We start from the raw sequence: 72,089 nt of genomic DNA, 5'->3' as shown, positions 1-72,089 counted from the left end.
TTACTTTTACTGTAACTTTCGGGGCCGCAGCTTGCTCCTAAGTGCCTTAGCGCCCCTGGCCGTGGTGCCTCTCAGAACCTTCTCCTCCCCGCGCTCCTGGCCGCTCTTACCTCTGGGCAGGTCCCATGTCCTGAAGCCATCGCCCACACGCCTCCGTCGGGTGTCGGTTCCGTGCTCCTGGCCGCGTTGTATACAGACGCCCATGATGCCGCATTTACCTAACGGCCCGCCCACACACCAAGCCGCGCTCTATCACTGTATGCATACGCCCGGACTACTTTTCCCCTAACGTTCTCTCCCCTAATGTATATGGTGTGGTGATGTATACCCTTTGTCCATCTCCTGGACCTCCCCTTTCCAACGCTTTATTGGGTGTTGTGATTGGTGGTGTACTTCTGGAGTTTACCCGCCTCAAAGGACACAGTTCTCTCTTTATAATAGTAGTATAGATTACGCTGTGCGCTAGTTTATATGTACACCCCGGGATATTAAAAAAAGAAAAACGTTATGGAATAGTTCGTTTGTTATTTTAACCCACCCCTTTGACCCCGCCCCTCACTCACTCCACCCCCACACTTCCCGTACTTTTTAATGCACTTTGACCTCTGATTACATAGTAGGCGCATCCTTCGTCACAGGGCTTCTCGGCGCTAGCATCCCGCTGGTCTGCTCTCCCCCGAAGCAGGCGCGTCCCTCCATGTTTATCAATCCTCGGGGCGGTGCCTGTGAGAGCCAGGGTGGAGGCAGCACTTCTTTTTTTTATTTCAAGAGTTTTATTAAGAACATTTCCATTACAGTACAGTAGTGATGCTAGGGCAGTACATTGGTTCTTGGCGCCTTCTTGGTTACATTAGGCTTACTGCTATATAGGCTAGTTTCAGCTGTGGTTATGTAGAGCCCCAAGAAGAGGGTGGCTCACTGCTGAGCCTCCGGGGAAAATTAAGCTTTGACTGAATTCTGCAAATGCAGAAAAATCACTCTTTTTATAGTTTTATGAAACCAAGGGATTGGTTTAGTGACGTAAATCCAAGAAGTCACCTCAAAGTCGGTTCCGGCTCCGAGTCAAATGTTTGTTGTTAATAACACACGTCCCTCCAAAACCATCACGGCCCGTTCCTCGTAAATACGAGCTCACGGCCTGCTTTCGCCTCCACTTCCTTCTATGTGTGTTAACCTATCAATGTGCGGCAGGATCAGTGGCACCGGGGCCCAGACTGTCCTTTTTTTTGCACCAGGGTCCCCAAGGCAGCCTCACTGTGCCTCTGCCCGTGTTCCTGGCAGCCAGGGTTTTTTTGCCGTCTCTTCACTGCAACACCCCTCCCCTCCCCCCATGATGGCCCCCTCGTGACTTCTGCCGACCCAGAAAGCGCCCACTCTGGAGGGCGCTTCCCACCCCGTCCCCACTGCCCCAGCCGAACCCCTATTTCACACCCTCCGGGGTGCGGAGGCGCCCCTGCTCCGTCCCGTTTTTTTTTTTTTTTTCGCTTTGCTATTAAAATTATTACGAACCTCTCAGTTGTGTTTTTACTATTAATGTTTGCTTTTCACGAGTACAACTTTATTGTAGTTTTCTGTTGACACGCAGCGCCAGAATTTTGAACACTCCACGCTCAGCACCCGGATCCAGTCGGAACCATTCGCAAGTGGTCGTCTAGAGTTTTAGCCGATATAAATGAATTGTGTTCACTGTCGGTATCGCCGATAGGGGGCGAGTGAGAGAGGGGAGGGTGTCCCAAACACGGGGGGGGGTGTTAGAGGAGGGTCTGGTAGGTTTACATTATACCATAACGACAAGTGGTGATTTCAAGCGCTATATGAGTAACTCCTTGATGTGAAATCGCAGGAATAGATGTACTTGTGTTGAAAAGGTGGGAGACCCGTTCACAATGCTTGTGAATACACACCATTATAGGACTGTCTGCGTGTTCTGTGGTTCCTACATGGACCCCTCAGCCCGGCCCCCTCCCTCCCTCCCCCTCCTGCAGGCAGATTCAGGGCTTGGGCGCTGCGCAAGGACTCTTGGCGCTCTCCGTCCCACTCAGGGAACGGGGCTGTCAATCACTGACAGACACTTACCACAGGGACTCCCGGCGGTGGAAGGCTCCTGCTGCACTTTACCTGCACTTAAATGAATCGCAACTTACTACAGTGTCCAAGAAAACCTTGCTTTTACTTGCACAGATAGATTGCGATCAGAGGGGGTTTCAAAACAGGTCTCTCTGAGAGGTGTACTTTTCTTTACATTGAAGCGCCCAAAAAGCCCATGAAGCACTTTATGGGCGAAAGACGCACAAGAGCAGTGACTTCATAAAGCGCATAGTTACACGCTCTGTTGTTTTAGGTGCTATAAAATCTCAGGTCGATAGTGCCCGTATCATTGTCTCTGTGAAGATGAAAGCATGAGTCTGGCCGCCGGGATGCAAAGGTGTGGCCTCTGTGCCCCTAAATTGGCTGCAACCGAAAGGACTGACATCAATACATCTACCAGGACTTTAAAACACCCCTTCAAAAAGTTACTTTTAAAATCACTTCAAAGTTAGCTTAATTCTTCGTACTGCCTGATTAATACACCCCGAGGCCCGTCGGCGCTTTTTATGCGCTTTATAAACGAATAGCAGCACGCCCCGACGTTGTCCGGGAGCAAAAGGCTTGTGAGCTGTCAGTGTTCATGGCCCCCGCTCGCGCTCACCGCTCCTCCCTTTTGATTCTGTGGAGACATTTCAGCGCCGCTCCTCCCCGCGCTGTTGATGTCAGCACGCGCGTCGCGGCCGGCCGGCGCTACTTCCAAGGGACTACTTTTTTTTTTATCGTAAATTTTTTAAATAAGGTATATATATATTTTGTATATAGCCTATGTCCTCCTGCTTGTCCTGACGTTTTCAAACATGTATTGGATGTTTGGATTGGTGGTGAAGTTTTCGAGTTTACCTGGCTCAAAGGTCACAGTTCTCTCTTTATAATAGTAGTATAGATTAATTGTATTATTTAACATATTCAATATTTATTATTTTATTTTGCATATATATTTTTTACAACTATATTTTTGACATCGATATTTTTGTTTCCATATTTTTGTACTTGCCAGATTAAGTATAGGAAGTTGAAATTTTTGCATTCTATATTTTTTCATCGATATTTTTTACTTCTATATTTTTTACATTGATATTCTGTCAGTGAAACCATCTCAAACACAGCAAATATCTTCAATTCACAGAAGATATTACCCATTACCAATTCAAGGTACTTCCCTTCAACCTCAATTCCACCCCTTGTATATTAACCAAATGCATGGTCCCGGTAGCAGCGGGACTTAGGAAACAAGGTCATCAGTTATTCCCCTACCTAGACGACTAGCTGCTAAAAGCTTCAACCCCAGTGCCGCCAGAGTGACAAAAGCCTGTCTCTCACTTTTTTATTAAACTGGGCCTCACTGTAAATTGGCAAAAGTCCTCCACCAATCCCAGTCAGACTATGACATTTCTCGAATTAATCTAGACACGAAACAGAGCAAGGCATTCCTCTCCAAGGACAGAGAAGGGAGGCTAATGCACTTGGCAAAAAAAAATTTGCAACACAAAAAAAGGCTTTCAGTGATACTGTTCAAGTCGCTCCAAGGTATGATATCTTCTGCAATAAACTTGGGGGCATATTAGCAAGGAACCTTGTTAAAATTATCGCTGTTTTAGCGGCAGGAAACTGCCGCTAAAACGGCGATAATGGGCTTGCTAATATGCGTTATGAAATGCCTATAGAAGCCCAGGTTAGATGTGCAGGACATCTAACCTGGGCTTCTATAGAAATTCTATAATGCATATTAGCAAGCCCATTATCGCTGTTTTAGCGTCAGTTTCCTGCCGCTAAAACTGCGATAATTTTAACGAGGTTCCTTGCTAATATGCCCCTATGTTGTGTGGGCGCATATCAAGTTGAGGTCGTTACAAGAGGAATTGCGGCTCCAATGGATGCAGTCAGAAAGGTCCTTCGAAGACTTGGGTACCCATTAGGATGTAGGGTGGATCGCCATCGCCATGCGGGCAGTGGCGATCCACCCTACATCTTAGCCCGCCCGCCACCCATTTTACCCCAGCCATATTAGTATGGTGGGGGGAGCGCGGCGGACGGGAAGAGTTTCATATGGTGGCAGTGTCTGCTAGACACCGCCATCCATATCAGGATGCAGGCGGGATGGAGCCTTTCCGTGGCGGCGTTGCCACCATGGAAAGGCATGCGGTTTTCTAGTTTTGGGGCCTGTTGCGGGCCCCTAGGATGTTGGGGGGGTGGGAAGCACTACATGTGCATGCATAACATGGCGGCACCACGCGGTGCCTGCTACATTGTGCACAACATGCATTTTTGGCATTGCAGCGGGCTGAAAGCATCGCCCGCCGCAATGTTAAAAATGCAAGATGTGCCCGGCAGTGTTGCGGGTGCATCCTTATGTCACCCAAGGGACTCCCACACATATGGTGGGCGGTCCCTTTTACCGTCAGGATGGCGGGCGGACAAAGTCTGCCCGCCATCCTAATGACCCACTTGATATTGATTACTTCTTGAATGGTACCCATGCTTGCATGGTGGTCTCACAAACCACATCTCTTTCAAGGCCTCATGTTCCTACCACTAGTACCGGATTTCATCATCAACACAGATGTTTTCATGGAGGGCTGGGGAGGCCATTTACAAGACCTTTAGATCAAAGGAAGGTGGTTGACATGTCAAAGGTCTCTCCACATTACAGCTTGGAGCTAAAGGTAATTTTTCTCCGCCAGCAGGATTTCCTCCCAAGATTGCAAAATCCTTTGTGCTGGTCCATACCGACAATACGACCAGCATGTATTATATCAACAAACAGGGAGGAACTCGATCTCCATCACTATCTCAAGAAGCCCAAGATATGTGGGGTTGGCTCACAGCCCATGGAAGATCCTTAAAGGCCGAGCATGCGTCTGGTTTTGACAACATGCTAGTGGAAGCCCTTAGCAGGACCAAGGACAGTTTCCATGAGTGGGACCTGGATCAACAGTAGTTGAACAAAATATTCTCATTGTGGGGGAAACCAGCCATGGACCTCTTCGTGACAGACAGCAATGACAAATGGCAGTTCTACGTCACTCGATTCCATCTTCCAGGGTCGTGGGAAAATGCCCTTTCCAAGCGCAGGTCCAGGATTTATGCATACACTTGTTCCCCCTTCCGATCGATTCTCATGGTCCTCACTAAGATGAAGACGGAACGCTGCCGTCTCCTTTTGATCGTTCCTAAGGGACCCAGGCAGCACTGGTTTTCAGAGCTCATCCTCCTGTCAGAGTCCAATCCCATTCGTTTTCCACCAGTGCCATCTCTTCCAACATGGAGCCAAGGTCAGATATGCCACCCGGAGCCATCCTCTCTCCACTTGCATTCATGGCTCATAAATTCTATGAGTTTCGGAACTTTGATATCACTCAAGAATCCAGAGATATTCTTTATAAGTCTAGAGTAGAAGGGACAACCAAAATGTACAAGTTAAAGTGGATAAGATTTTGTCACTTGTGTCAACAAAACAACTTACACCCATTCCACGCTTTTCTAGAACATAACTCACCTTATCTTCTTTCTCTGGATAAGCCAGGCCTGGTATATTCATCAGTCAAAGTCCACTTTGCTGCAATGTCAAGAGACAGACGCTCGGCACTGGCTGTGTCCCTCTGTTCTATAAGGTTCATAAAACAATTCATGAAAGTGTTCTTAACAGCTTCTCCGCTGGAGCGAGCTCCTCTTCCGAATGGCATCTGAATGTGGTCCTCTTGCAACTGATGAAGCAGCCCTTTGAACCCATTCATAAGGCTCTCGCAAAGTTTCTTACATTAAAGGATGCTTTTCTCCTCGCTCTCACATCTACAAGAAAGGTTAGTCAGATACACGCTGTTAGACCGGGTATCATTGGCGTGAGTCTCCCTTCCATTTTTCACTGATTACCTCCTCTGTTTTTGAACTGTTTTGCTGGTTAGATGTTATGGGCACTGTGCCACTGCTATTAAGCAAAAGAACTGGGGGAGTGCAGGGACCATCTGCACTACTTCCAATGGCACTCCGAGTGGAGAAGGATCCTCCCTCAATGAAATTTTTGTGAATGTAAACAAAGTCATAAATGAAGGAACACTAATTGTCAGTACTTCATTACTGATGTATTTAATTAGAAAGTTATGTATTTAAATCATAGCAACTTCATGATAACAACTTGATTGAAGAAACATGTAGTCAATTTTATCCAATTGCATTAATTGTGTCCCTATGCATTTCGGGACTGAGGCCCTTCATCAGGGGACATTTCGCAATCTGAAAAGAAGAATGTGAAGATTCAGGGAGAGAAAACACCTCCATAGTACAAGTACGAACAAACATGGGGCTGAACTTAAAATGTGCCTAGATGTGCGGGGGTTTAGAGGGGTTCATGGTAAGTGAACAAGTACGAACAAACATGGGGCTGAACGTAAAATGTGCCTAGATGTGCGGGGTTTTAGAGGGGTTCATGGGCAGTGAATCGAGTTTATAACGCATGAGAGTGTCGAAAACAGCATGCAAAAAAATATGTGCTAAACGCGTGCAAGTGCTCCCTATGTTAAATTAGTGTACCAATTAGTGACGCCATGATTGGGTTATTTGATTTACTTGTCAGACCCTAGTACAGTGCACCGATTGTGCACCAGGCTTGTAAATCAAATGCTGCTGGTGGTCTTGAGGCACTGGTTGTGCCTCCCACAGAAGCAGCTTGTAAAGTGTGTCTAGGCCTGCCATTGCAGGGCCTGTGTGCAGTCTGTGACTGCCATGTTAACTTGGCAAGTGCACTCACTTGCCAGTCCCTAAACCTTCCCTTTTCTTCATCCCAGACACCCCTATGGTAGGTCCATGGGCCGGGTGCATTGTAAGGATAAGGTAGGACATGCCCTGGTGTGTGTATCATGCCCTAATAGTAAATTACAGCCATTTTCTTTTTTCCCTATTGCAAGGCTACCTGTTCCCCATAGGCCAGAATGGGGAGTTTGATTATTACAACTTATAATCCTAACCAGACAGCATGTGATCAGTCTGGATCAAATTGGATCTACTGGGAGAACGACCTTCTATATAGCGAGCCTAAGGTTGCTGAGCCTGGGTCAGCACGTGTGCTGGTGGTACCCCAGCTCTTCCGAGCCTTCCTACTGGGTTTAGCTCATGATGTGCCTTTAGCTGGACATCTGGGGCAGGACAAGACATTTGAAAGGCTTGTCACCCACTTTTATTGGCCCCAGATGCGGATGAGTTCAGACACTCATTGTAGGACATGTCAAACTTGCCGGGCAAGTGGGAAAAGTGGAAGGAAGCAAAAGGATCCTCTCCAACCTTTCCCTGTAGTCAGTACCCCCATTGAACGGGTGGGCAATGACATTGCGGGGTCACTGGACCCCAAGACAGCCGTGGGCAACAGGTTTATCCTGGTCTTGGTGGACCATGCTACCCGGTACCCGGAACCCATCCCGCTCAGGGCAGTGACAGCCCCCATGGTGGGACGTGAACTGATGGGGATTTTCTCCCGTGTTGGGTTCCCCAGAGAGGTGGTGTTAGACTGTGGTCCCCAGAGAGGTGGTGCCAGACCGTGAAACCAACTTCATATCAAATTATATGAAGTCCCTGTGGAAGGAGTGTGGTGTTACATACAAGTTCACCACTCCTTACCACCCCCAAGGTAATGGGCTGGTTGAGAGATTCAACCGGACCCTTGAAGGCATGATTATGGGCCTTGAGGAACCTATGAGGCATAAGTGGGCTGTCCTCTTGCCATGCCTTCTTTTTGCTTACCGTGGGGTACCACAGAAGGCCCTAGGGTTCAGCCCCTTTGAACTGCTGTATGGACACCCGGTAAGAGGACCTTTGAGTCTGGTCAAGGAAGGCTGGGAGCAATCTCCCATGAAACCTCCCCAGGATGTCTACAGTTACATGCTGGCCTTCAGGAATCAGACTCGCGATTCAGACAGCTCACTCAGGCGAATCTGGAAGCCAGCCAGGAGGACAAGAAGTGGTGGTATGATCAGAAAGCCACTCTGATTGAGCTTCAACCTGGGCAGAACGTTTGGGTCATGGCCCTTGTAGGGCCTTGAGCGCTCCAGGACAGGTGGACCGGACCATTTGAGGTGGTGGAGCGCAAGAGTGATGTCACCTATTTGGTGAAATTGCGGACTCCTAGGACCCCTTTGCGGGTCCTGCCTGTTAACCACCTGAGGCCCCACTTAGAAAGGTCCGAAGTGGGTAAGCTCCAAGCGACAGATGATGGAATGGAGGAGGCGACAGAGCCTCTTCTTGACCTCCTGTCTGCAACAGAGCAAGATGGGTCAGTGGATGGTGTCAGCCTCACTGCCACTCTGACCCCTGAACAGCAGCAACATTGCCGCCAACTGTTGGGGCAATTCTCTGATTTGTTTTCCCTAGTTCCTGGTATCACAGAGTGGTGCATCCATGATGTGGACACTGGGGACAGTCCTCCTGTGAAGCACAAGGCTTACAGAGTAACTGACATGGTCAGAGCTTACATCAAGGAGGAGGTCTCTAAGATGTGTGCCTTAGGGGTGACCTCCAATAGTCTTTGGGCCAGCCCAGTGGTCTTGATCCCAAAGGCTGCCGCACCTGGTGCCACAGCCGAACTCCGGTTCTGTGTGGACTACCATGGACTTAATTCAGTCACCGGGACTGACGCGCACCCCATCCCCAGAGCTGATGAGCTCATTGATCGGTTAGGGGCTGCACGGTACCTCAGCAAGTTTGATTTGACGTCTGGGTACTGGATGATCGCCTTGACTGATGGGGCCAAAGAGAGGTCGGCTTTCACCACACCAGATGGGCACTACCAATTCCGGGTTATGATCTTTGGGATGAAGAATGCCTCTGCCACCTTTCAGAGGTTGGTCAACCAGGTGTTGGTTGGACTGGAAGATTTCAGTGCTGCCTAGCTCGATGACATTGCAGTGTTCAGCGCCAGTTGGAAAGAACATCTGCGCCGCCTCTAGGAAGTGTTGATGGCACTGCGAAAGGCAGGCCTCATGATCAAGGCGAGTAAGTGCCAGATCGGGCAGGGTTCCGAGGTGTTCTTGGGGCACAAGATAGGGAGCAGCCAGGTGGAGCCCCTACATCCCAAGATTGATACCATCCTGGCCTGGGAACCCCCAAAGACTCATACACAGAAGAGAGCCTTTTGGGACTCACGGGGTACTACAGGAGACAGGTCCGGACTGGCTACTGGGTGTTTTTTTACATGCTGCCGAGCTGGGGGCTGATATCACTGCGGTGGGGCCTAATTTCGTCTATGGAGACCTGAGTGTGCTTCGAAATAAACAAGAAAAACAAATTTCATTCAGCACACGCAGGTCCCCATCAACGAAATCAGCCCCCAGCTCGGCAGCATGCCACTCCGGCCCTAACAGGAGGTTTGTCAAGGAGTATGGCAACATTGTTGCATCCTTGACTGAGCTGACTTCCAAGGAAGGCTGCCCAAGAAAGTTAACTAGACTGACACCTGTCAGATGGCTTTTGACACCCTGAAGACTGCCATGTGCACAGCACCTGTGCTTCAGGCGCCCAACTTCTCAAATTAATTCATTATACAGACAGACGATTCAGAGCATGGTGTGGTGTCTGTTCTTTCACAGATTAATGAAGAGGGCCTAGATCAACCTGTAGCCTTCATCAGTAGGAGGTTACTTCCTCGGGAACAGCAGTGGAGTGCAATTGAGCATGAGGCATTTGCTGTGGTCTGGGCACTGAAGAATTTGAGGCCACACCTGTTTGGGACTCACTTCTGGGTTCAGGCAGACCACAGGCCCCTCGGATGGCTGATGCAGATGAGGGGTGAGAACCCAAAGTAGTTGAGTTGGTCCATTTCCCTACAGGGGATGGACTTTACAGTGAAACACCGCCCTGGTAAATCACACGCCAATGCTGATGGTCTGTCCAGATTTTTCCGCCTTAGTGATGAGAACTCCCAAGGGAAACAGTAGTTCTCCCCACATTTCAGCTGGAGAGGACATGTGTTAGACATGGTATCATTGGTGTGAGTCTCCCTTCCATTTTTAACTGATTGCCTCCTCTGTTTTCGAATTGTTTTCCTGATTAGATGCTTTGGGCACTGTCCCACTGCTATTCAGTGCCACAGTGCAAGTGCTCCCTATGTTAAAATATTGTACTAATTAGTGACTCCATGATTGGGTTATTTGATTTACTTGTCAGACACTAGTACAGTGCACCATGTGTGCCCCGGGCTTGTAAATCAAATGCTGCTGGTGGGCTTGTAGCACTGGTTGTGCCACCCAGAGACGCAGCTTGTAAAGTGTGTCTCAGGCCTGCCATTGCAGGGCCTGTGTGCAGTCTGTGACTGCCATGTCAACTTGGCAAACGCATCCACTTGCCAGTCCCTAAACCTTCTCATTTCATCATATCAGACACCCCTATGGTAGGCCCACGGGCAGGGTGCATTGTAAGAATGGACATGCCCTGGTGTGTGTAGCCTGTCCTTATAGTGAATTATAGCCATTTTCTTTTTTCACTATTGCAAGGCTACTTGTTCCCCATAGGCCTGAATGGGCAGTTTGATTATTACATCTCATAATCCTAACTGACTCAGGGAACATGGAAGAAATTCGAGGTTAGTATGCCTGAACTCTGAATTATAAAATATATCTGTTAGTGGAGTTGGTTTTAACATTCTGTGTTTGAAAATACCACTTTTAGAAAGTAGGTATTTTCTTGCCTAACTATCCAAGCCTGCCATGCTAGGTTGTGTATTCCTTGTCTGGAGTTTGAGTGACAGGGGTTGGGGGATTCCAGGACACAGGGTGAGTCAGCACAGTGCTGAATACAGAGATCTGCATCTAGTTGGGTGGGAGGAGTTGCACCAGGGACCTGAATAGGGCTGTGCCTTTCCTCCACAATGCTGGCTCCATCTCCTGTGGTGTGTCTGATGCCCGTGGCCTACACTGTGAAAGGAAAGAAGGAGTCTTGTCAACAAAGTGCTCCAGGACTGACCAGAACTGGTTTGGGGTAGGCAGTGGCCTCTCTGCCTTCAGAGAACAAATAGAATTGGAGTATAAATATGGGGACCCTGACCCCAAGACTTTAGATCACTTCTGGGAACAAGACAAATATTTTGTTAAGGAGAGAAACCAGGGATGCTGCAGGAGGTAGGACTGCCCCTCTGCCAGTGTGCTGTTTTCTGGGTTGGCCTGCAGTGGTCTCTTCATTACCAAGGAAAGTAGAAGGAACTTTTAAAGAACTTTCATCATCTTGCAGAATACTACTCCAAGGGCTTCATTTGAGATTGCCTCCTGACTGAAGTCTCAGGGATACCAGACGTCACCCCCTTCCGTTTGCCTGCATCTGGAACTTGCTGTTCTAGTGCTACAGAAGGAATCTGCAACACCGACGCCGGCGAGCGATGCCGAAATCTGCACCAAAGTTGTGAGCGCTGCTCCGACTTACAACGTAGACCAGACGCCGGGCGCCGAGCCTCATCGACGCCAGCGAACGACATTGTAAGCCTGCCATAGCCGTGAGCACTGCTCCGACTTGCGATGCCGGCCCGACACTTGCTGCTGTGCCGCATTGACTACGAAGCTGACATCATCGCGGAGCCGATCATCGATGTGTATGGTCAAGAATCCATCGACATCGTGACATCGTACGGAACCGTGGTTTTGGCGCCACCATCCCTTCACCTCCTCTCCCGTCAGGAACCAACGCCTCCCATGCCTGCGCAAGCATCCAGGACACTGACGCATCATCTCCCCCGAAGTAATGAACCGACGCTGCAACGCATCAACGACGCCACACCTCCCTGACACTGTGAGCTGTCTTCGTTTTCACTTTTCCAAGGTACTGATCTTTCTGGGTCTGTTTTGACTCCGGGCTTGATGCTGTGCACCTCGTGGTCAGTGCCGTACTTTGGGATTTCTTTCCCCTTGATGTTGTGATAACTCCTGTTGGGGTAATTTGTTGCTAAAGACTATTTTTAAGTAAATAACCTATTTTGGAACAATTTCCTACCATCTTGAAGAATTCTTACTGATTACTGATTACAGTATTGTGTACTTTTGTAATTTATGATCTTGTGATAAGTCTATATAAGTCTGTTTAAGGAATACTTATTATAAAACCTGTGTGGTGTCCATCTGTAGTGTTTTCACGGTACTGCCTTATGTATCCACAAATGCTTAACTTGCCTCTGAGATAAGCCTGTCTGCTCGTGTCAAACTACCAAGGGGGTGAGCAGGGGTTATCCAGTAGTGTAATCCCCTTTCCCAGACTTAGAAGCAAGGGTCCCTATTAGGACAAAGGTGTATACCATTGCCAACTAGAGACCCACAGTTTTAACACACGCCTTTACTACTCAAGACCCATTTATTCGTTTCACAGATGAGTTTGTACTTCTGTACTTCTCCAAACAAACCCGAAGTTCATCCTAAAGGAGCCTTCTCAATTTCACCTCAATGAGCCTGTCAAACTTTTTTCCCCAACCCTGCCACACCACTTGAGCAGGCTCTTCAAACTTTGGACATCAAGCGGTGTCTCAAATTTTACCTTCAATGAACTAAGCACATTTGCAAGACCTATCAGCTACTTGTAGCTTATGACCAAGGTCCTCAAGTCAGCGTACTGACAAAACCTAAGATTGCAAGACGGATTTCGGTGACAATTCAGTTTTGCCATTCGAATGCAGACAAACCCCTAAAAAGAAGAGCTAAAGTTAATTTGCCAAGAGCAGTGTCCACTTAGGCTGCTCTGTTTGCAGGCATTCTGCCCGAGAAAATATGTTGTGCTGCAATATGGACGAGCACTACTGCCTGGAATCGGCATACTGAAGCGACGTAGTCGTAGGCCAGGCGGTGTTAAGCCATTTATTCTAATAAGGTTAGCCTCATTAAATAGAGAAGTTAGTTAATGTACAAGTCAAATGTTCCAGACTATGGTATATTTATACTTCATTGTTCTATTTACATTCCTTATCTTAGCGGCGTACCCCAGGGATCCTCCCTCAGCCGGACGCTGTTCAACATTTACATGGCCCCGCTCGCACACGAAGTCCGACAGCACGACCTCAACATAATCTCCTACGTCGATGACACTCAGCTGATCCTCTCCCTCACCAAGGACCCCATCACCGCCAGAGCCAACCTCCACGAAGGAATGAAGGCCGCCGCCGACTGGATGAAGACCAGCCGTCTGTAGCTGAACTCAAACAAGACGGAGGTCCTCATCCTCAGCTCCAACCCTTCAGCCTGGGACGACTCCTGGTGGCCGACGGCACTGGGGGCAGCCCTGACACCCACCGACCACTCACGCAACCTGGTAATCATCCTCGACTCAACGCTCTCAATGATCAAGCAAGTCAATGCAATCTCCTCCTTCTGCTTCAACACCCTCCACATGCTCCGCAAGATCTACAGATGGATCCCGACAGATACAAGAAAGACAGTCACCCAGGCCCTCGTCAGCAGCAGACTCGACTACGGAAACGCCCTCTACGCGAGGGCCCGACCAAGCTCATCAAATGACTACAACGCATGCAAAACTCCTCGGCATGACCGATCCTTGACATACCACGCCACGGCCACATCACCCCCCACCTGAGAAACCAGCACTGGCTCCCCGTTAACAAGAGAATATCCTTCAAGCTCCTCACCCACGCACACAAGGCACTCCACAAGACCGGCCCAGCCTACCTCAACAGATGGCTCTCCTTCTACACCCCAACCGCCAACTCCTCTCCGCCGACCACTCACTCGCCACCGTCCCGCGCATCCGAATAACAACCACCGGTGGGAGATCCTTCTCCCACCTCGCCGTCAAGACATGGAACACCTTCCCACTGAGCCTACGACAGACCCAAGACCTGCTGATCTTCAGGAGGATACTCAAGACATGGCTGTTCGATCAGTAGTACCCCCCACCAGCGCCTTGAGACCCTCGTGGGTATGTAGTGCACTTTACAAATGATTGATTGAATGATTGATTGAAAGGTTACACACATAAATGCTTAAGTTCTCTCTCTCTCTCTCTCTCTCTCTCTCTCTCTCTCTCTCTCTCTCTCTCTCTCTCTCTCTCTCTCTCTCTCTCTCTCTCTCTCTCTCTCTCTCTCTCTCTCTCTATATATATATATATATATATATATATATATATATATATATATATATATATATATATATATATACATACACATACATATATATATATATTCACAAAAAAAACCATAGGTTTTAGGCCTTATATAGTTAGGAATTAACATATAAAAAACCATTGAAATTCCTCCTATATAGTTAGCTGGACATTTTATTGACATAAAACCCAATGAAATTCCATATATAGTTAGTTGCAATAACTTTTGGAAAAAGAACAACGGTGGAGGATTCCCAACAGAACAGCACCTGGTCAAATATTCTCCCAAAATTAGTTTAGACCCACACTATAATACATGGGACAATATGTGTGCACACTTCAAAAACACCCACCGTTACAATGTTGGTTCAAAACCTGAACTATGAAATACTTTAAACAAGGTCAAGGTGCACCGCTTCAGAATTTACATGAACTGCTAACTTTGATGAGGTTAACAGCAATAATCACATTAGTTGTTACTTGTGTTCTTTAAGAGTTCTTTTATTGAGTTCAGTTGTAAGTAAAAAATCACACACAGGAGCTACAGCCGACGCATTTCGTCCTCTTGGACTTCTTCAGGGCAAAGTGAAAGATAGGATAGTGTCCTTATATCTTCTCCCGTGACTATCAGGGTGCTTGGAAATGTCTGTAACGATTTATTGTGCTCGAAAAGGCATCCTGTTGAACAAAAAGTTCTCTGTGGAGGAATCTCGTCTGTCCGAGCCGTTCTTATTATTAGGCGGTATATATCTATTTGTAGTCTGTACTGCCCAAATTCTCTTGGAAAGGTATTTCAATATTGTACATGTAAATATCATCAAAAATATGGATGATGGTCCAAAAAGAGCTGGAACCAGGGTAGTAGAAAATGTAGGTTTAGTCTGGCTATCTATTGTTGTTGAACTGTTATAAGGAAAGTAGCTGCTGCTACCTGACGGAGGAGGACGTTGTACTGCAGGTGGATCTAGGAACCAGGGGATGCCTTAGCTCACTTTATTAAGAGTGCCTAAGCAGAAGGATTAATACCCCTTTCCTTATAACAGTTCAACAACAATAGATAGCCAGACTAAACCTACATTTTCTAAAACATTAAAATGAAAGAGAGAAACCCCCCAAGCCCCCCCCCCCCCCCCCCCAAAAAAAATCGCGAAAAATCGCGGGGTGCGCGCACGCGTTCGGGCTTATAGATATATAATTGATTTCTCTTCTAATTTTCTCAGGAACCACTGGAGGGATTTACACAATTTTACCAAAAGCGTGATCTGCATACCAGACACTACCATTTTGACAAGTTTGGTGTAATTCCCTTCAGCGGTTCAAGCTGTAGCTGAGTCTAAAGGTCCTATGGAAATTAACATGGGGAAAACACGTTTTGGGACCCCCCTTTTTTCTCAGCCCCCACTTGACGAATCCCCCCCAAACTTTCAGGGAAGGAGCGGAGCGGAGCGAGCCGTCTTCTAAGAGAAATTTGTGAAGATTCATCAACCAGGGCCAAAGTTATTCCCAATAGAATGTTGGGGATTTCCTATGGGAAACCGTCCTAACTATATATACCTACTGGCTATCGCCAGTAGGTAATATATATATATATATATATATATATATATATATATATATATATATATATATATATATATATATATCTTGACAGCCATAAGTCACAAAGGTAACTTACGAACGACCACTCCAATCAAGCTGTTTTTAGTTTCTTTTAATGGAGACAACATAGCATGCATGACGCGTTTCGCCTTCCATCAGGCTTATTCATATGCAGCATTTACAAGGGATGGGTTCGTTTGCTTCTAATATAACGTAGCTCTAAACATTGAAGAGGGACTAGTGCCCAACAGTTCAAATTTAAGGTGACAGCAAGGTTTTCATAGTTCTTTCTTCGGGGCACAGTGTCAGTGAGTACTCAAAGTTTACTTTTTGAAAGGTTCACTTTTAGGATAGTTCCATTGGAATTAATAGTATTCCATCATACCTGTGTCCCGACACTGTTCAGATTTTCCACTGTGTCAATCGAACCACAGTGCCCAGAATGCACCATTGCTGCTTCTCTCCGTGAGTACTGGCCTCCAATGTTGTCCTTGGCCGAATTACTTCTATATATATATATATAAATATATTTATACCAGGGATACAATACCACAAAATATGCAAAAAAAGAAGCAGAGAACACTGGGTAGTTTCCAAGTTTAGGTGGAGAGCAGCTGTTGTATAGAGCACCCCACAACACCCGCAACACTCTGAATTTCCTCACCTTAATGTCTGCTTGCATGGCCAATTGCGTCACTCTTGCACCACACAATATGGTACAAGAGCAACGTGACTCAAAAATGAGATGTATGAAGACCCGTAAGGCCACCTTGAATGGCCCTGGCATGGAATCTTGAGTGAAGCAATGCAGAGTAAATAACCGTGTTGCCTTACTATGCACTAGGAAGGCGTTCCATCTGCGTTTGCGTGGGTGTACTCATGCAACTCCCATAATTTTTTACGCATTTCTAAAACTTACCAGAACTGTTAAACCTGGGAATTCGCCAAAAAGATACGCCTTCTCAGGAAAGGCTTAACAAGGAGAAATATCTGTATTTCTCCTCGTTACATCCTCTTTCAATGTGTGCTGTATTTTGCGGCACACATAGATAGAGGAATACGTCTATGAGGATTGTTTTTGTGAAGACAGGTGCCCCTTTCTGCACAATAACAATCCTCGATGCAACACAGGCACCGGTGCACCATGGTTCAAGGGTGCCTGTGTTGGTACTGTGCAGCCAGCACAGAGGAAAACGCATTTATGCGCCACCTTCTTTTAAATACGGTGTATTTCTGCCTTTTCCCTTTCACGCAGTGCAGCGCAGCATAGCACAGCAAAATGATTTGCTGAGCTGCACGACAATGTCATAAATATGTTCCAAGACTCATGAAGCCACTCAGGGCCATGCAAGTTGGCCTTGCGTGGCTTCATAAATCTCATTCCTGAGTTGCATCGCTCTTGCGCCACATTGCGGTGCGTAAGAGTGACACAACAGGGTTTGTAATTATGCCCCCATATACATACATACAGAATATACATGCATTCTTGCTGTCTATATTTCTGTGTCACGATATCTCCAACTCGATATTTGCGTAAGTCGACATTTCCAACTCCATTTTCTGTCTGGGATTTAGTCTGCACATTGTGAGCAAAGTCGAACAACAATGCCCCTTGTTATCTGTTTTGGCCAGGCCTTAGCACCTAGACAAAACAAACTGATGCAGCTGTGGTTTGGGATAGCGTACTTTGGTCTAATTGGAATACTCGAATAGGAAACACACACTTGGAGAGGGACCTTTCCAGGGAGAAGAGTGAGACAGTACCTATGATGTAGATCTATCATCTATAGCCTAAGGTATGGGGTCTGCAGATAAAGCCCAGAGATCTTCTAATCTATAATTATTAGAGCTTCTAAGCAAGGGAAGGGAGGTTAGGCTATATCCACTTTCATGATTTACGGACTAAATGCTATGCTGACCATATTTGTATTATGCATTTTTCTGCTTCTTGTGGCACATATACTGCATACTAGAGCAAGTTAGTTAAAATAAATATTTTAAACGTGTTTGTATCTCTGTCTGAACTTATTGTGGACAAGTACAAGTGTGTGAGCAAAAGGATGAGTCTTGCAACCGCGATTCCTGAGAGAGTCGGGAGTGCTGTGTTCTTAGCTAGTCGCTCCTGGTCTCATGGGTACTAAGGTGGTTGGATGACCCAGTCCCTATGCACTATGTCCCCATAATTCTGTGCATAGTTCTGCGTTTGTGAAGAATCCCTGCAACAATAGGTGAACATGTGTTCCGAAAACGCTCCTTCGTAACTGGAACATATTTGAGGTTGGACAGCTCTTTGTATTTACCATCAGTACAAATGAAAGCATATGGACTTGTTACCAATACAGGTTCACAGCTGAATGGCCATTATACACCATCGACATACGTATATACATACATGCATGCATATTTATATACATACATGCATGCTAGTATAAATACATGCATAATATACATATATGCATACATTTATAAATACATGCATAATATACATATATGCATACATACATAAATACCTGTACACATGCATATTTACATCAATACATACTTATATGAATATATACATAATTGGATGCCTGCATACGTACATGCATACTTACATTCATGAATACATGCAAAGATACATAGTTGCATATATACATGCATACACACATACCTGTGTACATACCTGCATAAATACTTACGTATGTAAACAGGCCTTCCTAAGACACACCTACGAAGCTGGTCCACACCTGAGATCAGACAGCTCTTTGCATGTATAAACAGTACAATTAACTTCATACACACTCGTTACTGTCACAGGTCCACAGCTGAATGGTCATTATGTACCATATACAAACATACATCCATGCATGCATACATACATAATTGCATACATGCATATATACATATATGTATGTATACATATGTATATACATACATGCACACATACATACATACATACATTCATACATATCAACAAGCAAACATAAATTACTGCATACATGCATATATACATATATATATATATACATACATGCACACATACATACTAGCATACATACATACAATCAAGCGAACTCACATGCATACATATATGCATACACACATTCATACATACATATGTAAACAGGCCTTCCTAAGACACACCTACGAAGCTGGTCAACACATGAGATCAGACAGCTCTTTGCATGTATAAACAGTACAAACAACTTCATACACACTCGTTACTGTCACAGGTCCACAGCTGAATGGTCATTATGTACCATATACAAACATGCATGCATGCATACATACATACATACATTCATGCATATCAACAAGCACACATACATAAATGCATACATGCATATATACATATATATACATACATGCACACACACATACTAGCATACATACATACAATCAAGCAAACCCACATGCATACATATATGCATACTTACATTCATACATATGTAAACAGGCCCTCTTAAGAAGACGCTCCTCCGAAGCTGGTGCACACGGGAAGAGTGTTTCTCATCACTACAGATAAAACCACATACACTTCTTACCATACCAGGTTCACAGCTGAATGGTCATTACATGCATGCATACTTACATGACTACTCGGGTGAATGATAACTTCTAACCTCATTACAATTTTCTGCTGCAGATCCTAACCATATCCTGCATATGTATTTGGAGCTCATTTCACATATTTGTGAACTAATCTTGCAGTGCGGTCCCTTTGCTGCGCTGCGTGATAGGGAAAGGGCAGGAATGTGACATATTTAACATAATATAGCGCTTTGCTGTCTTTTCCCAGCGCAGGAGCACAGAGTGCTGCCAGCACCAACGCAGGCGCCCTTGTACGATGGTGGAAGGTGGCCTGCGTTGTAAGCAGGGTTTTCTGGTGCAGAAAGGACATCTTCCTGTACAAAAACAATCCTGAGCGGCATTTTCCTCATTCTATGCGCACTGCAGATTGAAGCATACATAGAAAGAGGAACTAACAAGAAGAAATGTAGGGGCCGATTACGATGGCGGTAAATCCGCGGTGAAGCCCTCCGGCCCGGCGGTCGCGGATTTACCACCATCACCCTTAAAATTCCCACCGTCAAATTAGGATGGCGGTGGGAAGGGAAAAGGTACCTCGGCGGACTGAAACACCGTCCGCCGTGGTCCCGCAAGGCGGGCCTTTTCCGCCCGCCTTGTGGGACCAGGTACAAGGGGTCTATGGAGGCGGTGCCATGTAGGCACTGCCTTGGGCATTATAATGCCTGTCTTTTGCAGCGACGTTGCCACAGCAAAAAGACAGGCGGAGAATGCCTTTGGGGGTGGGGGGTGCACATGGGGGTACCTATGGAACCCCCTCATTGCCATGTTCTAGGTGGCAGGCACCACATGGTGCCTGCCATGTAGCGCACGGCAATGCCATGCACAGTCCATTTACACTGCGAGTGGGTCTGCAGCCAGCAGATCCACCCGCAATGTAAAGGGGCCAGGATGCGCCCGCCAGTGTGGCGGGCGCATCCTAATTTGTTTTTGCGGGACCGCCGCACCTATGGTGGGCGGTGTAGGAGAGTAGGGTCTGCAATCCTATGATCACCCAGATTTTTTGCTTTTGTTTCACTGGTTTACGACTTTCTCTGGCTGTGGGCCTGCCAATCAGACCCACAGCCTGGCTGTTCTCTTTCTAAATTACGATATGTACCCTAGGTGCATTTACCAATTGGTACTGGGCCACCTTATCAGACCCCGTAACGCAGGGCATAGGTGTACCCAGGGCCGCCAGGGGCTGCAGCATGTATTATGCCACCCCTGGCTGGCCTCTTAAATTTGACACAACTGGCTGCACGACAGCTGGGGCGAAGACGTGTAACCACCCTTCGCTTTAGGTATAGTAGCCCTATATCTAACCATACAATGGACACTCGAGTCACTATCAGTCACTCCTATGGCAGGCCTTATCAATCCTGAAGGCAGAGTGCGTGGGCTCGTGTGAGCTAGGTTCAGGCCCGAGCCGAGCCCGGCTGCAGCTTGCGGAATCAAGCCCCAATAGCTGTTCCATGATAACGCGTACCATATCGGTAACTCCGGTATCGCGTTATCAAGACATGTCGAGTAAGGTGTCATACGAATCGGGGTGCTGCCCTCTCACCAACTCTGGCGATGAGGTTAGTATCCCACCCTTCTAGAGGGACACGACATGTACGTAACTGTGAACCCCGGTTAAAGTTAACTGAAGCCTCAGCTCCACAAAATGGATGCTGCCACCACAGACACAAGTCTGACCTCCTGCTGCTGGGAGTCCTTCCAGCGAGGAGCACTTGGACAAAGGGTTTCCTGTCGAGGGCGCTGTTCGCACCGTCCCAGACAGGGTTTGTGTATTCTGGGTAGGTAGGGCTTTGGCGAGAAGGTGACTGCGGAGTGGCACCCCGGTGCTCACTACGCATCTGCCGGTTGGAACCAGTTCCAGGGGCGACAGCCCTGGCCTGGGGAAAGCCCGGCAGGGGAGAGGGGCGTAACTACCCCCCTTCCTGGTCCCACCCTTAGGGCAGGACCTAGTCATGTACCCACCCCTTTCTTTAGGATAAAGACCGGAGCGGGGACCCTTCCAAATTAGATCATCTTTGAATCAAGAATACTTTCTACGAAAGGACTTCAAGACTCTTCTCAAGATTTCTCCCTTGTGGCTAAGGAGTAGTCACCCTGCATCAGCGGGCACCAACTAAGAACTCTGCGGTTTGCTGCAAGTCCTTCCTCAAGGATCCGACGGCCCAGCTCGACGAGAACCGGCTTCCCTGGCACCTCTGACCTCTACCCACGTCATCAGCTCAGCTGTGATCTGTGGGTGCGACGAGACCTCGAGGGACCGGCCATCATCAGAACCTGCACGCTCTTAAAAACCAGCACGACCATCGAGGTAACTCTCTGGTGAGTGCTCTGGGGTCCGAGAAGCCCCGACCCTGAGCCGCTCTAGCACCGAAGTGCAGTCTCCCAGCATCTCCACGATCTGCGTGGGGCCCTTCTGCTCGCTGCTCAGCACGTTGTCTGGTCACTCGCCGCTGGCTTGTGCCCTTCTGTGACGACATCCGAGAATCATCACTGCTGGTCTGGTTGCTCCAGACTGGCCCTTGCTTCCATCTTTGCGAGAAGCACCCCGGACCCTCCTGGTCCACTCAAGACGCCATCTTAGGCCCACCCCGTGGCCCTGAGATCTGCCAAGGCTTGTTGCCCCATCCTGGGCCCAGCGACGCCGACAGCATCATCCTTCGTGGGACAGCTCGCACCTCCACCGTGGTCGCCGACAACGCCTCCTGGTCCGTGGGACTGCAGAGCCTAGCGTCGCCCACTCACCTAGTCGAGGTGACGGCCAACCGGTGCCTTCCTGGTACCCTCTGACTACTGGCTAGTAGTACGAACTTGGTCCCCTCTGCTTTCAGGTTTCATCAATCTCCGATCCAGGCTTGGATCTCTACGAACTATTCAGCACTGGTCGCCGGCCAGCAACTCCTTTCTTCCGGCTCCTGGCTCGTCAGCGAAGACCCCGACGCCTGTAAGACTTGTGCAGCCGCAGCCCTCGTGGCTAGGTAACTCGGCATTTCGGTGCCTGCATAGCCTCCTTACTCTAGGGTCCCGAGTCCCTCGCTTCCGACTTGCCTTATCGGGTCCGCCCGAGACCTTAACCTTTCCGTGTCCTCGGACACTTGTTTTAATTGTGCACTTGAAGTATTTGCTAAAGAGATTTGGTTTGTGCTTAGTACCCTGTCCTCATAAAGAGTACAGGGCTGTTGTGATTCTTAATAAATATCCTGTTTATTTTCATAACACTTGTGTGGTGTCCTTTCACTGGGTGTTCAAGGGGTACATGTGTGGTAAACAGCTGGCTTAACACGCCCTCTCGAGTCTTTAGCCTTAGACTGCTCGTATCCACGCTACTAGGATAGCTGGTCTATAGGTTGACTTACAACCAGACACCATAAGGGTCGTTGGAACGATACATAGCGGTCGCTAGAATAGCGAACGTTGCATATCGGGCCAACTTCTCACATTGGTGAGCAGCGGTTGGGATTTGAGCTTGCTGTTGTTTTACCACACGTATCCTAAGAATATCTTGTTGAAAGATCGCATAAGTACTGTTAGTACATATAACTAAAGCTTAGAATACTCTGAGTTCTACTGAACCAGCTGTTGTAGCTCCTCAAGGCTTAGCACACCTTGGCTGCAACTCTTAGCAAGGGAACAGTAGGGAAACACATAGTGTAGGTAGGTGCATCACTTACACCACGCTAGAAACAGTATGTCGGAGAAAGGAGGAAACTCTGAGTCTCCCCTTGTGTCAGTTGACCCTCCACAGGTCATCCCGTCAAGATATACTGCGCTTAACTTCCATGAGTTACGACAAGTATGTACCTCTAGGAAGATTAAGCAAGGGGCTAACCCCACCACCTCCTTTCTGATTGGTCTCCTCGAGACTTATGATGCCAGAAAGGCTGAGAAGCTTCTTAGCCATTCTAATCCAGAAGGAGACATGCCTCCCCTCGAGGGAACCCGAGACGATCCTGACCTCATCCACCTCGCAACTGAGAACGAAGATGGGGAGGAAGATGAGGATGAGGATCTCTCTGGGGATGAGGCAGATAAGGGACAGGTAGAAGTCGTCAGACTTAGCAGGTCCAACTTAAGCAAACATGATAGCGGTACTGGGGGACCCCTGGGGCCACTATCAGGTCAGCTTAACATTGGGAACGGACGAGCCAGGTCTCTGTCAAGAGGCTCTGGCAGATCCCTTCAAACCAATGGCTCTCACAACTCGTCTCAGAGAGGGATGACGTCCCCCCAGAGGAGAGTGTACGAAGCTAAGGAAAGGGCAGCTAATCTAAGGATTGAAAGGGAAGAACTTGCCCTGGCCAAAGAGAGGCTTGCCTTTGCAAGAGAGCAACAGTTAAGTGGGGTAGTCCCCACTGGTGGCAGCAATGTACCTAGCAATAGGGAAAAGAGTTTCGATACGAAACACCTTGGGAAGATAGTGCCCCCCTTTAAACAAGGGGACGACATCCACAAATGGATTACTGCTTTGGAGAGGGCCTGCACTGTGCAGGGCGTTCCCCAGAGTCAGTGGGCAGCTATCTTGTGGCTCTCCTTTGAAGGAAAAGGAAGAGACAAGCTCCTCACCACAAGGGTAGAGGATGCGAACGATTACCAAGTCTTGAAAAATACACTCGTTGAAGGGTTCGGCCTAACCACTGAGCAGTACAGGGTGCTGTTCAGGGATACCCAGAAAACGCAGTCTCAAGATTGGTCTGATTTTGTCGATTGTGCCACTAAGGCTTTTGAGGGCTGGTTGCTGGGCAGTAAGGTTACTGATTACGAAGGATTGTATAATTTGATGATGAGAGAACAAATTTTAAACAATTGTCAGAACCAGTTGTTGCATCAGCATCTTGTCGACTCGGATCTGACCTCTCCCCAAGAATTGGGAAAGAAGGCAGACAGATGGGTTCGTACGAGAGTTAAACAGAACCAGGGCCAGAATCAAGGTGGTCAGAAGAAAGCAGACCAGAAGGGTAAAGATTCTAAGGGGGAACAAAATGACCAGAAGTCTTCGACAGGTCCCCAACAACCCAAAGAGGGTGGGGGTCAGGCTCCCCAAAAGAAGAAAGAAGGCCAATCCAAAAGATGGTGCCAGTACTGTAAAAGTAAATCTCACTGGTTTAGTGAGTGCACCAAGAAAGGAGGAGGGCAGACTCCTGCCACTGCAGCCCCTAAGGCACCTGTGCCCCCTAGTACAGTCAGCAGTGGTAGTGCGCCTCCCAAGGGTTTAGTAGGGTTAACCCTGGGTTCTGAGGGGCGTGACAACTTAGTTGGCACACTCACTCAGGCTGTCCTTGTCAGTACAGGGGACGTGGACGTGTCCCCTGACGTAAGCCCCAATTCTTTGGGCAAATACCGACAGACGCCTTTCATAAATGGAAAGATGGCTCAGGCCTATAGGGACACTTGTGCCAGCGTCACCATGGTGACGCCTAACTTTGTGGACCCTGGACAGATCATGCCAGGTACAGAATTCCTGGTGACCAATGCAAGCAATGTCACTACCAATCACAGTATGGCAATTGTAGCTTTCTCCTGGGGAGGGGTAACTGGCCAAAAGAAGGTTGTAGTTAGTCCAGACCTCCCAGTGGATTGTTTGTTGGGCAATGATTTGGAGTCGTCACAATGGTCAGAAGTGGAGCACCGGACTCACATGGAAATGTTAGGTTTGCCAGCACATGTGTTCGCCGTGACTAGGTCACAGGTCAGGAAATGCCCCACTGAACAGGTGCTGGATCCTGGAACAACGGACCAGACACCTCCCAAGAAAAAGAGCAGTAGGGTTAAGGCTGCGCCTTCCCCCTTGCCCCAGGTCGAGGATCAAGTCTCAGAGGAGGCTGACCTACAGGAATTGCGGGAAACTGAGCCTAGGGAATTCGAACTTGATCAAGTTGAATTCTTGGGTTCAGGGGGACCCTCAAGGGAAGACCTGGGGAAGGACCAGTTAGACTGCCCTTCTCTTGAACCCCTCAGACAGCAGGCTGCTGCTGAGGCTGCTGGGAACGCCACAGGTACCCACAAGGTATACTGGGAAGATGGACTCCTGTACACTGAGTCAAGAGACCCCAAGCCTGGCATGACCAGGAGGCTGGTTGTACCCTTGTCTCAGCGTGGTTTCCTACTTACCTTGGCCCACGAGATTCCCTTAGCAGGTCACTTGGGCCAGACGAAAACGTGGGACAGGCTCGTCTCACACTTTCACTGGCCTCACATGAACGAAGATACCAAGGAGTTTTGCCGCTCCTGTGTCACTTGCCAAGCCAGTGGTAAGTCAGGTGGCACGACAAAGGCCCCCCTTATACCACTGCCTGTGGTGGGGGTACCCTTTGAACGGGTGGGGATCGACATCGTCGGTCCCATGGAACCACCAACAGCATCAGGGCACAAGTTTATACTGGTGGTAGTGGATCATGCCACCAGGTATCCTGAAGCTATTCCCCTTAGGACCACTACAGCCCTGTTGTGGCAAGAGCCCTAGTTGGAGTGTTCTCCAGAGTGGGCTTCCCTAAGGAGGTCGTCTCCGACAGAGGTGCAAACTTTATGTCGAGCTACTTAACTGCTATGTGGAAGGAATGTGGTGTTAACTACAAGTTCACTACACCCTATCACCCACAATGCAATGGGCTTGTTGAGAGATTCAACAGGACCCTAAAAGGGATGATTCATGGACTACCGGAAAAGCTTCGGCGTAGATGGGACGTCCTGATCCCCTGCCTCTTGTTCGCCTACAGAGAAGTCCCACAGAAGGGGGTTGGCTACAGCCCTTTTGAACTTTTGTACGGGCATCCTGTAAGGGGACCCCTGTGTTTGGTGAAGGAAGGATGGGAGAGACCTCTCAAAAAGCCTGCAACCAACATAGTGGACTATGTGCTTGGCCTCCGCTCGCGGATGGCTGAATACATGGAAAAGGCATCTGAAAACCTTAAGGCCAGTCAAGAACTCCAAAAAGCTTGGCATGACCAAAAGGCTGTCTTGACTGTTTACCAGCCCGGACAGAAGGTGTGGGTGTTGGAGCCAGTGGCCCCAGCAGCACTCAAGGACAAATGGTCCGGGCCCTACACCATCCTGGAGAAAAAGGGAGAGGTCACCTACCTGGTCGACCTGGGAACTCCCCGAAGCCCCCACAGGGTGCTTCATGTCAACAGGCTAAAAGCATATGTCGACAGGAAGGACATGAGTTTGCTCATGGCCCTAGATGAGGGACAGGAGGAGGAGAGTGACCCTCTCCCCGACCTGCTCACTCAGAATCCTGACGATGGATCGGTAGATGGTGTTGTCTTTTGTGGCAGCCTCTCCGAACATCAACAGAGCGACTGTAAACAGGTTCTTCAGTCGTTCAGACATATGTTTTCTCTAACACCCAGCCAGACCGATTGGTGTACCCATGAGGTTGACACTGGTGACAGCTTGCCCGTGAAGAGTAAAATCTACCGGCAGCCTGATCACGTTAGAGACTGCATCAAGAGTGAAGTGCAGAAAATGTTGGAGCTGGGAGTCATTGAACCCTCGGATAGCCCTTGGGCTAGTCCCGTAGTTCTAGTGCCGAAACCTCACACCCAGGGTGGTAAGAGAGAGATGAGGTTTTGCGTAGACTACAGGGGTCTCAATGCAGTCACTAAGACTGACGCCCACCCAATACCAAGGGCGGACGAGCTTATCGATAGATTGGCTTCGGCCAACTACTTAAGTACGTTTGACCTGACCGCTGGGTATTGGCAAATCAGGTTAGCTGAGGACGCCAAGCCTAAAACCGCATTTTCAACCCCTGGTGGGCATTATCAGTTCGTGGTGATGCCCTTTGGTCTGAAAAATGCACCTGCCACCTTCCAAAGGTTGGTGAATCAAGTCCTTACTGGGCTGGATGACTTCTGTGCGGCGTATCTTGACGATATCGCTGTCTTTAGCTCCACCTGGGAGGATCACCTGGTCCACCTGCGGAAGACGTTAGAGGCACTGCAAGCAGCAGGTCTCACTATCAAGGCCACCAAGTGCCAGATAGGGCAGACACAGGTTGTATACCTGGGCCACCTTGTAGGTGGAGGCCAGGTTCAGCCACTGGAGAGCAAAATACAGTCAATCAGGGACTGGGCTCCTCCAACCACCCAGACTCAGGTCCGAGCTTTCTTGGGCCTGACTGGATACTACCGGAAGTTTGTCAGGAACTATGGTTCCATCGTGACACCATTAAACGAACTGACAAGCAAGAAAATGCCAAAAAAGGTTCAGTGGACAGCGAGCTGTCAAAAAGCATTCGATGACCTAAAGCAGGCCATGTGCACGGCGCCTATCCTCAAGAGTCCGGACTACTCCAAACCATTCATTGTCCGAACAGATGCTTCTGAGTTGGGTGTGGGAGCTGTTCTTTCTCAACTGAATTTTGATGGTCAAGACCAGCCCATTGCTTTTATAAGTAGAAGGCTGACCCCTAGAGAGAAGAATTGGTCAGCTATTGAGAGGGAGGCCTTTGCTGTGGTTTGGGCCCTGAAGAAGCTGAGGCCATACTTGTTTGGCACTCACTTCAAGATTCAGACCGACCATAAGCCCCTCTTGTGGCTAAATCAGATGAAGGGTGAAAACCCCAAACTGCTAAGGTGGTCCATTTCCCTACAGGGGATGGACTTTACAGTGGAACATAGACCTGGTACTGATCATGGCAATGCCGATGGGCTCTCCAGATATTTCCACTTAGAACAAGAAGACTCACCTGGTCAAGGTTAGCTTATTGTTCCGACGTTTGGGGGGGGGTCATGTAGGAGAGTAGGGTCTGCAATCCTATGATCACCCATATTTTTTGCTTTTGTTTCACTGGTTTACGACTTTCTCTGGCTGTGGGCCTGCCAATCAGACCCACAGCCTGGCTGTTCTCTTTCTAAATTACGATATGTACCCTAGGTGCATTTACCAATTGGTACTGGGCCACCTTATCAGACCCCGTAACGCAGGGCATAGGTGTACCCAGGGCCGCCAGGGGCTGCAGCATGTATTATGCCACCCCTGGCTGGCCTCTTAAATTTGACACAACTGGCTGCACGACAGCTGGGGCGAAGACGTGTAACCACCCTTCGCTTTAGGTATAGTAGCCCTATATCTAACCATACAATGGACACTCGAGTCACTATCAGTCACTCCTATGGCAGGCCTTATCAATCCTGAAGGCAGAGTGCGTGGGCTCGTGTGAGCTAGGTTCAGGCCCGAGCCGAGCCCGGCTGCAGCTTGCGGAATCAAGCCCCAATAGCTGTTCCATGATAACGCGTACCATATCGGTAACTCCGGTATCGCGTTATCAAGACATGTCGAGTAAGGTGTCATACGAATCGGGGTGCTGCCCTCTCACCAACTCTGGCGATGAGGTTAGTATCCCACCCTTCTAGAGGGACACGACATGTACGTAACTGTGAACCCCGGTTAAAGTTAACTGAAGCCTCAGCTCCACAAAATGGATGCTGCCACCACAGACACAAGTCTGACCTCCTGCTGCTGGGAGTCCTTCCAGCGAGGAGCACTTGGACAAAGGGTTTCCTGTCGAGGGCGCTGTTCGCACCGTCCCAGACAGGGTTTGTGTATTCTGGGTAGGTAGGGCTTTGGCGAGAAGGTGACTGCGGAGTGGCACCCCGGTGCTCACTACGCATCTGCCGGTTGGAACCAGTTCCAGGGGCGACAGCCCTGGCCTGGGGAAAGCCCGGCAGGGGAGAGGGGCGTAACTACCCCCCTTCCTGGTCCCACCCTTAGGGCAGGACCTAGTCATGTACCCACCCCTTTCTTTAGGATAAAGACCGGAGCGGGGACCCTTCCAAATTAGATCATCTTTGAATCAAGAATACTTTCTACGAAAGGACTTCAAGACTCTTCTCAAGATTTCTCCCTTGTGGCTAAGGAGTAGTCACCCTGCATCAGCGGGCACCAACTAAGAACTCTGCGGTTTGCTGCAAGTCCTTCCTCAAGGATCCGACGGCCCAGCTCGACGAGAACCGGCTTCCCTGGCACCTCTGACCTCTACCCACGTCATCAGCTCAGCTGTGATCTGTGGGTGCGACGAGACCTCGAGGGACCGGCCATCATCAGAACCTGCACGCTCTTAAAAACCAGCACGACCATCGAGGTAACTCTCTGGTGAGTGCTCTGGGGTCCGAGAAGCCCCGACCCTGAGCTGCTCTAGCACCGAAGTGCAGTCTCCCAGCATCTCCACGATCTGCGTGGGGCCCTTCTGCTCGCTGCTCAGCACGTTGTCTGGTCACTCGCCGCTGGCTTGTGCCCTTCTGTGACGACATCCGAGAATCATCACTGCTGGTCTGGTTGCTCCAGACTGGCCCTTGCTTCCATCTTTGCGAGAAGCACCCCGGACCCTCCTGGTCCACTCAAGACGCCATCTTAGGCCCACCCCGTGGCCCTGAGATCTGCCAAGGCTTGTTGCCCCATCCTGGGCCCAGCGACGCCGACAGCATCATCCTTCGTGGGACAGCTCGCACCTCCACCGTGGTCGCCGACAACGCCTCCTGGTCCGTGGGACTGCAGAGCCTAGCGTCGCCCACTCACCTAGTCGAGGTGACGGCCAACCGGTGCCTTCCTGGTACCCTCTGACTACTGGCTAGTAGTACGAACTTGGTCCCCTCTGCTTTCAGGTTTCATCAATCTCCGATCCAGGCTTGGATCTCTACGAACTATTCAGCACTGGTCGCCGGCCAGCAACTCCTTTCTTCCGGCTCCTGGCTCGTCAGCGAAGACCCCGACGCCTGTAAGACTTGTGCAGCCGCAGCCCTCGTGGCTAGGTAACTCGGCATTTCGGTGCCTGCATAGCCTCCTTACTCTAGGGTCCCGAGTCCCTCGCTTCCGACTTGCCTTATCGGGTCCGCCCGAGACCTTAACCTTTCCGTGTCCTCGGACACTTGTTTTAATTGTGCACTTGAAGTATTTGCTAAAGAGATTTGGTTTGTGCTTAGTACCCTGTCCTCATAAAGAGTACAGGGCTGTTGTGATTCTTAATAAATATCCTGTTTATTTTCATAACACTTGTGTGGTGTCCTTTCACTGGGTGTTCAAGGGGTACATGTGTGGTAAACAGCTGGCTTAACACGCCCTCTCGAGTCTTTAGCCTTAGACTGCTCGTATCCACGCTACTAGGATAGCTGGTCTATAGGTTGACTTACAACCAGACACCATAAGGGTCGTTGGAACGATACATAGCGGTCGCTAGAATAGCGAACGTTGCATATCGGGCCAACTTCTCACAGGCGGTCCCTTTTGCACCAACGATGGCGGGCGGACTTTGTCCGCCCGCCATCGTAATCGGCCCCATAGATAGTTCTTGCTACTCCTTGCGTGGGATTGTGTAGCATTTAGATGTATTTACAGGTCTACTAGTATTGGTAAGTCTGGGAATGTGAACAAAACAGTGATAGGAGGGTCCAAGGGGATGTTTAACGACCTTACACAGCTACAGCCCCCAGAGAAGACAGTTTCAGCAAACAGAAAATAACTGTGGGTCAAAAACAATCTGTCGACTAACTATGCATCTGACACAAGGAAAGAAAAAAGGTGGAGAATGTATTTGGAAATGTGACAAAAAGGTCAACAGGATATTTTCCAGATGTGAAAAATACCCATCAGTCATCGACTGATACCGCCCATATCATCATTTGGGACCCTTCACACCGGGAAGGGTACTGCAAACACTTATAGGTTTTGTAAGAATGTGGGTGCCCCCATGCGCTATTAGAATGTTGGCATATGCTGATAACTGTGAAGCAGTGCGTTAGTAGAAGTGAGGGTGAAAAAGAGTGTGCAATAAGACTAAAATTAGAGAGATAAGAGGAAAAAAGATTGAATAAATACCTCTCAGCTTCCAAATAAATAAAATCAGTGCGATGATATAGTAGTTTCAACAAATAGCTACTATGTATAACGATAGGTCAACATGTTTCAGCAGTCTACTGGACCCAAGTAGGTGTCCGCTGCTTTCGTCAGGACCAGAAGTCACTACTGCTTAGAAGAGTAAGTGAGTAAACAAATATATATAAAAAGATATCACCTGGGTATCCTAGGTGTGGTCATTCTCCTAGCTATTTGGTAGGAGAGAAAAGCTCCACCTCACCTGGCTGCGGCACAGGTAAACAGAGCACCGCTCTGATCGTCGGTACTCCGGGCGTCACTCTGGGCCGTCTCTGACCCATCAGTCATCGACCGGTATCGGTCGAATACTGATGGGTATTTTTCACATCTGGAAAATATCCTGTTGACCTTTTTGTCACATTTCCAAATACATTCTCCACCTTTTCTCTTCTTGTGTCAGATGCATAGTTAGTCGACAGATTGTTTTTGACCACAGTTAAGTCTGGGAATGTGCCAAAATCTGCGGGTGGATGCGTGGAAACAGCTGTACTCCACCATGGAACGCCTCCCTTGGATTTGCACTCTGTTGCGTTTCTCCAGATTTATCAAGCCTTGCCGAACCATGCAAGGGGACCCTGCGTGGCTTGATGAATCAACTTAAGAGTTGTGTCGCTCTTGCGCCCAGTTGCATGTCGCAGGGGCGACGCCTCTCTTTTATAAATATGCCCCATGTTTCCAGTATTGATCTATCGCAGCTCTGCACGCTCACATAAACAACACCTCAAACATGTGTGAGAGTTGCTGTCTCTAAACAAGAGAATATATTCCTCCTCTACAATGTAGAACATATCTCTGTGCATCCTCTTAACTTTTTTGTTTTCTGTAGAGGGAGAAAAATATGCCTTTTCTATAGTAAGTTGATCCGTTTCAGGAGAACCAAGGGGTAAGGCATGGGTTTAACCTGCCACCTACTGTTGAGAGTATACTGTGCTGACTTGTTATCCTTCTGAGAGCGCATATCAGGTGCAAATAACTCTCTTTCTGTTGCTTTTCAGGTGTGACCTTGTTCACTGTGGACAATCAGGACGTCATCAGGGCGGGCCAGCCCCCACCTGCTTACAACTATGACTTCATCTCCAGAGCTCGGTTTCTGGGGAAGCTGAGCGGTGTAAGCCATGTGCTTTTCAGTCCACGGGGTCTTCTGTATGTCGTGAAGGGCTATGAGCTATATAGCGGTCCGATGCCGTCAAACCCATCCAGGAACTGGTTCCAAAGTCCTGGAAGGCGCATAGGGAAAGGAGGCTGGGCAGGATTCAAGCGCTTTTTCTTCCACCCCAATGGAGATCTTTATGCAGTCACTAATGATGGTGAGCTCTACGCAGGCCCCCCACCGAGCAATGAAAATCAGAATTGGATGGGCACACAAGGTATCAAAGTTGGTGGTGGCGGATGGGGTCAATTTTCCGCCCTCTTCTTTGACCCCCGGGGGATCCTGTACGCAGTGACTGGAGGTAAGCTTTTAAAGGGAAGACCTCCACTGAGTATAGCTGACAACTGGATTGGAAGAAGCCAGACCATCGGAGGAGGTGGATGGAGCGATTTAAGCCACTTCATGTCTTTTACTCCTGACGGCAACCTTTGGTGTGTCTCCAAGTCAGATGGGAAGATCTACAGGGCCTCTCCGCCAACCAGCGTGAACGACAACTGGATTGGAAGAGCCCGAAATCTGGGTCACAGTTACTTCTTTACATTCATGGCCTTCACAACTCAGTGAAGAGAAGAAGAGCTCAACACCCTTGTCTACGTAAGTATAACGTCATGTCCTCATCCATCTTTAACACACTCTCCACAATAGCTCTTAGTTAAACTTTGCCTTTGAGTTTTTAAGTCAACTTTCCTACAGGGAGTTTTCAAAATACCATAGTCTTTTTTTGATTTTCATAAATAAAACACCAAAATAGCTTTACTTTTGAAACACTAGTCAATAATGTCCTGGATGTGTTGAGGTTTCCTGCAGGGGTCCTGTTTGCTACCACTAAGCCTTGCATGATGGACATATAAGGCATAATCATGGGTGGAAGAACCTCCCTAAGTTTGGAGGAGCCAGTCTTCTAGGAGCTAAAAAAACTAGCGCAAGATTTGCAACAACGGAGCAAGTAACGGCTGCGCTGCCAGAAACTGAGCCGCCTTCTAGGTGAAAAACCATGAGTGGGGCTTTCCGTTACCACCCCGCTGCAAATAAAGCCCTTTGTTTTGAGTGGAAACACCCAACCCTGTATGTTAAAATATCAAGTTTAAATACTCTCGATTACCATTGCTGCAGTCAACAAAACACTGAGGGGCATATTTAACAAATAATCACTCAGCGCAGCACAGCAAGTCCCCCCTCATCTAGAAATAATAGGGCTTATTTACAAGCCCCTTGCACCACCGGTGCGTCACTTTTTATATAGGAAAAAGTGACGCACAGGCGGCGCAAGGGGCTTGTAAAAAAGCCCAATAGCTTCTTTCTCCCCACTGATGCTCAGCTTCATCACTTCCATTAAATTGGGCCCCCCCTTTGGACCCCTGTCCTCTACAAATACAGCCGGGCCAGCTGTGCGATGCATTTTACCGGTCGCAAACTGCCCGACTGGTAAAATGCTCTTTCCTATGTACCAACCTTATTTTGTGAGTTGCCAACGAATTACCCACTCGCAAAATAGAGTTTGCGAGACGCTATTTGGATGGGGCATGTAAAGGGTGTCCCTTCCTAGTAGAGAGTCGCACTGGTATATATGATGTTTTGCGGCCGACAATGCGGTCATAAAACATTTGCCGATTACCAATCATTATAAATTGGTGTTATTCCATACGTAAAAGGGAAGAGGTCCCCAAGGAAAACCTTCCCCTTTGTGAATGGGGGGGGGGGGGGGGGGGGGAAATCACAAACGGTGTCTGAGACACTTTTGTACATCAAGTTTTGCAACTCGCAAATTGTGAGTCACAAAAAATCGCAATTTGGGAATCGCAGAAAACGAGATTGTCGTACATGTGACCCTTGGTTCCTTAAACTATATTGGTGCATCTGGCCGATATCTTTAATGGAATGGAATATTCCACTCTGGCTACTTTACAAAGGCGTGGAAAAAGCTTAAATCATGCTTCTAGTAAAAAAGTCCAACCCTACCCTTACGGACTCTAGCAACCATCCACTCATATCACGCCTGCCTTTCCCTTCCAGGATAGTTCAAAAAGCCATGCATCTGGAGCTGGCCTCTTTCATAAACACCAACAACTTTCTCGACCAAACTCAGTTCGGGTTTAGGAGCGAGCAAAGTACAAAAATGCCCAGAGTGTGGCATCTGAGGACATTAGATCTACCCTAGACAAAGACCAATTCATCGCAGATGGAACCAGCACTGTCTGGATGGCCGAATGGATGCCCCTGCCAGGCAGAAGTTACTGCTTCCGTCAAGGGCAGGCGAATATACACACTGCACAACCCATGCTCGCCCTTGAGTAGCTTGGCACTGAGCAGTCAGGGGTCCTTCAGAAGCAATGTGTAAAGCAAGAGCACAGCACACACACACAATAAATGTTTCACACAACACAAAAGAGAGACTTCACACTTGGCATCGAGAAAGGCTGTTTATATTCAACACACGTTAAACAATGCAACATGAATATCATGGAATGTGGGGCATAAATCACACTTGGCAATATTACTAGCAGCACTAGGCCTAGTTCCGGTTGATCAGATCTCGATAGTGTGCACACATGAGAAAAGTCCTATTCTAATTCCCAACTGCACCCGTATGCAATGCGACACGTTGTCCGCCCCTGGCCCACCCTCACAATCCTAATAATGTAATTTCACACAGCTATAGGGTCCACCATTGGCTATAACGATATCAGTAATATGTACATACACAGAATTATAACACTTTTAGCAGAAATGCCAGACGCAGCCACGCAGGGAAACCCAATGTTGAGAGGTAAAGTGTTTTTGGCACGAGAACCATGTACAAATATACACCGCCGACTTGTGTTATGAAGCACAGGCAGTTCACAGACGGTCACTCCCACACACTGACACTCACTTTGCACCGCTACGCAATGCAACAGGTACCAGCCCGGTCCGTATGGGCACTTTCACTCACATACGCACCGGACACCCTAATGCGGTGCCACTGATACCAAGCAGGTCAATAGATATCACTCTGCAAACCCCGTTGCTCCAAGTCCCCTGCCCCCTCCAGTTCACCCTCAATGTCCCCAACACCCCGGATGGAAGTTCACCAGCCCCTCCCTCCAGACACAAGGCAACTCCTGGCTGAGGTCACCCCTCGTCTGTGTCTCCGGAAAGCAGGTGGGGATAGACAGTAAGCATAAACAAGAGGCAGATGCAAACAATGGGGGTCTCAGGCAGTTCTTCAACATGTTGTGAAGCAGAAACAGGCTAAGAGCAAAAGTCAGTTACACACAGGGGTCCAGCAGGTCCTACTGGTACAAGCCCAGTGCTATGAAGCGTAGAGGGGGTCATGCAGTCTCTTGACCTGCTCCCAAACCTTCTTGGAAGTGTCCCTTTGCCTAGTAAATTCCCTTCTCTCCTGCCTTGTGCCATGAAGTCTTCAAAAGGGCCAGATGGGGAGAGGATCGTTGGGCCACCGTGATGGGGCCAGTGAGGGAGCAAGCAGTGAATGTGGAACAACACACAGGGTAGCCACTGGGCTTGAGGAGGCTTCCCTGTGTGGCAGTTACAAGTTGATTCGGGCTATGCCCTGGCAATCTGTACACAGGGTCTGGCACATGCCGAGATGAGTCACACCAGAGACTTCAGGTTACACAAAATAGAGTTGCAATTCCGTTCCTCCCTGGAAATGAAGCTCTACGTCTGGCGCACCTTGATGTCGGTTGCACCAGCTGGTTCCAGTCACAGACATAGGTGTAAGTTGCGCAAAGCCTCCCAAGGTAGAATGAGACTGTGCAATGGGTGCATTTGCCACCTACGAGGATCGCAACATGTGAATAAGACACCTCACGCAGTGAGTATGCAGTTGGTGATGTGCTTGAGGGAAATGCAGCACAGTCGACGAAGTGGGCCACTTTGGCTCCCACAACTGGTGATTCCACTCACCAACAACAAGACACTGATGCGTGCCGAGGTCCCTGCAGTACAGGAACCACTTCGCTGCAAATGTGGGCAACTTCTTGAGTTCAGCACTGGGCACTCCGGACTCCAGGTGTTTCAGGGATTCTGCACATACACAGAACTATGTGCCGGAATATGGGGCATCAGTGCTGAGGGGCTATGCCTTCCTACCACCTTAGTGCACATGAGCCCAGGACCCACTAGCTATAGTGTCTCATTCGCTCCCCTCCTCACATATGGAGAAACCAATGATTAGTCACCCCAGAACTCAACTCTCCCAGATCTCTCAGGAATCACGGTAACAAGGCACACCTTTTCGCTCACACTCTCGTACCTGTCCACAACAAGATCTGACAGAGTCACGAAGATAGTTTAAAATATTTATGTTAACTAACATGCTCTAAAATACAGTATACATGCCACAACAAGTGTAAAAATGCATAACACGAATACAGTTAGCATTGCAGCAATGCCACACATAATAATGGAGACATCATTAAAAAAAGTCTTTGGATAAAGGACTATAATGCCTAGGCTCCCTCAACTTGGTTAGAATGAGTATTAATATATAATAGAAGATCTCTGGGCTTTGTCAGCAGACCCCATACCGTAGTACATGGATTGTATTTCTACATCACAGGTGCGTGTTGCTCTTCTCCTTGGAAAGGTCCCTCTCCAAGTGTGTGTTACGTAAGCATTCATCCCCATAATATCAAAGTACAAGTCTCCAGCAAAAACAGCTGCATTGGTATGTTTTGTCTAGGTGCAAGGGCCTGCCCAGAACAGAATAACAAGGGTCATTGTTTATCTATTGTGCTCACAATGTTCAGACTAAACTCCTGGAACAGGCAGAGAATGAGCACAGCAGAAAATTCTCATGTGAAAGGCAGAAACAGAGTCTTGCAAAAATAAAGGCTTGTAGTAACGTGCACAAAAGCAGCATCATGGCTTCTGGGCTCATGCTAACTTAGCGAGATCTACAATGTCCCTAGCAGCCATGTAACACAGGCATGATTCTGTAGTTACAAGCACACACCATGCTGCCCAGCTTTCACCAGGCGTTGTTGGCACTTAGAGGGCCCCGCTCTCCAGATGTCACCGGTAGATAGTGTGGGCCTCTCATAGGACATCTTTGATATCCCTGAGACCTCCAAGAGAACACAACACCAGCCAACTGGTCCTTGGGCAACTTCAGGGTTCCAAACATCAGCAGGACGTTAGACCATGCCAGCCAACTTTTCAGAAAGGCATGCAGTTCTTTCCACGGGCAGTTATCCTCCATATGCAGCACAGAGCCCTCTGGCAATGTGCACCACACAGACTAGGTTCTCCGGCCCTGCGTCCCCACAAGTGGATCTCCCCTCTATGTCGGGTGGGACTGGGTAGTTATACCCTATTGGGCCTTTGAAGTTGGTGGGAAGTTCAAAGGGTATTCCATTGAACCACAGATGTGTTCCCTAATTTTCCATCCTGTCTGCTATGTGGCTGTGGAATGCAGATCTCTACCTTTATGGGGTTGTCCTCTGGCCCCAGAGGCCAGGTGTCACAATCTCTGCCCCCATTTATTCCGCCAGACCCACAAATGGCAGAGGTTGGCTATCTCAATCGCCTGCCCAATGGTTTATGACTGTCGCTGGGGAATGCCCAGATGCACTCCCCCGGCCTTCAGTGTTGACCAGCGCCAAGCACCATGGCACACAAAGAGTTTGATGCATAAAGTGTCCACTTTCCATAAGTCGCATTCACACATGAGATATGTCAAGCCCACAATTACCACTGGAACGGGATTGGCCGCATTCTAGTGGAGGCCAAAGACCTCCTCTAGATGGACCATTTTTGCTAGGCGCCAGCGATGTATGTGCACACGTTAAACATGCATGTGCGCTCTCACAGACATGCTGTGGCAGGTCAGACACATGTTTAACTGCGTACTCCGTGCAAGTGCGCACACCGGCTTTCAACAGCAGGTCAGACATGTAGGTAAACCACCCCAGCGGTGTAAGTGCACACCCAGGCTTCAAATGGCAGGTCTGACCACGTTTACAAACATCATGTCCGCACCACTTCCTCGACATACGTTGTAAGGGTGCACACACTTTCACACTGCAGTACAGGGAGAAAGGGCCCAGAGCCCTAGGGCTCCACCTGATAGCCAGAAAAACATAAAAGGAAAAAGCTATGTTTAGGGAAACGATAACTGACAAGTATCAGGTCCAACAGTTGCTTTGGACGAATTTCTGTCTTATCCTTTTTACCTTCCATGTGGAGTGCTGCAGGGGTCTTCCCTGATTCCCATTGTTTTTAACTTATATTTCACTCCTTTGGCCAGGCTTCTAAAATCTTTAGGTTTTTTGGTAATATCGTATGCTGATGACACCCACATCGTAGTATCAGTGTCCAGTGATCGTGATCATGCCGCACCCAGATTCCAAGATGGCATGCTGCACAAAGGCAACTGGGTGAACCGTGTTGGACCTGATACTCATCATTTAGGGCTTCCCTAAACTTTTTGCTTTCTCCGCCTGTGTTTTGCTGATTCTTTTGTGTGGCCTCTGGGCACTTTCGCACTGTAAATACAGTATGCATTCCATGGGCCCTTCCTACTCTTGTAAGGAAGTGGCACTGACTCGATGTTCTGAAACATGGGCCGGTCGGCCATCGCAGACCAGTGTGTGTGCACTGGCACCTATGGTGATTGAACTCATGAGCAGCCTGCCATTGCAGGCCGCTGTATGTGTGCACCCGCACCTACGATGCCCGTGATTGCATCTGCAGCCTGCCATCGGAGGACTGTCTATGCGCACAGACACCCGTATTAGGAAGCCTATGTGCAGTCTCCTGCTGCAGCCTCAGGTGGGCACACTTGCACCCCTGGTGTTTGGGACTCTGTGTTCAACCTGCCCTCGCAGGTCTGTGTGCACACTAGCACACATGCGCCCAGGTAGTGAGGAATACCTATGTGTGTTTTCACTAAGCCTGGGCAGTGAACTCCACCCCGCTCTGGGAGTTTGCAGAGTTTTACGCACTCTGCGTTACGCTGAGCTCTGAGCAGAGTTTTTTTCCTTGCTAACCCTCTTGCGTTGCACATGGTGCCATTCACAATGATTTTCCAGCACGGGATAAACACCCGGCACTGAAAATCACCGTGAACGGCATGATCCTCCTAACGCTGGGTGGAACTCCAAGTAGTGCAGTGAAGTTTTTTTGTCACTTCGCTGAACTTCGTAGAGCGGAACCCTACGAACTACGCACAGGCTTTGTTTTCACTACCTGTGAGGCATGCTATTCCCATAGGTTAACATGGGAAAGTGGTTGATATTATCTCAGCTGCAATAGTGGATTCCAAGGGAGCAGCCTTGTGATGTTTCATATCAATGGCTTCGCCATGCCACACCCTTTCCAGTGGTAAAGGCGGTTTTGGTATAACTCACGTAGAAATGCCACTTATAGAATATGGATATTTCTATGCTCCAAGAAGCTTGTGTGCAGTGGTGGCTGGCTCCAATGGACACACGGGTCAGGGGAGCACTTTTGTTAATTCCCCAGTGACCGTCCTAAACCATGGTGTAGGAAACCCATCTCTCTATATAGTGTGACACAATGGGGTACAGTGCAGAGAGGTCAGAGAGACCCTTATTGGTTTACAGAGGCAAAAGTAGATAATACTAGTGCTTTATTTGTGGTAGTGTGGGTGAGCAGTTAGGCTTATCAGAGGGTGGTGCTACGCATTTGTTGTAGTCACAGAGGCAATAAATTAGAACATACACTCAAGAATAAAGTTGAGACCAATTTATAAAAAAAGTAGCAAGTCTATGTATATTTTGAACCAAGAGCTTTAGTTACAGGTAAGCATGTAATGTGTTTCAGCAAAAAGCAAGGTATGTACAGATAATATATAGCTGTGTGCTATTATGCACAATGTTATCCTATGGAGAAAAACATAGCATGCAACATATCCCAGAGCAGCTGGACTTGGGGGGTTCACCTTCTAGAATTCGATTGCTAAAGAGCCAGGATATAAACTTCTGCCAGCAGTTTCTCGGGATTGTCCCGGATTCAGCTGGGAGCTGGGTGCTGAGAGTAAGTAGCTGGTGTACTATTAAGAAGCGGGCCACCTAAAAGTAGGCTGCATAGGGGGACTTGTACGCACGTCCAGAGGCACTCAAAAGAGTGAAGAGGTTGCAAGGGCCTGGTGACCATGGGAGCACAAAGGTTTTGAAGATTTCCCAGCCAGTGGGGCTGAGTACAGACGATCCAAGCTCTGATGCGCAAAGTGCACCTTGTTGGTCAGGGGCAAACACCTCAGAGGGGCGGGTGCAGGATGGCTGGGCCACTCAGAGAGTGGGTCCCAGAGCTGCTGACATCCTTCAATAGGTACTAGGTCCTCAGGCAGTTGGAGTCCAGCTTGGACACTTTTAGTCGGTCTTGGGTCGCAGGGCATCTAGTACCCCTGGGTTGGTGCTGCTTAGCTCTGGAGGATTCTGGTGCCTCCAAACTTAGTGAGGAGGCAGATTTGATCCTTCGGAGCTGTGGTAGCCTCTCTTGTGTAGTTGCAGCATCATCTGGGCCAGGGAGCTGCAAGTCAGGAGTTCGGACCTTGTGGTTTCAGTGCCTGCAATTCAGGGGAGAAACTCCTCTACTCCAATGGAGTTGTTAGGCATTTTGGCAAAGTGCTGGAGGGCCCCTGGGGTGTTTAGAAGTCTCCTAGTGGCAGGACGAGACAGAGTTCTGTGATTGTCAAGTGTTTGGGCTGCTGGCAGGGTTTCATGCCAAAATTCAGTTCAGACTCTCTGACTTCGAGGTCAGCTGCTCTTCTTTGTCCTTGATCTTCTTGTGTCCACCAAATCTGTATCTCAGGGTTCAGGGCTGCCACCTAAATACAAAATTTAGGAGTCTTAAAGAGAGTGCCAGGTGGTGGCCTATGGGCTACCTACCTTTGGGGTGACTACACTCTCTAAATGCTCAGCCTACGTGGGGAGTGGGCATGACCCTGACCCTGATAGGCTATTTTCCCCATCTTCAAGCTGGTGAAAAGTGAGCTTGGGGTTCACATTGCCTGCCCCACCTTAGGGGTGGTGCAGGTTGACTGGGGACCCTCCTCCTTGTCTAATTAATTTTCCCACCAAAAATGGGGTCAGGACAGGGGGGGTAGGCATCTGCTGCTAGCAGGAGAATGTGGAGAGGAGTTAAAAGGTGGCATCGCCTTTAAAGCTTTCCGCCCTGGAATGCTGTTCCTGCCTGGAGGAGGTGTGAAGCAGCGCAGGCATTGTTTCTGGCCCCCATGGGTCCAGAAACATGTTTAGTAGTGGCAGGCTGCTGGAGATCAGTCAGGAACAAGCTAGAAGCCAGTAGGTTTCAGGGGATCCTTCTAAAGGGTCCTGTGGGTGTAATTATTATCAAATCTGACACTGGAACCAGTGCAGGTTTATTAAGACAAGATGTTTGGTACCAAACATCCCTTAATACAGTTAAGCCATCATAGAGTATAGCTGGGTAGTGAGCCCATGTACTCTCTATGGCTTCCCTGTTCACTTACAATAGCCAAGATTCAACGTGGTTACTGCAGGGCTCTATCTGCTCATGCTGATATGTCCCCACAGGGATATAGTACACCCTGCTAGAGAGGCGACTTACCAATATCCCATGCAGTGTTCGTGGGCATGGCACACAGGGATGTGTGCCATGTCAACTCTTCCGTTTTGTCTGCACGCAGTCTGAAATGGCAGCGTGTGTATCCTTGGTGAGGGGACCCTCGGGTGGCACAATTTGTGCTGCTACCCTTGGGGTCCCTCTTCAGTGCTAATGTCATAGATACTAGGGGTACCATTTACTATGGACTTACAAGGGGTACTGAAGTGGTGCCAATTGGGAAACAAAAGGTACAGTTTAAGGAAGGAGCTCAGGCACAGGGGGCTGGTTGTCAGAGACCATATGCACTTCTAGTCGAAATCACATCATTTTCCAGGTGAAAAGTGGGGGCTAACGATGTCCAAAAAAGGCACTTTCCTACGCATGGGCATGCCACTAGAATGACAGACCTCTGCCATTTGGGGGCCAGATGTGATAGAAAGGAGAGAGAGGTTTTGATACTTGGATTCTAGGGTACGGTTCAAGGCCCCACTAAAGATTAAGATCTGCATTCCACGGCCCCATGGCAGACAGGCCTACAATTCAGAGAAGTGATCTGTGGTTTAAAGGGAAACCCCTTAAACCACCTCTAACTTCAAAGACACATGACAGTATAACTACTGGTGCCATCCTCCAGGAAAGGGTGAGATTCGCTTGTGGGGACGTGCGACTGGAGACCCTGGACTGCATGGTACACATTACCAGAGGCCTCTGTTGTGCACAGGGAGAATTACTGCCCTTTAAGGGGACCGTGCCCTTTATGAATAGGGGCGGGCCTGGGCCGCAGACCTGCTGAAGTGTGGCACCCTGAAGTGTGCTCTCCAAGGGCTTGTCAGCGGGCCTCCTGTTCTCTCGTAGATCTGAGGGACATCAAAGATCTCCCGCGAGGGACCTACACCATCTATCTGTGCAATCTGGAGTGGGGTGCCCTATCAAGTGCTAGCATTGGCTACTGAATCCCAATGGACAGCACGGTGTGAGCGTGGAACTAAGACTTGTGCCTGGAGGCAGGATTGTTTAGTTACAGAGCCCCAGAAATCTAGCCCGCATCTAAGGCACGTTGTTCTTGTACCAAAGGGACCAACTAGATGGTCACATCTAGTTGGATGTAACCATATTCACCGGTTGCGGGACCCCACATGGTCCGTTTCCTCAATCGTGTCACATCTCTATCATGCGTCATGCCGACTGTATGCTCATTGCTTGTGGTCTCGGATTCACAGGGTGCGACCCTCAGAAGTGTGTTGTTCCCGTAATAGTGCCTCATTCTACCTCATTAGGCTCGGCTGAACTTGCGCCTGTGTGTGTGACTGGGCTGATCTGGTGCAACCTTTATCATTGTACACCAGACGCTGTGCCTCATTTCCAGGGAACCTACATTGCATCACCCTCAGGAAAAAAGGGAAAAAGATCCTTGCTGGCCCATGTTACCAGAGTAATTAAGTGTACCTAGCCCATGCGCGTGTAGCTAATCCAGTACATATATTTTCTTTGCATTCTGGGACTTGTAGTCCTTTAGATATTAGTCACCATAGCAGAAATAAAAATAGAAATGTGATTAAATTAAGTGTATGGAAGCAAGGCAGCACCTTTCATTTAAGGCACAACTGCTGCTCGTAAAAGGCACCATTGATGAGGTAACTCGCCATATGTGGTAACCTAACGAGGATATAATCACATGGAAACAAACACATGAACAAATTCATAAGGGCACCACATAATCCCGAACACATTTGTCAATAAATTGACAATTTTGTTAAGAAAATTACAATCAATGGCAAGCAGCTTCCTAAACTGAATAAAAATCCCTGACTTCCTCCCTAACCACAATGGACACCTTACCCGCAGCATTAACCCTAAACTTATCATACCCTACCCACATCTCTCACCTTGAGAAAATGTGGTTCTGTTGTAGAGAATTTCCATTTCTAGTCATTAGAACTGAATAGTCTCACCCACTTGCGGGGACCCTGGAGCACTTTTTCCTACTATATCTTCTTAAGTGCAAATGTCCGCGTTTTTTCAGGAAGGCCAGCAGAGTCACTTAAGAAAGAAATATTATGCAACTTGTAGGACTCGGCCACAATGGGCCAGTTCTTGATCTTGTCCTTAAGAAAGGGGCCAGGAGAAGAATTACATATGTGTATAATTTCAGGATGTTTTAATACAACAGCATAAATCTCTTTCACAAACCCTTTTTTTGGTAGAGCATAACGATGAAGGAAAGCAGGACACTGTAGCCCATAGGCTGTCATTATATGAATCAAAAATAGAGGCTGTGCCTTTAAGAACCCAGAGACCACCATTATCCCATCATGCTCAGCATGTGGCAGTTGCCTCAGGAATGTCCCGAGGATCAGTGGGGCCAACTAGCAGGAGACTGGGAAGACAGGAAACAACTATCCCTTCATACAAAGCCATCCCTGAAATGATGGTGCTCTCCAAGCAATCTCCCTCGAGGTACCCCATTTAATCAGGAGATTCCGCCTCTAGTCATTTTTATTTATTTATCAGAGCGCTGAACAAAGTGGTGAAAGCATGAATAAAACAACACAATGGGACAAATGAAGTAGGTAAATAATCACATGGTCAAACAAAGGGGGAACAGTCAAGGTGAAGAGGCAGGAGAGTCAGCTAGACTGGGGGGACCAGTACAGGTTCAGAAGGTCCATAGAACGAGAGGACAAGTGAACAGAAAGCATAAAGTTCAAACAAACTGTAGGAAAGAAGTATCAAATCCGTATAGTGAGGAGTCTAGGGTAGGTAAATCTGGTTAATGCTGTTGATGTTCACTCAAAATTTAGCCATTTGACATGAGTCTTGAAAGATGCAGTGGATAGGTTAGATCTGCTCTCGGGAGGAAGAGCGTTCCAAATTATTGAAGTAAGACCAGTGAAAGCCTGATTTAAATTCTTTTCTTTTTGAATTTGGGAGGTTTCAAAAGTAGGGTGGTCAAACCTCTCAAGTTCCGACTCGAGCCAGATAGTTCAAGCTTTTTAGCAAAGTAAACCGGGGTGTTGTAATGAAAAGCGTTATGCATCAAGCAAGCTATCTTGAAACTTATACTAGCTTCTTGTTGTGGGTGGGTCCCTTACTGCCCTGTGTGAAATTGAGGTCGGAGATGAAAGCCTTAAAGGAGCATACCAAAGGGTCATTTGTGTCATTCCAATGAAGGTTAAAGATACGGCTGGGTTGGTCCGAACAAGTGCTAATGACCGCCATGATTTGCTCGATGAAGAAAAGATTAGGTGGATGATAAATCTTGTGGGGCACAGTCTTGCAATTATTCCAGATTTCGGTGACTAGTTGCTCACAAGAGGACAACAGAGCATTTTTAGATTGTTTTATAGTGAGGCTGGAACGATACATGCAAGCATTGCAAATCCCCCGCCCCCGTTGAACAAGTCAATCGCATCTGATAATGGCATAATCTATAGGGATTAGGATATCAAGGACAGGGGAGGAGGCATCATGGAGCCATGTTTCAGTGAGAATCAAGAGGTGCATGTTTCACTGCAGACCTACAGTTGAGAAGCACCGATTTGATGTGAGGGTTGGTAGTGACCACTTCATGGTGAGAAGTGTTTATTTGAAGTAAGTTTTCCTTATTAACCGATCTGAAGTTGACCCTAGGTTCTCTGTCAGGGTCAGAAGTAATAGTAGGGATGTTGCTTGTTGAGTTCAAAGTCCTAGTCATGGATGCTTCCCTACTGGGATGGGGAGCTCACATGGATCATCTACAGATCAAGGGAAAGTGGTCAGAGAAGGAATCAACATACCGTATCAAACTCCTCAAGCTGCGTGCCGTCCATCTGGGGCAGAAGGCATTTAATCTGTTGTTCAAATCCCAGTCCTGCTTGTTCAGATGGACAATACGACAACCATGTTCTATCTCAACAAGCAGGGAGGGACCAGGTCCAGGCCCTTGTCAGATGAGGCCTTGACGATCTGGAAATGGCTTCTAGTCAGGGGCCCTAAGATCACGGCAACTCACCTCACATGTGTCCAAAAGGCTTAAGCAGACGCCTGCAGCAGACTGCTGCAAAAAAAAACATGAGTAGGTCTTAAATTACTACATCGTCCAAAACATTTTTCAATGGTGGGGAACTACGGCCATTGACTTGTTCACCACCACATAAAAAATAAATACCGAAGCTTCGCCTTGAGGTACTTCCAGCCGGGGACGGTGGGAATGCCTTACGGATAAATTGGTCTGGAAAATTTCTCAATGCTTTTCCCCTGATTCCACTGATCCCAACAGTCCTAATCAAGTTGCCCCAATCTAGAACCAAATTGATCCTCACAGCTTCGGAGTAGCCACGTCAAAGGTGGTTCACGAACCTCCTTCACCGGTCCGTACATTCACATCTCAAGCTGCCATGCATTCCAGATGTTGCACCCCAATTTCTCCTCTTTGAATTTGGCGACATAGCTCCTGAACTAGTACAGTATGTGTAGGAAGGTGGATACCTGACTATGGTTGCCCCCAACTTTTTTTGCCTGGTGTTTTGCTGGTTTTCCGACTTAGTTGACCTGGGGCCCTGCCAATCAGGACCCCAGGCCTACTGCTCTCTCTCTAAAATGGATTCCATGTACCTTAGGTACATTTCCAATTGGTACTGGGCCACCTTATCAGACCCTGTAACTCAGGGCATAGGTGTACCCAGGGCCTACCAGGGGCTGAAGCATGTATTATGCCACCCCTGGATGGCCATCTAAATCTGACACAACTGGCTGCACGACAGCTGGGGCAAGGTGGTGTAATCACCCTTTGCTTGAGATATAGTATACCTATATCTAACCCTAAAAATGGACACACAGATTCCTATCAGTCACTCCTATGGCAGGCCTTGACAATCCTGAAGGCAGAGTGCTTGGAATCGTGTGAGATGGTGCTCTGGCATGAGCTGAGCCCGTTTGCAGCTTGCGGAACCAAGTCCTAATAGCTGTTCCATGATAACGCATACCATACACTCTTAAGTGCATTATAATCCTCGCGGTTAAATGCTATCTTTGGTATTGCTTTATCAAAACATGTCGAGCAACGTCGGAATCCAGGAGAAGGCACTGGAATGGATCGTCTCCTTCCTCGACGGAAGAACACAGAGAGTCCGCCTACCACCGTACAAGTCAGAGGCCACCGAAGTCATCTGCGGCGTCCCTCAAGGATCCTCGCTGAGCCCTACCCTCTTCAACGTCTACATGAGCCCCCTCGCAGCCATCGCACGCCAACACAACCTCAACATAATCTCCTACGCCGACGACACCCAGCTGATCCTCTCCCTGACCAACGACCCCGCCGCCGCCAGAGCCAACCTGCACGAAGGGATGAAAGAGGTAGCCTAGTGGATGACGACGAACCCCCTGAAGCTGAACTCAGACAAGACGGAGGTCCTCATCCTGGGCTCCTCGCCCTCCGCCTGGGACGACTCCTGGTGGCCCCCCGCCCTGGGCACCGCACCCAAACCGACGAACCACGCACGCAACCTGGGCTTCATCCTGGACTCCTCCCTCTCCATGACCAGGCAAGTCAACGCCGTCTCCTCGTCGTGCTTCAACATCCTGTGTGGAAAAAGGTAGGGCTAGGACCTTTCTCAAGATTTGCCCGGCGCTAATCGCCCTTGTACCATTCAAATTTACCAAGCAATGAGGCAGGCGCCGGAGACCAGAAGGCAGGAAACAGAAGTTTCATTCCGACGGAGGAGAACACATCAGATCAGACAACAAGGTATCGTCTCGAGGTGCTCTCACAGCCTCTCCGAGGCCTGGCCTCTTATACACTGGTTTATGGCATGTGACCTTTCTTTATTACAATCAGAACATTGTGAACAACAAGGAAAGACACATCCCCGTAATCCTCGTGTCAATCCCACCCCCATATACCTTCACAATAGAGGTCCTCAACCTGCTGATAAGAGGAGGGGGTCTTCACGCAGCTGAGTGTTTCGCCAAGTCTTAGGATGTGTGCGCCTGATCATATCCCAGGGGGTGGGGAGGCCCTGATCAACAGTGTGTCCTTTGAAGAGGGGCGATTCCATACAATGAGGGGCAGTAAATGGTATCTCCCGGCTTAGGCAATGGCCTCGGACCTGTGTGGACAGTCGGACACGGGGTGAGGGGTCATCAAAGGAGTGGTATTCATGCCTCGTGGACAATCCTGTGCGGAGGGAAGGTTGATCAACAGAGGGGCAGTCATGGGAGGAGAGGAGGTGTTGGTCAGGCGCTGGCGTGACTCCCAAGGACAGGGTCATGCGGAAGGGTCATGCTCATGAGAGGGAGGGGGAGCCAGGGTGCGTGGAGGATGCTTGCTGGGTCAGAGGGGCGCGCTGGCAACCGATCGTGGACGGGGAGACCATGATACCTAAAATGGTTGTCGTGCACGTTGTACATGGGTGACAAGCTGGCGCAGATGATGTTCAGTTCGTAAACTAAAATTCCACAGTCCTCCCTTTTAACATGTCTCGCCAACTTGTCAGTTCGGATTTATCCCCATAAGGCCACGTATTTCTACTTCATAGAGGGGACTCATGTGCTCATTTCGGAAGTCCAAAGTCTTTGGGCACATACAGTTAGAAACGAAACTGCACAAGGAGGGTAGACATTGAATACCCAAGCAACACCCACATAATATCACAACAGGTATCAGTATGAAGGAAAACAACTTCCAACCCCAGTCCTTCAAAGTGTCCCAAAACCAGCTCCCAAGCGACCATCCTTCCTGCTCTTGGTGAACCTCCGAGGAAAGTCTGTGGAGGTGTTCAATGGCTTTGTAGACTGAAGGCGAGTTGTCTGGCACGTAGGTGCAGCAGTGGATCCGATGATGCGGCATGCTCCTCCTCGGTCGGCTAGGACCACGTCTAGGACAAGGCGGTTTTGAAGTGTCACAAGGCGGACCGCTTGAAGCTCAGCCGTGTTGTTAGCGAGGATGCCAGCCGTGATGTTGATCGTTGTTTCTACTGCCTGAGTCAGGTGTCGGATAGCACGGCTGTTTGCCATTGGGCCCCACAGAGGAACAAGTCCCTTTTCTGCATCTAGGAACTGTGCTCCGGTGGAGTCGGCTTGTCCAATGTCATCTGCACGCCTCTGCCGGTGATGGTTGGCAGGGGCTACATATGTGGGTGGAAGAACGAAGGCAATGTAACAGGCGCCCTTCCAACCTCTCGGGAGCCAGGTGTAAGCTTTGGTGCCACACACAAAGTACATATTCGGAGAAGCAACAAAGGAAGGGGGGTCAACTGAGTCCAATGTTCTGGTGATTCGGCAGGCACTGTGACCCACCAGCTGCGTTCCATGGCCTTCGAGACACACAAGACCTGTGACATTGATAACAGACAGGGCCACAGTCAGAGTAGTTTGTTTTTGCAGATGAGAGAAGGTGGTCCTGGCTGGATTGTGGAGCACCTGTACTTCGACTCGTTCTTTGGCTGGAATGTCTTTAAGGAAGGTGGCGCCCGTTAGCGCAGGACACAGGGCAGCAGAAGTCTTTCCGGTTTTGTTCAGCCAGAAACCAGAGTAGAAGTGCGACACCATCTGGCTGGAGGTGGCGTTGTCCTTGTGGCTCTCTTGCATGAGGATCAACCAGGCGAGGCAGGAGCCGTGAACTGAGAAAGGAGAAGGGATGAAGGGGATGGAGTGTCCAGCGGCATGCGGGAGCAACCCGCAGATCCAGAAGTTCGTAGCATTTGCGGCAAGGTTGTGTTGGTGCAACAGTTGCACGAAAGAATTGTTCCAGAATTCCCTGCGCCTTTCTCGCAGCTGAGGCGACAGAGAGACTAGGTGATGCTCTTTCAGGGGTGTTGGTTGTGCAGTAGGTAGCAGTGCCTCATGAGCCGGTGTGCTTTCCTCCAGAATCCAGAAGGAGGTCATGAGGAGGAGGCAGAAGAGGAAGACAATAAAGAGGGCTATTGTCTTTGATTTGTGCAAATTGTCAGTCTTTGGGTTTCTATAGTGGGTATTTCCTGTTGCTTCCATCATCTTCTTATCTGGCGCTTCCATCATCTTCTCATCTGGCGCTTCCATCACTTTCAAGGGGCTCGGTAGTGGGCAGAACCACAGACTTCGTTTAGCTTCTCTCCCGGTAACCCTTGATTGTGCTTAGGTCACCGTTCTGAGATTCAACTTAGTCCGTGGCCTACTTAGCCGAAACTCCCTCCTTTCGACGCAGGAAATACCCTTCTCTGGATGGCACAGTGGGATCAGAGAATTTTGCAAGTTCGAGTGCCTCAGTATCGGGATAACAGTTCAATGTCGGTCGGTCTTTGTTCAGGAGCTCTTCTTGGGTGTTGACGTTTTCTGTCGTGGCCAGGTTTGCAGAGACCTTCCGGCAGTGATGTGCGTGCAGCCAGTGCTTCTTCCCCTCCACTCGAAGCGCCGTTCGGGTGGTAATCAGCACCTGCCAGGGGCCCGTCCACCGAGGTTCCAGACTCTTGGTCCGCTGGAAATTTCGTATTAGGACGAAATCTCCCGGCTGGATGTCGTGGCCGGGGCCCCTGGAAGCATCGGGGATGGCCTGCTGCACCTGTTGATGAATGACAGACAACGTTTTAGTTAACTTGCACAAATAATCAGATAGTAGGACGTCTGGGACGTCATGAATGGAGGTCGGTTTGGGAGCAGTCCAGAGATTCATCGGTCGCCCAAACACGACCTCGTAGGGGGTCAAATGGTGCTTGGTGGGAGTGGAGCGCATCGATAACAAGGCCAGTGGGAGGGCATCCGGCCAGTTAAGTCCAGTGGTGGCCACTATTTTTGACAATTTTAACTTCAGTGTGGCATTATGGCGTTCCACCAGACCGGCGGATTGGGGGTGGAAGACCGCATGAAACCTTTGCTTCACCCCCAACCCCTTTAGGATTAGTTGGATAACCTCAGCTATGAAGTGGGGGCCATTGTCGCTCCATAAAATTCGACAAAGGCCGTAGCGAGGGAAGAATTCTTTCAGTAGTACTTTGGCAGTAGTCATGGCAGTGTTGTCACGGGTTGGATAGGCCTCTACCCATTTGCTGAAGGCACATACGATGACTAGTACATACTTCAAGCTTTGGCATCTCTCTAGTTGGATGTAGTCCATCTGAAGGACCTCAAAGGGGTGATTGGGGGTCCCAAACCCTCCCCGGGGTACCACAGTTCCTTTCCCGGGGTTGTGTTGCAGACAGATAAGGCATTGCTGAACTAGGCGTCTGGCTGAGTCAGGGATTTTGTCGTTGTGCCAGACTTTGGAAATGAGTTCGATCATGGGTGCAGATCCTATGTGTGCTGGGGAGTGTGCCATCGTCAGTATGGGGATCAGATATGAGTCGGGCAGCAACCACTTGTTTGCATCCTTCGTTCGCCAGCAGCCCTCTTCATCCTTCAAACCCACCCTTGCCCACTTAGTCAGCTCGTGAGGGGTGCTGGCCGACTGTATGTCTCTGATCATTACCCTTGTGTCACTCCATTTCTCTGCTTGTGACCTGGTCACATACATGCGTGTCACCGTCCTATTCTCAGCTGTGGTTCGTGCAGTGATGTCGGCCAATGCATTCCCTTGTCCGACTAAGTCTATCACCCTTTTGTGTGCCTGACATTTGATCACCGCTAATCGTTTGGGGAGGAGAACTGCTTCAATCAGAGCGGAGACTAGATCTCCGTGGAGGATCGGGGTGCCGTGGGACGTCAGGAATCCCCTCTCCCTCCACAGGAGTCCAAAATGGTGGACCACCCCGAAGGCATACTGGCTGTCTGTGTATATGTTCGCGGTGGTCCCCGTGGCTATGATGCATGCTCGTGTGAGGGCTATCAGCTCTGCTGCCTGGGCAGATCGTTGCGTGATGCAGGCTGTCTCAACTACTGTTCGGGCTGTCGTGACTGCATAGGCAGCTGAAGTGGTGCCATCTGGGAGTTTGATGCATGAGCCGTCTACCCATAGCTCTCCATCGGGATCAGTAAAAGCAGTGTCTCGGAGGTCAACCCTGCTTCTTGTCTGTTCGTCCGTGAGGGTCACACAGTCGTGGATGGGAGGAACGTCGGGGTCATTTTCAGGCAGGGGCAACAATGTGGCAGGATTCAAAGTTGTGCATCTCTTCAGTGTGATGTGGGGTGCAAGTAGCGTCAGTTCGTACCCTGTCAGTCGTGCGCTAGTCAGGTGTTGAGTCTTGGTTTGGTTCAGGAGGGTGTCGACAGCATGGGGTACTAGCACGGTCAGCGGGTTTGAAAGTACGATTCCTTCGCTCTGGCGGATAGAGACGGCAGCGGCAGCTACCGCTCGAAGGCAGGCAGGCAAAGCTCTGGCTACAGGATCAAGAGTGGCGGAGAAGTAGGCACAAGGGCGCTGCTTAGGACCAATCGATTGTGTTAGGACAGACAATGCACACCCCTCCCTTTCGTGGGTGAAGAGGGAGAAGGGTTTGGAGAAATCCGGGGTTCCTAGAACAGGCGCTGAACAGAGAGCATCTCGCAATTCCTTAAAGGATGCTTGACACTCAGGGGTCCAAGGGAGCGGGAAGGAGGCATCTTTGGCTAATAGGGCAAGTAGAGGTTTTACAATGAGGCTGAAGTTAGGTAACCACTGTCTGCAGAAAGAGGTTAGGCCAACCAAAGAGCGGAGAAAGAGGTTAGGCCAACCAAAGAGCGGACTTGCTTTTGTGTTTTTGGGATGGGGGTGTCTAGGATGGTTTGGATTCGGTCGGGTGTAAGTTTCCTCCCTTCTTTGGACAGGAGATGGCCTAGGTAAGTCACTTGTGGCTGGCAGAATTGTAACTTCTTTTTGGAGACTTTATGGCCATTTTCTGCAAGAAAGTGTAGGAGTTGGACGGTGGCTGTCGTTGCAAGCGGGGTGGTGTCGGCCGCCAAAAGGATATCATCAACATATTGGATCAACACCACTCCATCTGGTAGCTGGAAGGCATCCAGCTGCCTTTTGAGGGCCTGGCTGTAAATGCTGGGACTTTCAGTGTACCCCTGGGGAGCTCTACAAAATCGGTACGAGCGGGATTTTAAAGTGAAGCCGAAGAGATAACGGCTGTCTGGATGGATGGGGATAGAGAAAAACGCGTTCTTAAGGTCGATAACAGTGAAGGTGGTGGCAGTGGACGGGATGAGGGTCAGAATGGTGGTGATATCGGAGACTACAGGGTATTGGGGTACAACCACTTTGTTAATTTCTCGCAGGTCGATGATAAAGCGGTACGCTTTCTCATCTCCTTCACCTTGCTTCTTAACAATAGGTAGGATTGGGCTGTTGCAGACGTTGCTGACCACCTCTTCAACCACTCCTGCATCTACCAGAGACTGAATGATCGCTACCAGTGCCTTCTCGCCCTCTGGGGATATCCGATATTGTGGGAGTTTCGGGAGCATAGCGTCCTGTCTTACAGTTATATGAATAGGGTCAATCATCATTCGTCCCACATCAGAGTCATTTTTGGCCCACAGGTACGGTGGCAGGGTGTCAAGCAAGGACAGGTCAGCGTCAGTTATGGAGCACATGTGTCGTGAGGGGCAGGATCTGGGCATGTCTGGGTTGTCGTACAGGATGACTCGGATTCCATCTGGGGAACATCTAATAGTGGCTCGAAAATGTTTCAGTAAGTCAATGCCCATAATGGCGTCAGGGGAGTTGGAGGAGAGCAGAAATGTCGCGTCAGTGGTGTTGTTTTCTAGGTCAAAGGTAATAGGTACGGACAGGGGGTTAGTGGAGGGCGTTCCATCGAAACCTATCGACGTTATGTGCGAGCCAGACAAGGGTGCCCTTGGAATCAGTCGTTTTGATAACACACTACGTGTCGCCCCAGTGTCTACCAAGAATGGAGACTCTGTACCCAGGACCTTAGCGGTGACATAAGGACCTTGCTGGTCAACACAGAGCTCGACTGGATCCCTCCCTTGCCCCTAGCAGTCCTATGCAAAGTCGGGGGTATTTTCACCTTCGGACAGCTGATATTGGTTCTGTCGGGGACGGTCAAACGTGTTCAGTCTCCCTGATCTGTCATTGTTGGTGTCGTTGGTGTGCCCTCGTCCTTGTACTCTATTTCTCGGACCACCTGCCACATCCCTGGAGTCCCTATTTCTATTCATCTCTAGCATAACCGGACACTGGTATTTCCAATGGCCGAACCCTTTGCAGAAGGCGCATTGGTCATTGCTAATGTCTCTACGTCCAGTGTGGGGTGTGGGAGTGTGATCTTTAGGAGGTAGATCTCTGGGGGTGGCTGATTGGTAGTTCCCCCTTTGATGTTCTCGTCCTACCGTTATACCTTGTATCTGGGCTATCATTACCCTTTCTTTTAAATCTTTCTTCTTTTTCTCGGACGCCCTATCATTCTCATTCTTTTGGTGCTCGTAATACTGAGCCATCTGAAGGATAGCTGCGGGTTTGGAGGCCCCCCAACTACTCTCACTCGTCTGCAGCTTTTGGGAGACCTCTTGTGTTAGGCCTTTTACGTAATTTTGTACAAACAGGTGCTGTCCGGTTGCGGTGGTCATGTCTTGGCCACTGTAGTCGGAGAACACTGTCTCGAACCGGGAGAAGTATTCTGACACATCTTCCTGGGGTTTCTGCCGACAGGCCGTGACTATCGACCAGTCTACCTTTCTTTCTGGGATCAGTGTCTTTAATTTCTGAACTATTTTGTCTGGGAGTTCTAGTATGTCTTTTACTGGTTTCCTTCCAGGTTCTCGTTGTCTATCTAATTTACCGAGTTGGTCCCAGGTATGTCCAAACAGATCCGTGTGGTCAGCCTTCCGGATTCGCTTCCACACGTCAGCCGGCAGGCATAACCCGAAGAACAAGTCAATGTCCGCTAAAGTCATTATCGTCGAACCCAAGGCTGTGCCTAATTCGGTATAAAATGCCGTCGGGTTCTTTCTTAAATCGGGCAAGGTTTGTTTGAAGGTTAGGATATCTTGTCGGTCCCATGGTTGGTAAACCCAATTATACACAACCCTCCCTTTTGCATCTGCATTATTAATATCATCGCTTGTTCCCTGGCCACGTGGCGGGATCCAGTAAGGGGCCGCCTCTCTGATGGGCATCATAGTATTGGCTACTTCTACTGAGGTCGTTTCAGGGACTGCAACCTTGGCTTCTGGTTTTTGTTCCGTGAGGTGGCGGAGGACCTCAAGCATCTGCGTGAAGAGCTCCGTCGCCTCACATTCAGTCCCATCTTCAACATCAATCTTCCTATACAGCGTTGTTAGTTTAGAGGGGCCCTTACTTTGGTACCTATCTTCATATGCGTTCAGGGTGTGGTAGCTGAATCGCAAAATGAAATGCCGCCTGTGGCTGTCGGCATGTGAATTATATATGTTCATTGTGTACTCTTCGCTCTCCCTTCGTTCTACTAAGGTCTTTGCTATTTTGTCGATCCCATCCCGCTCATCTTTGCTCAACCTATTTGGTCTGGCTGGTGGTTGTTTGCTAGTCTCAGGGTCGTCTGACGATGTTGTTAATGTGGCTGGTGCGGAGGCCGTGAGGGCCGGTGCACTAGCGCTGAGGTCGTTCTCGTTTGCATTTAGGGCCCGCGAGTGTTGTTGGCAGGGGGCATACGGAGGGGGCATGTAGATGATTGGGGGACCTAGTAGTAACTCATCGTTCGCCCGCTGTTTGGAGGGCAATTCAGGGTAGAGCGCAGAGGGGGTCCTAACAGGACATTGGCCTGTCGACCCTGATTCTTGGTTTCGCGTAGTTTCCTTTCTTTCTTTTATTTCTTCTTCTAGTTGCTTTGCGGCTAGGTGGGCTGCCTTTCGTAATTCTTTCCCTATTTTTGCTTCTTCTCTTTTCTTTCGTTGTTCCGTTTCTTTGCGCCACATGCCGATACTGTCGAGCATAGTGGGCGTAGTCTTATTTTTCTGTAGCGCTATTTCTAATGCTTTTATTTTATGATCGTCAAAGGAACCTATCAGTGGCCACTGACTTTCAGGGTTCTTCTTTGTATATTTATGCCATAACTTAGTATAAGCTATAGCGACTAGTCCATGCTTAGTGAACATGTCCTTATTAGGGGTGCCCTCCAGTGGAGCTGGATGATTCATCTCTAATAAGCGGTCCGGGCTAAACAGGCTACCAACCAGTGGGGAGAAGATAGGCATGACGGATTACAACGGGGACAAAAGTCTGCACTACCTATCTTATCACGGCGGGCAAAGACTAGACAGAATATTTCTATTCTCCGTTGTTTGCCGGCGGTGAATACCTCAAACGAACCAATACCGAACAATCAGTCAATCAAAACAATCAGTGGGGAGAATAAGTGGGCACGAAAAGTTATCGTTACCCACCCTTTCTCTACCTGCAAAGAGAGACCTTGTTCTTCCCTGTTTGCAGACAAAGAATCTCCAGACAATAATCCACGAACGACAGTTCGGGAAACAGTGGGGGAGGAAGATAGGCACGACGGATTACAACGGGGACAAAAGTCTGCGTTACCTATCCTTCACTGTTTGCAAAGAGAGAGTCTGTTGTTTTCTCCGTTTGCAGACAGCGAATCTCCAGAGGTTTCAACAAAGCGTAATACTAGTATTATCCAAACAAAACAATCTTTTCTCAATTTGTCGTGTTTACACGACCTTACCCGGACCGCATGGACGGTTTCCTGTCCTCTGGATCCAGCGCCCGATCGTCCTCTCTCCTTCGTGATGCCCGTGGCACTCCTGATGGTTCCCAGTCAGGACCGTAGATCACTCGAGAGAGGTCTGTTCAGAACTAGTGAAGGTCGGATGATCGGCTGTCAGACGAGGGTCTATCGGACACGAGCTCTTCCCGATCGTTGCAGTCGTTCACTCTGTCGTCGGGACCTCTCCCACTGGATCCACGTGTCGCTGATGGGCCCCACGCTTTGGGACGCCAATTGTGGAAAAAGGTAGGGCTAGGACCTTTCTCAAGATTTGCCCGGCGCTAATCGCCCTTGTACCATTCAAATTTACCAAGCAATGAGGCAGGCGCCGGAGACCAGAAGGCAGGAAACAGAAGTTTTATTCCGACGGAGCAGAACACATCAGATCAGACAACAAGGTATCGTCTCGAGGTGCTCTCACAGCCTCTCCGAGGCCTGGCCTCTTATACACTGGTTTATGGCATGTGACCTTTCTTTATTACAATCAGAACATTGTGAACAACAAGGAAAGATACATCCCCGTAATCCTCGTGTCAATCCCACCCCCATATACCTTCACAATAGAGGTCCTCAACCTGCTGATAAGAGGAGGGGGTCATCACGCAGCTGAGTGTTTCGCCAAGTCTTAGGATGTGTGCGCCTGATCATATCCCAGGGGGTGGGGAGGCCCTGATCAACAGTGTGTCCTTTGAAGAGGGGCGATTCCATACAATGAGGGGCAGTAAATGGTATCTCCCGGCTTAGGCAATGCCTCGGACCTGTGTGGACAGTCGGACACGGGGTGAGGGGTCATCAAAGGAGTGGTATTCATGCCTCGTGGACAATCCTGTGCGGAGGGAAGGTTGATCAACAGAGGGGCATTCATGGGAGGAGAGGAGGTGTTGGTCAGGCGCTGGCGTGACTCCCAAGGACAGGGTCATGCGGAAGGGTCATGCTCATGAGAGGGAGGGGGAGCCAGGGTGCGCGGAGGATGCTTGCTGGGTCAGAGGGGCGCGCTGGCAACCGATCGTGGACGGGGAGACCATGATACCTAAAATGGTTGTCGTGCACGTTGTACATGGGTGACAAGCTGGCGCAGATGATGTTCAGTTCGTAAACTAAAATTCCACACCTGCGCATGCTTCGGAAGATCTTCTGGTGGATCCCCACGGAGACCAGGAAGACCGTCACCCAGGCCCTCGTCACCAGCCGACTGGACTACGGCAACGCACTCTACGCCGGAACCACCGCCAAGCTCCAGAAGAGACTCCAGCGGATCCAGAACGCCATAGCCAGACTCATCCTCGACATCCCACGGAACAGCCACATCTCCGGACACCTGAGAGACCTGCACTGGCTCCCCGTCAACAAAAGAATCACCTTCCGGCTCCTCACCCACGCACACAAAGCCCTACACGATCAAGGCCCGAGCTACCTCAACAACCGAATCAAATTCTACGCTCCCAAACGCCACCTCCGATCTGCCAGCCAAGCCCTCGCCGCCGTTCCACGCATCCGCAGAGCCACAACAGGAGGAAGGTCCTTCTCCTACCTGGCCGCCAAGACTTGGAACTCCCTCCCGGCCGACCTGCGCCTGACCCAAGACCACCTCTCCTTCAGGAAGAAGCTCAAGACCTGGCTGTTCGAGCAGTAACGGCACCCCCCCCCTAAGCGCCTTGAGACCCTACGGGTAAGTAGTGCGCTCTATAAATGTCTTTGATTGATTGATTGATTGTCGAGTAAGGTGTCATACGAATTGGAATACTAACCCCTCGCCAATTCTGGCGACGGGGTTAGCATTCCACCCTTCTAGAGGGACACGACATGTATGTAACTGTGAACCCCGGTTAAAGTTAACTGAAGCCTCAGCTCCACAAAATGGACGCTGCCACCACAGACACAAGTCTGACCCCCTGCAGCTGGGAGTCCTTCCAGCGAGGGGAGCCTGGACAAAGGGTTCCTGTCAGGGGCGGTGCTAGCACCATCCCAGACAGGGTTTTGTGTATCCTGGGTAGGCAGGGCTTTACAGGAAGGTGACTGCTGAGTGGCACCCCGGTGCTCACTACGCATCTGCCGGCTAGAACCAGTTCCAGGGGCACACCAGCCCCTGGCCTGGGGAAGTCCGGCATGGGAGAGGGGTGTAACCACCCCCCTTCCTGGTCCCACCCCTAGGGCAGGACCTAGTCGCGTACCCACCCCTTTCTTTAGGATAAAGGCAGGAGCGGGGACCCTGCCAAATTAGATCATCTTTGAATCAAGAAACGACTTTCTACGAAAGGACTTCAAGACTCTTCTCAAGATTTCTCCCTTGTGGCTAAGGAGTAGTCACCCTGCATCCGCAGGCACCATCTAAGAACTCCGTGGTTTGCTGCACGTCCTTCTTCAAGAATCCGACCGACCAGCACGACGAGACCTGGCTTCCCTGGCACCTCTGACCTCTACCTACCTCTACAGCTAAGCTGAGAACCGTAGGTGCGACGAGACCTCGAGGGACCGGCTATCATCAGAACTGCACGACTTCTATCCAGCACGACCGCCAAGGGATCCTCTGGTGAGTGCTTTGGGGTCCGAGAAGCCCCGACCTTGAGCAGCTCCAGCACCGAAGTCCAGCCTCCCAGCATCTCCACGATCTGCGTGGGGCCCTTCTGCTTTTTGCTGCTCACCGCGTTGTTTGGCTACTAGCCCGCTGGCTTGTGGCCTTCTGAACGACGCCCGACGACATCACTGCTGCTGGTCTGGTTGCTCCAGACTGGCCCTTGCTCCCTTCCAAAAGAGGAGCACCCCGGACCCTCCTGGTCCACTCCAGACGCCATGTTAGGTCCACCGCGTGGGCTTGAATTTGCCAAGACTTGTTGCCCCAATCCTGGGTCCAGCGACGTCGACAGCTTCATCCATCGTGGGACAGCTCGCTCCTCCATCCTGGTCGCCAACAACGCCTCCTGGTCCGTGAGATCTGCAGAGCCCAGCGTCGCCCACTCACCTAGTCGAGGTGACTACCATCCGGTGCCCTCCTGGTGCCACCTGACTACTGGCTAGTAGTCACGAACTTGGTCCCCTCTGCTTTCAGGTGTCATCCATCTTCGATCCAGGCTTGGATCACTCGAACTCTCTTCACTGGTCGCCTGCCAGCAACTTCATTTCTTCAGGCTCCTGGTTCGTCTACGAGGATTCCCGACGTCTTTTGAGACCTATGCAGCTGCAGCCCCTGGGCTAGGTAACTTCGGCATTTCGGTGCCCCAGCATAGCCTCACTATCCAAGGGTCAGGATCCACTGTCGTTTTCGATCTACCTAGTCGGGTTCGCCCGAGAACACTAACTTTGTCTTTTCTAGCTACCATAGACTTTGTCCCGCATCCCGCGTGAGAGTGCACACTCTGCACCCGAGTCCCCTAGGCCTCCTACTAGTAATCTGAAGGTTCAGTAACGTAGTCCTAGCGATTCCAAAGCCTATTAGTACTATACTTACCTGCTAGTAATTTCGCATTCCACTTCCATAGTATATGGTTCTCCGTGCCCCTCGGGCATTTGTGTAAATTGTGCAACTTAAAGTATTTTCATAAGAGTTTTGTTGTGTGCTTAGTACCCTGTCCTCATAAAGAGTACAGGGCTGTTGTGATTTTAATAAATACACTGTTTATTTTCATAACACTTGTGTGGTGTCCTTTCACTTGGTGTGCAAGGGGTATATGTAGGCTGTGGGGTTTTAGGTTTAAACCTATAACAACTGATAAAACCCCACTGAAAGAAAAATAGCCCTCACCGGTGAAAACATATAAACACTGAAAAAACACCTGCACAACCACAAACTAAATGCCATTCAAAGAAAGGAAAAAGAAAGTGAAAGAGTAATTTTGTTCTTACTGAAGGGGTCAATAAGATGTAACTTTGCTGTAGAAGCTAGCAGTAAGAATGACTGGCTAACATTATCCTGCTTGAGTTTTGTTCTTTAGGGATGCCACTAAAATATTGTTTCTTCTTCCTTTGACTTTTTTCAGTTTTATGGCCTTTGGTCTAAAGATGCAGGGTTTAGTTTCATGTTTTAGGTCTAGTTTAATTATTTTATAAACTGTAGAGAATAAGGACATATCAAACTCATATTTGAAATTTTGGCTGTATTTGATTCTTTCACTGATAGGTAAAATGGCTTGTTTCATAAAAATCTTTCCTAATATGTGCCATCACATTTACCCACAGAGAATGGGTAAAAACCCCTAATACATCAGACCATAGTTTCTAGTGGGTCAGTATTGATAGTAGGTGAATTGCCAACACCTCAGGCATTAAACATTAAATGCAAGGTATAGTGACAAGTATATATATCACCAAGCATCTGGGATAGTGGGGAAAACGTGACACCAGACTTTTGGAAAACATGGAACTCAGTGTCACTTGTTCTGCTCTGCAAAAAAGGTTCTTTCCAAGTTCAACAAAGATTGGAGTGATATTGTTTGTATTTGCAGTGATTCAGCTACGTATATAAAAAATTTGTGTGATGACCTGTCAAAATTGATACCCGAGCTGAAGTGAAGAGATCCTTGCCACTTGTTAGATGGTATGCTGAAAGCATCTTTACAATCTTAAGAGTTAATGAGGGATGCTATTGACTTCTTAGTCCATTCTGGTGCACTGTTTTCTTATGCCAGGAACTAAAACGCAAATATTTATCATTTTGTGCTTTATGTGGCATCAAGGAAAGAGTCATCCCAACTGATGGTTCATAGCCCAAGGGGATATGAATGCTGAGAGGGCCTTTTCACAAAATTTTACATGGGAAGGAAAGCGCAAGTGCAGATGACCAAAGACTCACTGAAGAAGTATTGTATGGTGTACTACAATAGGATTAATTTGCAAAAATCTCTTTATACCTCATATACACTATACGTACACTGTCTATATACCATGGGGCATATTACCAACAACTAGCGATAATTTTTGTCTCTAACTTGTTTAGAGACAAAAATTATCGCCGCACATCGGCGATATTTATCGCAGATAAACCTTGCTATTAGCAAGGTTTATCGCAAATGCGATAAAAAACGGCCGCAATGCATGAATATCGCTGAAAAGTCAGCGATATTCATGCATTACCGAGCTAATGCTCTTAGCCATGTTATCCACCTCCCATTGGATAACATGGCTAAGAACTGCTCAGGGCAGGTGTTAGCTTTTGGAGATATTCGCGCTTAGCTCGAATATCTCCAAAAGTTGGTAATAGGAGATAGCGATGTTAGGGACTGTTTCCAGTCGTTAACATCTTGGCACGCCCACTTTGCATGTCATTAGTGATAAATATCACTGACATGCAAAGCGGGGCCCAAGATGGTCGCTATCTCCTATTAGCTGTCACTAACTGGTGTTAGCGACAGCTTGGTAATAGGGAGATAATTTTATCTCCGCTTTCTTGGCTTTTAAAGCCAAAAAAGCGGAGATAAACCCCCTTGATAATATGCCCCCATGTTCTTTCAGTGCAGAAAGCAAGCTTTGATAAAAGCAAAACGTTCCATAAACACCGGAAAAACACTTTTTATAGTTGTTTTTAGTGGCGTGAAAATGTGTAACCACTGATAACAACTGTTTTTTGAAATATTGAAAACACTGAAAAAAAAACACCAGAATTTACCAAAAATAGAAACTGAAAACAGGACAGCCTAGGTATATGTGATGGTATAACAGCTGGCTTAACACGCCCTCTAGAGTTTAGCCCGAAGACTGCTCGTATCCATGCTACTAGGATAGCTGGTCTATAAGGTTGACTTACAACCAATCACCATAAGGGTTGTTTGGACTGATACAAAGTGCTCACTAGAATAGTGAACATTATATATCAGGCCAACTTCTCACATTGGTGGCAGCGGTGGGATTTGAGCTTGCTGTTGTTTTACCACACGTATCCTAAGAATATCTTGTGAAAGATCACATAAGTACTCCAGGTACATATAACTTAGCTTAGAATACTCTGAGTTCTACTGAACCAGCTGTTGTAGCTCCTCAAGGCTTAGCACACCTTGGCTACAACTCTTAGCAAGGGATCAGTAGGCAAACAAATAGTGTAGGTAGGTGCATCACTTACACCACACTAGAAGCATGTCTAACCACGGAGAGTCTTCAGAGACCCCTCTTGTGGTTGTGGACATGCTGCTCTTAGCTTCCAGGAGATGAGACAAATCTGTACATCCAGGAAGCTAAAACAGGGTTCTAACCCTACCATTCCTTTTCTGATTGGTCTCTTAGAGACTTATGATGCCAGGAGGTCTGCCAACACAGATCCTTCTCATCCAGATGGGAATATGCCCCCCTTACAGGGTCCCTTTGATAACCATGATCACCCCCTCCAGGAGGCAGATGATGCTGAGGATGAGGATGAAGATGAGTTATCAGAGGATGAGGCAGACAAGGGACAGGTAGAAGTCAGGAGACTCTCCAGGTCCAACTTAAGTAGGCATGAAAATGGGTTTGGGGGACCCCCAGGGCCACTCTCAGGCCAGCTTAACATTGGGAATGGACGAGTTAGGTCTCTATCAAGAGGCTCTAACAGATCCATTCTAACCAATGGCTCTCAGGCCTCTTCTCACAGAGGGATGACATCCCCTCAGAGGAGAGTGTATGAAGCCAAAGTGAGGGAAGTCAATCTGAGGATTGAAAGGGAAGAACTTGCCCTGGCCAAAGAGAGACTTGCCTTTGCTAGAGAGCAAAAGTTAAGTGGACTAGATTCCACTGGTGGCAGCATTCTCCCAAGAGAAAAAGACAGGAGTTTAGATACTAGACACCTGAGTAAGATAGTGCCCCCCTTTAAACAAGGGGATGATATCCACAAATGGATAACTGCTTTGGAGAGGGCTTGCACTGTACAGTGTGTCCCTCAGAGTCAGTGGGCAGCTATCTTGTGGCTCTCCTTTGAAGGCAAAGGTAGAGATAAGCTCCTCACTACTAGAGTTGAGGATGCTAACAATTACCAAGTCCTGAAGAATACACTGGTTGATGGGTTTGGCTTAACAACTGAACAGTACAGGTTGATGTTCAGAGACACCCAGAAAACTCAGTCTCAGGATTGGGCTGACTTTGTTGATTGTGCCACTAAGGCTTTTGAAGGCTGGCTACTGGGAAGTAAGGTTGCTGATTTTAAAGGATTGTACAATCTAATTATGAGAGAGCAAATCTTAAGTAATTGTCAGAACCAGTTATTACACCAGCACCTGGTAGACTCTGATCTGACCTCTCCACAGGAATTGGGTAAGAGGGCAGACAAATGGGTCAGAACCAGGGTCAGGCCTAAGAACCAGGGTGGTGACCAAAAGAAGGAATCAACCAAGCCTCAAGAGAAGGGTGGGAATAAATCTTCTGATCAAACCACAGGGCCCCAAAATTCCTCTGAAAAGGGTGGGTCCCCAACTTCTCCCAAAACCCAAAAGAAACCTTTTTGTCATACCTGCAAATAGATAGGCCATTACAAAAGTGACAGCAGTTGCCCAAAGGCCAACAACACTAAGGAAAACATACCCCCAGGTACTACTCCCAGACCTCCTGTTACCACTAGTGGTAAACCCCCAGGTGGTGGGAGTGCCCCCAAAAATGTGGTGGGCATTACTTTGGGAAACCAGGAGGATTATGGCCTAGCCAGATCCCCTAACAACACTCTTGTCTGTGAGACTGGCATGGGGTTTGCCAACTTCACTACTGGTTCCCACATTTTGGGGAAGTATAGACAAGAGCCCTTTATCAATGGTCAGAAAGTTGAGGCATACAGAGACACAGGGGCCAGCATCACCATGGTGATTGACCATCTGGTCCCCTCTGCTCAACTGACCCCTGGTTTCCTTTCCCAGGTGACAGATGTTCATGGAGTGAAAAGAAGGCATCCCATGGCAGTAGTCGAGCTCAGTTGGGGTAATGTCACAGGGCCCATGAGAGTGGCAGTGACAGATAACCTACCTGTAGATTGCTTACTGGGGAATGACCTGGAACTCTCAGCATGGGCTGAGGTGGAGCAAGAAACTCACTCCAGGATGATAGGCCTACCCAGAAAGGTTAGTGGGGCAGTAATAGCTACAGCCCCAGTCCCAGCACCATTCCTCCCTGAAAAGGTTGGAAGAGCAGTGGTAGCCACTGCCCAGGCTCAGACAGACTTTCCTGAACAGGATAGGAGGGCTGTGACAGTCACAGCCCAAACACAGACTGAGTGCCCTCCTGAAAAGGTTGGCAAGGTTGAAATGGTCTCAGCCTCTACTCAGACAGATAGTGGGGTTGTGAAGCCTGAAACAATGGATCACTCCACCCAAACTGAGAGCATTGAGGAGGAAGAAAAGTCTTCCCCCTCCCAGACACTAGGTGAGAGCCAGCCTCCTCAGGGAACTGACTCTACCCCTGTTGAAGGAACTGCCCCAGAGGTAGTCAGGCCTAGCCTGGCAGAGCCCCTAATAGCAGTGGACCCTTCCCAGGTGGGACCCAGTCTGGAGCAGGTAGCCTGCACCTCTCTACCCTGCCTCAGTCAGCCCAGGGCTGTAGAGGACAGGAAGGCCAGTGGTGGACCCCAAAGGGCCCTCTGTCCAAAAATCCCCAATCAGCAGATTAGGATCACTGAAGCTAGTAGTCCTAGCCAAGTGAAAATAAAACAAACTACTGAGGGATCCCCCTTAAACTTAGTTAGGGAACTCCCACAGCTGGACACTGCTGGGCACAGCCAAACCTGGGGCCTAAAAACCCCAAACCTGACCTGTCCCGCCAGTGAGCCAAACAGGGGGACTCAGCCTCCAGCTTTAGGTAGCCAGAGGTTGACCCTGAGAGCTCATAGCAACTCAGTCCTGGAAAGAAAGGCACATGTGGTGGATAGTGATTGGAGGAAGTTGAGCCCAACAGTAGTGGAGTCTCACTTCAGTACTCCATTCCCACACCAGCCTTTTACTTTGCCAAAGCACACCACAGGTAGTGATTCCCTATGGTGGAGACCCTCAGATACCCTCAGGGTGAGGGGTTGCTTAGTGGACCATGATACAGGGGGTAACCATGCCAGTGCATGTACCACCTCATATGGCCACTCAGGCAATATAGGCTTACCTGGTCAAGGATAGCCTTATCTCCTTTCGTTTGGGGGGGGGGAGGGGTTGTGTAGGAAGGTGGATACCTGACTATGGTTGCCCCCAACTTTTATTGCCTGGTGTTTTGCTGGTTTTCCGACTTAGTTGACCTGGGGCCCTGCCAATCAGGACCCCAGGCCTACTGCTCTCTCTCTAAAATGGATTCCATGTACCTTAGGTACATTTCCAATTGGTACTGGGCCACCTTCTCAGACCCTGTAACTCAGGGCATAGGTGTACCCAGGGCCTACCAGGGGCTGAAGCATGTATTATGCCACCCCTGGATGGCCATCTAAATCTGACACAACTGGCTGCACGACAGCTGGGGCAAGGTGGTGTAATCACCCTTTGCTTGAGATATAGTATACCTATATCTAACCCTAAAAATGGACACACAGATTCCTATCAGTCACTCCTATGGCAGGCCTTGACAATCCTGAAGGCAGAGTGCTTGGAATTGTGTGAGATGGTGCTCTGACATGAGCTGAGCCCGTTTGCAGCTTGCGGAACCAAGTCCTTACAGCTGTTCCATGATAACGCATACCATATACTCTTAAGTGCATTATAATCCTCGCGGTTAAATGCTATCTTTGGTATTGCTTTATCAAAACATGTCGAGTAAGGTGTCATACGAATTGGAGTACTAACCCCTCGCCAATTCTGGCGACGGGGTTAGCATTCCACCCTTCTAGAGGGACACGACATGTATGTAACTGAGAACCCCGGTTAAAGTTAACTGAAGCCTCAGCTCCACAAAATGGACGCTGCCACCACAGACACAAGTCTGACCTCCTGCAGCTGGGAGTCCTTCCAGCGAGGGGAGCCTGGACAAAGGGTTTCCTGTCAGGGGCGGTGCTAGCACCATCCCAGACAGGGTTTTGTGTATCCTGGGTAGGCAGGGCTTTACAGGAAGGTGACTGCTGAGTGGCACCCCGGTGCTCACTACGCATCTGCCGGCTAGAACCAGTTCCAGGGGCACACCAGCCCCTGGCCTGGGGAAGTCCGGCATGGGAGAGGGGTGTAACCACCCCCCTTCCTGGTCCCACCCCTAGGGCAGGACCTAGTCGCGTACCCACCCCTTTCTTTAGGATAAAGGCAGGAGCGGGGACCCTTCCAAATTAGATCATCTTTGAATCAAGAAACGACTTTCTACGAAAGGACTTCAAGACTCTTCTCAAGATTTCTCCCTTGTGGCTAAGGAGTAGTCACCCTGCATCCGCAGGCACCATCTAAGAACTCCGCGGTTTGCTGCACGTCCTTCTTCAAGAATCTGACCGACCAGCACGACGAGACCCGGCTTCCCTGGCACCTCTGACCTCTACCTACCTCTACAGCTAAGCTGAGAACCGTAGGTGCGACGAGACCTCGAGGGACCGGCTATCATCAGAACTGCACGACTTCTATCCAGCACGACCGCCGAGGGATCCTCTGGTGAGTGCTTTGGGGTCCGAGAAGCCCCGACCCTGAGCAGCTCCAGCACCGAAGTCCAGCCTCCCAGCATCTCCACGATCTGCGTGGGGCCCTTCTGCTTTTTGCTGCTCACTGCGTTGTTTGGCTACTAGCCCGCTGGCTTGTGGCCTTCTGAACGACGCCCGACGACATCACTGCTGCTGGTCTGGTTGCTCCAGACTGGCCCTTGCTCCCTTCCAAAAGAGGAGCACCCCGGACCCTCCTGGTCCACTCCAGACGCCATTTTAGGTCCACCGCGTGGGCTTGAATTTGCCAAGACTTGTTGCCCCAATCCTGGGTCCAGCGACGTCGACAGCTTCATCCATCGTGGGACAGCTCGCTCCTCCATCCTGGTCGCCGACAACGCCTCCTGGTCCGTGAGATCTGCAGAGCCCAGCGTCGCCCATTCACCTAGTCTAGGTGACTACCATCCGGTGCCCTCCTGGTGCCACCTGACTACTGGCTAGTAGTCACGAACTTGGTCCCCTCTGCTTTCAGGTGTCATCCATCTTCGATCCAGGCTTGGATCACTCGAACTCTCTTCACTGGTCGCCTGCCAGCAACTTCTTTTCTTCAGGCTCCTGGTTCGTCTACGAGGATTCCCGACGTCTTTTGAGACCTATGCAGCTGCAGCCCCTGGGCTAGGTAACTTTGGCATTTCGGTGCCCCAGCATAGCCTCACTATCCAAGGGTCAGGATCCACTGTCGTTTTCGATCTACCTAGTCGGCTTCGCCCGAGAACACTAACTTTGTCTTTTCTAGCTACCATAGACTTTGTCCCGCATCCCGCGTGAGAGTGCACACTCTGCACCCGAGTCCCCTAGGCCTCCTACTAGTAATCTGAAGGTTCAGTAACGTAGTCCTAGCGATTCCAAAGCCTATTAGTACTATACTTACCTGCTAGTAATTTCGCATTCCACTTCCATAGTATATGGTTCTCCGTGCCCCTCGGGCATTTGTGTAAATTGTGCAACTTAAAGTATTTTCATAAGAGTTTTGTTGTGTGCTTAGTACCCTGTCCTCATAAAGACTACAGGGCTGTTGTGATTTTAATAAATACACTGTTTATTTTCATATCACTTGTGTGGTGTCCTTTCACTTGGTGTTCAAGGGGTATATGTGATGGTATAACAGCTGGCTTAACACGCCCTCTAGAGTTTAGCCCGAAGACTGCTCGTATCCATGCTACTAGGATAGCTGGTCTATAAGGTTGACTTACAACCAATCACCATAAGGGTTGTTTGGACTGATACAAAGTGCTCACTAGAATAGTGAACATTATATATCAGGCCAACTTCTCACAGTATGGACAGTTGAATCTGCCACAAGGCTGCACAGACATCCTGAAAGAGGCCTAGAACGTGGACACTACATCTTGCCAGAAAGACGTCATTCTTCCATACCTGCTCCATTTGACTAAATCTTACTTGTAATTCTCTTCTATAAAGGTTCAGTTGGCAGCTCTTACTGCCTACAAAAAATGTCCTTCACAAACCTTTTTTTAGAAATTCCCATCAGCAAGGATTTTTCAAGAAGGGTTGAAGAAGATTTTACCTCCAATTATGCGTCTTTCTCCTCCCTTGGAGCTTAACATAGTACTTTCACATTTTATGCAGGACCCTTTTGAGCCAATCCATAAAGCCTCCCTGCAACACCCTTCTTGGAAGACAGCTTTCCTTTTAGCAATGACATCGGCCTGCAGGATTAGCGAGATCCAAGCGTGTTGCTCTCATGAACCATATACAGTCTTCTACTCTAGCAAATTGGTCATGAGAACTCGCCTAAAATTCCTCCCCAAAGTTATTTTGGACTATCATGTTAAACAAGTTTGCTTCTTACCATCATTCTTTCAGAATCTCTCTACTCCAGCTGAAAGATCTCTTCATTCTCCGGACCTGAGGAGTGCTTTGAATTCTGTCTTGATAAGGCAAGGGCAACAGCAGATGGAACCAATTGTTTATCAACGATGGTCTGGTCCATGCGGGTTAAGCCACTTCCAAACACTCCATCTCCCGATGGATAGTTTCCTGCATCCTTTTGTGCTACCAAAAAGCAGACAAGACGCTAGCAGCTAAACCTAAAGCGCACTCCACTAGAGGTAAAGCGGCTACTGCTGCTTTACTGAGGAATATCCCAATTCTGGATATTTGGAAAGTAGCCACGTGGAGTTCTGCCCATACATTTACCAAACATTATTGCAGAGACTCAGATGCTCAAGAAGAACAGGCCTGTCTCAGAAATCCATTTCCTTAAATGGCTACCTTAGTTCACTCTGTCTTCTCCACCGTGTGCTGTGGGGATGGGCTTGCTACTCTATTCAGTGCTTATGACTATAAAAGGAAATCTACTACCAAAGAAGGAATAATTTCTTACCTGTAACTCCAGTTCTCTCGTGTGGAGAACTTCCATTATAGTTATAGGCAACCCTCCCTCCTCCCTGCTTGAGTAGACAGAGGTAACCATGGACCTAAATATCATCACGCATCGCCTTCAAAATATTCTGAACAACTGCCACCTGCTGAGCATGATGGGATACTGGGGGTCTCTGGGTTCTTAAAGGTGTAGCCTCTATTTTTAACTTATATAAAGACAGCCTATGAGGCTACACTTTCCGGCTCTCCTTCATCTTTATGCTCTATCAAAAAAGGGTTTGTGAAAGAGATTTATGCTGTTGTATTAAAACATCATGAAATTATGCGTATATATAAATCTCCTGGCCCCTTTTTTAAGTACAAGATGACGAATTGGGCCATTGTAAAGTACTCCGGGGTCTCCGCTTGAGGGCGGGACTATTCAGTGCTTATGATTATAAATGGATATTCCCTACGTGAGAACTGGAGTTACAGGTAAGAAACTATTCCTTCTAGACTGTCCCTTTGTATGATAATATCAGCTGGGGTTTTGAGACATCATTTACTGGGTCACCTCTTTATTTATTTAGGCGTCTCAGGATTCGTGTTAAGGATTAAACATGGTTCAGGGTTAGAGCTCCTTGTTTAAAAGGAACTATCCTATAAAAATAGGTCAGCCCAAAATCCCAGTTGATGTCATCAAGCAAACATTCATTCATGCCTCTCCTTGGTGACTGTTAGAGGCGAGGGACTGAGCAAAGAGAACTCTTTTCTTCCTCTTCTCTGGATGACTCTTTTATTAACAACAAAATGACTTTATATTATGTTTCTTCGTTACTACTCCATGTAAGACTTCTTCATAACCAGAGAGCTCTGCTCAGAGGGAGCCGCTGAGTAGCTTATATATGTTGCATGTTTCATTTTGCGAAGGGCAATGAAATATATAAACATGTTTTTGTATTTTGGTTTGTGGCATCTGCTGACTTACTGGAGAACTTAAAGTTAATTTACTGTTTACACAAGTATCTTTTATTAATTTTACTAGAATGACACAACAATAAGACAGATGTTTAAAGGGTCTGGATGAAAGCCAAGACTCAGGAATTTCACCGCTGGACACCACTCTATCCTGAAATGTTAAAGACCATCTAAGACATCTGGTTCCTGATTGGATGACTGATTTTTACAAACCTGCTGAGACCCTCTGGGAGAAAGATCATGTTGTTCTGTTGCTCGCTGTATGCATAATGTTTTATTATTGTTTTCTCAAATTTTCAAATAAAGGGTGATTGAAGTGTCAACCTTTGCCCTCCCTGACTCTTTCTTTTTTGTGTTCTGTCTTGAAAGTGCAGCTGTCACCAGACAATTATGTGAGCATCACTAGAGAGGGGCTTCGGCTCCGCCCACATGTTGTGAACCAGGAAGACATGTTTTCATTGGGCAGAAGTTGTGTGCTTCCACAAAAAGTGCTTGCCGTCCAAGCAGCTGTGATCATTTTGTTTATGTATCTCAATGCCTGAGCTTGAACTTTAACGCATACAAACATGACACTGGAATGTTATGAAAGTGTCTTGAATAAGTAAATAATTCATGCTGTTTTTCTCTGACAGCAGCAGCACAGATGGGAGGGGGCAGTAATGAACCTACATGGATTTTTAGGTCTGGCTTAACATTGTAACTGTCTTTGCTTCCACACACATACATCTCTATCTCTGTGCTACTTAATAGTGGTGCTTCTTATACAACCGTACAATATTCCTTTAAAGCCAGACCTACTGGAATTGCCACTGCTTGTTCACATTTTACCCCTGTGCTTAGCATGTCCGGTACCATGTATAACACATGCCTGCTAAAGATTCCAGGGCACAGTCTCCGCCATGGACATGTGTATCTGGAGGTCTGCACTCTGTTTCTGATCACAGGCGGTTTAAACCCTGCAATATCATGAGATACACATTTCATCTCAGCTAGTTTTACATGCACAATTCAAACCCAGGAAATAATGCACTGACTGGTCGGAATCTCTGATCTCTCACAAACCACAGTTTGTGCAGGGTTGGGAGTTATGAATGGTGGGGTGTTTACTGTACTCGGTGATTACTCTCACCCTCATTTTATACTCCGCTAAAGTGCAGACAATACTGAAAATATAGGTAAAAGGGGCATATTTACTAGGAAGTGGCAGAGCGTTGGTCACCTTGGCTTAACACCGCACTCCGCCATTCCAAAATAGAGCTGCACCATATTTACAAGCAAACAATGCAGCACCTGCATTTTCCCCTGTGCTAGTTTTAGCGGTATAGGGCCAACGCAGACACTCTTGCGCCATAGTGCAAGGTGCAAGGGTGCCTGCATTGTCCCTTCCTGCACATAAATAATATGAAATGGCATTTTCAAACTTCTACGTGTGCTGCTCAATGCAGCACGCATAGACGTTGATTCGTGGGCTCCCAGGATATAGTGGCCTTTACCTAGCTGGGACCTCATTCCCAGAGTTGGTCCCCACTACACTGGTGATGAGGGTGTTCTCTGTGTGCCCTGATTATACAACAAACAGCTGGCCACCGATCCAGCACTGCCCACGAACCGCCGCCTCTACAGCTCCGACCCGCATACATGCAGCAGCCGCTGCGTGCACCATGCTGGGCCTCTATGCTGCTGATCTGACCACTGCCTGCAATCCTGTGCGAAGCTACAAACTCTGACTCCAAAAGCGGCCGCACTTCCTGCTGCTGTGCTAGCCCCGCCACGCCAT

The 72,089-nt window shown here is 48.7% G+C and overlaps 1 protein-coding gene across 1 annotated transcript; it reads left to right on the top strand.

The window, feature by feature from the left end:
* Window positions 1–11,576: 11,576 nt before the first annotated feature.
* LOC147662878 (uncharacterized) lies at window positions 11,577–70,634 on the top strand. The gene is made up of 3 exons (XM_086950826.1): window positions 11,577–11,796; window positions 32,187–32,935; window positions 70,380–70,634. Exons 1-2 carry the CDS (start codon window positions 11,577–11,579, stop codon window positions 32,903–32,905), a joined length of 939 nt encoding a protein of 312 aa, XP_086806952.1. The 3' UTR covers window positions 32,906–32,935; window positions 70,380–70,634.
* The last annotated feature ends 1,455 nt before the right edge of the window (window positions 70,635–72,089 follow it).

The sequence above is a fragment of the Lissotriton vulgaris genome, unplaced genomic scaffold (assembly GCF_964263255.1).
Source record: "Lissotriton vulgaris unplaced genomic scaffold, aLisVul1.2 SCAFFOLD_3597, whole genome shotgun sequence".
Taxonomy (NCBI): domain Eukaryota; kingdom Metazoa; phylum Chordata; class Amphibia; order Caudata; family Salamandridae; genus Lissotriton; species Lissotriton vulgaris.
Note: the sequence above shows the minus strand (reverse complement) of the source record. Positions and strands in the feature narration are given on the sequence as shown.

Bases quoted from the DNA above. Each gene is read 5' to 3' on its own strand.
- LOC147662878 (XM_086950826.1), top strand. From the start codon at position 11,577: ATGCCGGCCCGACACTTGCTGCTGTGCCGCATTGACTACGAAGCTGAC. The intron at 11,797-32,186 runs GTAATGAACCGA...GTTGCTTTTCAG, and splicing joins GACGCATCATCTCCCCCGAA to GTGTGACCTTGTTCACTGTG.